The sequence below is a fragment of the Solanum lycopersicum genome, chromosome 11 (assembly GCF_036512215.1).
Source record: "Solanum lycopersicum chromosome 11, SLM_r2.1".
In the NCBI taxonomy this organism is placed as follows: domain Eukaryota; kingdom Viridiplantae; phylum Streptophyta; class Magnoliopsida; order Solanales; family Solanaceae; genus Solanum; species Solanum lycopersicum.
In genome coordinates, this window is record NC_090810.1 from 18,403,001 (window position 1) to 18,475,089 (window position 72,089).

General features: G+C 33.5%; 1 protein-coding gene and 1 long non-coding RNA gene across 2 annotated transcripts; both read right to left on the reverse strand.

Annotated features, from left to right (window-relative positions):
• Positions 1-18,673: 18,673 nt before the first annotated feature.
• On the reverse strand, positions 18,674-20,070 carry LOC138339293 (uncharacterized). The gene is made up of 3 exons (XM_069290884.1): positions 19,980-20,070; positions 19,720-19,865; positions 18,674-19,132 (listed from the first exon to the last, which is right to left on the reverse strand). Exons 1-3 carry the CDS (start codon positions 20,068-20,070, stop codon positions 18,674-18,676), a joined length of 696 nt encoding a protein of 231 aa, XP_069146985.1.
• Positions 20,071-41,633: 21,563 nt separating this feature from the next.
• On the reverse strand, positions 41,634-43,348 carry LOC138339557 (uncharacterized). The gene is made up of 2 exons (XR_011212389.1): positions 42,982-43,348; positions 41,634-41,997 (listed from the first exon to the last, which is right to left on the reverse strand). It is a non-coding gene; the product is annotated as an uncharacterized lncRNA (long non-coding RNA).
• Positions 43,349-72,089: the final 28,741 nt, after the last annotated feature.

Consider the following 72,089-nt stretch of genomic DNA (forward strand, 5'->3'; position numbering starts at 1 on the left):
ACTCTTTCTTTGTTTAATCATATATTAATATTATTTGTTTATGTTCATGAAGATAGAAATCTGAGTTTTTAAAAAAAAACATATAATTTATTCTCCTTAGACCTCTATATGATTCATAGATAATTTAACTATATATAATGATAACACTCTTCAAAATAATTATTTGTTTAGGTAAATTCATCTCTCACTTTTTTATTGATAATATTAGTTTATTGTGTTTGTGACTTATAATATTTTAAAACATAGAAGTAGAAATCGATATGCTACTTAAAAAAATATGTGAACATATACTTTCATAATCCGGTGAAACATTTTTTATCAACAAAAATGATAAATCATAAAAATGTAAAGTTAATTTATTATTTTTAAAATACACATGGTTTTATCAAAATAAATTATTTATTAATATGTAAAATTATAATTCTTAAAATTTTTATTTTTGTTGTTTTTCTTAGAATATTTCAAGTTATTTATTAATATGTCTTTATATTTTTATGTTTGTTATTTTTCGGGAGTTCTAAAGTTATTTCAAAATTATGTTTAATTTATAATTTTAAAAATTTAGTTCTTTCTACCTTTCTATTTACTTATATAAAATATTTATCTCAATAACTCTAATTTGTTTGTTTTTCATTTTCTATAATTAATGTTCTTTATTAGTGTAATAATGTACAAATATTACTCTTATTATGTTATAAAAGTTCAAAGTCATATTACCTCTTAATTACAGTGACTTTTTATTCTTAGGAATTTATTATGTTAAATGTAATATTTATTTAAATGTGAAAATTATTTTTTAATATTTTTTGTGTAAGCCAAATAAAATTAAAAGAAATAGGAATTGTGTATGTGTCATTTTTTTGAATCTTTTTTTCGTAATTAATTCTCTCTTTTGTTCTCTTTTATGTTATTTTTAAATTTTATATTTTTTCCAATATAAGTTGTCGCAAAAATAATTGGATATCTAAACCTAGTATAATGATAATAATAATAATAATAAGTATGAAATTTAACTAATTAAGATTTCTAAACTTTTCTTTATTTAAAATTTAATTATTAAAAAGTCATTAATACAAATATTAAATTAATCTAATATTGTACAATAAAAATAATTAAAACATGTGATGATTGGGTCATGACGAGCACAAGTAATAGTAATTGTGGAGAATGATTTATAATAGTGTTGGCTAGCTATATAGTCATGAATACTAACTATTAATAGTAATCCGAGTTATACATTGCCGATAAAATTATACTAAGAATATAATTTATAAAATTACAAATAAGCATAAAAGAACGATTAGATGAAAATTTTACATATATATATATATAAATTATACTAATAAAATCTCAAATAAAAAAGAAAAAAATGGTCACAAGCTGTAACGACCTGTTTAGTCGTTTTGAGCAGTGGAGTATTTTCTGGTAATAACTGTCTGAGTCGACAGATCCTACGACGGACCGTCATGGGCACGACGGACCGTCGAGAGGGTCTCGTTCCAAAACACTTAGAATTCTGAAAATTGGGTAATGAGATCGACTCTCTGAACTTCGCGACGAAATGGCAGGACAGACCGTCATAGGCATGACGGGCCGTCACAGACCCTTAGTGAAATTTAGTCTCTGAACTTTGTGAGGGAAGCAGTAGGACGGACCGTCGCAGGCACGACGGGCCGTCACAGGCTGCGTAAGCCTGCCTGGGTCGGATTTCTGTTAAATATTTTAAGGGGCGTTTTGGACTATTCCTGCTTATAATTAAAAAGTTAGTGGGTTAATATTAATAATTCAATTACTTGGGGGTTAAAGGAGATAACCTTGAATTAATTAGTGGGTTACTTTTGTCATCTTTTATACTTAATTATATGCTAATTAGGGTAAAAGAAAAAGGATTTGAATAAGGAAAAAGAAGGAAAGAGACAGAAAGAGAGGAAGAACGATCGAGAGAAGAGAGAAACGAAGAAGAAAGCAAAGACTTTGAGGATAGCTTGCTTGATCACAAATTCTTCGGTGAAGGTAGGTTATGGTTCATGCCATTTCATAGTAAACTCTTAATAGCGAATGATATGTATTGGGTAGTATTGTAAACCCTTCTATATGCTTAATTGTGTGTTGCCTGATGTGATGATATAATTGTGATAAAATAAGCATGATGAGGCTATTGAATCCTAAATCTTGAAAACCTCTTTGTTAATGATGATGTCTTGGTATAAAAGAAGGCTTGATGAACTAAAATAATGAGGTTAGTGAATCGGGTGTCACGTTCCGACACCAGGATAGTATATGGATCGAGTGTCACGTTCCGACACCAGGATAGTATGATGAGGATCAGAGTGTCACGTTCCGACACCAGGATAGTATATGGAGCGGGTGTCACGTTCCAACACTAGGATAGTATATGGATCAGAGTGTCACCTTCCGGCACTAGGATAGAATGAGGATCGGAGTGTCACGTTCCGACACCAGGATAGTATATGGATCGGAGTGTCATGTTCCGGCACCAGGATAGTATGATGAGGATCGGGGTGTCACGTTCCGGCACCAGGATAGTAAAGAGAATGAATCTTGAAATAAGTTAATATACTCAATTTAATGAACCTATTTCCCAAATGAGTATGGTATTGAGGCTTGAGTCCTCATGGGTGTACTTGGCGTACTTATTAATGATCATAGTACTTGTTGTTGCTACCTGTTGAGTATTGTAGTTGATTTTATCATATTATCTGATATATATTGCTTTCTATTTCGAGTTGGCCGATGATATCTACTCAGTACTTGTGTTTTGTACTAACCCCTACTTGTATGTTTTCTCTTTGTTATTTGTGGAGTGCAACAAACGTACCGTCGTCTTCAACTCAACCGCAACTCTAGCCAGTCTTCATTACACCAGATTTCAGGGTGAGCTAATGCTTCTAGCTTGGACTGGATCTTCTTCTTCATGTCTTGATGCCTTGAAGTTCCGGCATGGACTAGCTTTTTATTTATTTTAGCTTCTTAGATACTCGTAGATTTAGTAATTTGAGGATAGATGTTCTTGTGATGATGACTTCCAGATTTTGGGGATAGTAATTGATAAATGTTAGAAGTTGTTTATTGGTTATATTAATGAGTTTAAGTCTTCCGCATTACTTTTCATGTTTATTATTTGTAAATGTTGGGGTTTAGATTGGTTGGTTCGCTCACATAGTAGGATAAGTGTGGGTGCCACTCGCGGCTCGATTTGGGTCGTGACAAACTTGTTATCAGAGCATTAGGTTCGTTGGTCTCATCACACAAGAACGAGTCTAGTAGAGTCTTAAGGAACGGTAGGGGGACGCCTTTACTTTTCTTTAAGAGGCTATAAGACTTTAGGAAAATTCCATTCTTTCTTTCTTCCTTTCGTGGTATTACTTGGATCCAATTGATATCTAGGTGATACAAATTGGTATCTGACCATCTTCACTCTATTTCGCAGATGGTTAGAACTAGAGCAACAATTGCGCCAACAACAACACCGGCAAGACAAGATGCGTCTGAGCCAGCCACTGGGGCTGTAGCTCGAAGAGGAGTAGTGGCAAGAGGCCGTGGAAGAGGTCGCGGGAGAACGTCCTCTAGAGGAAGAGTACAAGAACCTATCCCATCTACTAACTAGGGCGGTGACTCCTCCACCGACTGATGAAGTGGTAAGAGAGGGTGAGAAAGGGGAGATTGAACAAGTGCAGAATGAGGAATTACCACCCCAACCTACCCCAGAGATGATTAATCAGGTTCTTGCTTATATTAGCGGGTTATATGATCAAGGCCAGACACCTCCAGTGTTTTCTGCACCAGCACCTCAGGTACCGGAGGTACAACATGCAGCTACTGTTGCTCCCCGTATGGATGCCTCATTTGAAATTGGCACGTTTCCTCGGTTGACTACAGGGCCTATAATGACAAGTGATCAGCATGAACTTTTCAGTAAGTTCTTGAAATTGAAACCTCCAGTCTTCAAGGGTGCTGAATCTGAGGATGCCTACGATTTTCTAGTCGATTGTCATGAGTTACTACATAAAATGGGCATAGTGGAACGATTTGGCGTGGAGTTTGTAACCTATCAGTTTCAGGGAAATGCCAAAATGTGGTGGCGGTCACATGTTTAGTGTCAACCCGCACAAGCACCACCTATGACTTGGGCGTCATTCTCTAGTTTATTTATGGAGAAGTATATCCCCCGGACCTTGAGGGATAGGAGGAGAGATGAGTTCTTAATCCTAGAGCAAGGCAGGATGTCGGTTACTGCGTACGAGGCTAAGTTTCGTGCATTATCCAGGTATGCCACCCAACTTTGTTTCAGTCCACAAGAGCGGATTCGCCGTTTTGTGAAGGGGTTGAGGTCAGAGTTGCGGATTTCAGCCTTACAGGTAGCGGCTACAGCAAAATCCTTTCAGGAAGTGGTAGACTTCGTGATAGAAGTGGAGGGAGTGAAGCCAGATGACTTCACCATGGCATCGACATCAAAAAGGATTCGTAAGGGAGGTGAGTTTAATGGTTCATACTCCAGAGGGCAGGGTTCAGGAGGTTACCCAGCCCGACCAATTCAGTCCTCACTGCAGATTGTAGTTGGGGGTCCACCGCAGACCGGTCAACATTTCTTTGAGTTTGGTGGTTACCCCCAGACTTCGTCATTCTCACAGAGGCCGATGCTTGAATCCAGAGAGTGTTATGGATTTGGGGAGACTGGACATATTAAGAGGTATTGTCCAAAACAAAGTTACAGACCTCTAATAGTCAGAGGTAGAGGTGGTCATGGAAGAGGCCGTCATTCTGGAGGACGTGGTGGCCGAGGTAATGGTGGTCACCAAAATGGCCGGGGTAACGGGCAAACTGGAGCCACTACAGCACAACATGGTAGGGGCAACGGGCAGACAAACGATAGGGCCCATTGTTAAGCTTTCCCTGGGAGATCTGAAGCGGAGACATCTGATGCTGTCATCACAGGTAATCTTTTGGTTTGTGATTGCATGGCTTCTGTATTGTTTGATCCTGGATCCACATTTTCTTATGTATCTTCCTCATTTGCTACTGGTCTTAATTTACATTGTGAATTGCTTGACATGCCTATTCGTGTTTCTACTCCGGTGGGTGAGTCTGTGATAGTTGAAAAGGTATATAGCTCTGGTCTGGTGACTTTTGTGGGGAGCAACCTTATGTAGACTTGGTTATCTTAGAAATGGTTGATTTTGATGTAATTCTGGGTATAACTTGGCTTTCTCTGAATTTTGCGATCTTAGATTGTAATGCTAAAACTGTGACGTTGGCAAAGCCTGGGACAGATCCGTTAGTGTGGGAGGGTGACTACACTTCCACTCCGGTTCGTATCATCTCCTTTCTTCGTGCTAAGAGAATGGTTAGTAAGGGTTGTTTAGCTTTCTTGGCACACCTCAGGGATGATACTACTCAAGTACCTTCAATTGAGTCGGTTTCGATAGTCCGTGAGTTTCTGGATGTGTTCCCTACAGATCTTCCTAGTATGCCACCAGATAGGGACATGGATTTTTGCATTGATTTGGAACCGGGTACTCGCCCCATTTCTATACCCCCTTATAGAATGGCTCCCGCGGAGTTAAGAGAGTTAAAGGCCCAACTTCAAGAGTTGTTAAGCAAAGGCTTCATTAGACCAAGCGCATCCCCTTGGGGTGCTCCGGTTTTGTTTGTGAAGAAGAAGGATGGAAGTTTTCGGATGTGCATAGACTACAGACAACTGAATAAGGTAAATCTTAAGAACAAGTATCCTCTTCCTCGCATCGATGATTTTTTCGATAAGTTACAAGGTGCTTGTACCTTCTCAAAAATCGATTTGAGATATAGTTACCATCAATTGAAAATACGGGCAACGGATGTGCCCAAGACTGCTTTTCGGACCAGATATGGGCATTATGAGTTCCTAGTAATGTTTTTTGGGCTTACGAATGCCCCTGCCGCTTTCATGAGCTTGATGAATGGGATTTTTAAGCCATATCTTGATCTCTTTGTCATTGTATTCATTGATGATATACTGGTATACTCAAAGAGCAAGAAAGAGCATGAGGAGCACTTGAGAATTGTATTGGAAATGTTGAGGGAGAAAAAGCTTTATGCCAAATTCTCCAAGTGTGAGTTTTGGCTAGATTCAGTGTCTTTCTTAGGGCACGTGGTGTATAAGGATGGAGTGATGGTGGATCCATCTAAGATTGAAGCAGTGAAGAATTGGGAGAGACCTACTTATGTTACGGAGGTAAAGAGCTTTGTGGGTTTAGCTAGCTACTACCGTCGATTTGTCAAGGGATTTTCCTCAGTTGCTTCCCGACTGACAAATTTGACTAAGCAAAGTGTTCCATTTGTATGGTCGGACGAGTGCGAAGAAAGCTTTCAGAAGCTCAAGACCTTGTTGACTACTGCACCAATTCTCACCTTTCCAGTGGAAGGTAAGAACTTCATTGTTTATTGTGATGCATCCTATTCTGGGTTGGGTGCAGTGCTAATGCAAGAGAAAAATGTAATTGCTTATGCATTGAGGCAATTAAAGGTGCATGAACGTAATTATCCGACCCATGATTTGGAATTGGCTGCGGTCGTGTTTGCATTAAAGCAATGGAGACACTATCTATATGGGGTTAAGTGTAAAGTCTATACGGATCATCGTAGCCTGCAGTATGTTTTTACTCAGAAAGATTTGAATTTGAGACAGAGGAGATGGATGGAACTACTTAAGGACTACGATATCACTATCTTGTATCATCCGGGAAAGACTAATGTTGTGGCAGACGCTTTAAGTAGAAAAGCAGGAAGCATGGGAAGTCTAGCTCACTTGCAAGTTTCTACACGTCCATTGGCTAGAGAGGTTCAGACTCTGGCTAACGACTTTATGAGGTTAGAACTAAATGAGAAGGGAGGATTTTTGGCCTGTGTGGAGGCAAGATCTTCCTTTCTTGACAAGATTAAGGGAAAGCAGTTTACTGATAAAAAACTGATCCGGATCCGAGATAAGGTGTTGCGAGGAGAGGCTAAGGAAGCACAAATCGATGAGGCAGGTGTTTTGAGAATTAAGGGAAGGGTATGTGTACCCCGCGTCGATGATTTGATCCACACTATTCTTACAGAGGCTCATAGTTCGAGGTATTCTATACATCCGGGTGCAACCAAGATGTATCGTGATCTAAAGCAACATTTTTGGTGGAGTAGAATGAAGCGTGACATTGTGGAGTTTGTCGCCAAATGTCCAAATTATCAGCAAGTAAAGTATGAATACAAGAGGCCTGGAGGAGCACTTCAAAGAATGCCCATTCCTGAATGGAAGTGGGAGAGAATTGCAATGGATTTCGTGGTTGGTCTTCCCAAGACAATGAGTAAGTATGACTCCATTTGGGTAATTTTTGATAGGTTAACTAAGTCTGCTCACTTCATTCTGGTCAAGGTGACTTACAGTGCAGAGAAGTTAGCCAAACTTTACATCTCAGAAATTGTTCACTTGCATGGAGTTCCACTTTCCATCATATCAGATAAAGGTACGCAGTTTACCTCTAAGTTTTGGAAAACATTGCATGCTGAATTAGGTACTAGGTTGGATCTTAGTACCGCATTTCATCATCAGACCGATGGTCAGTCTGAGCGAATGATTCAAGTGTTGGAGGATATGCTTCGTGCATGTGTGATAGAATTTGGTGGTCATTGGGATAACTTTCTACCCTTAGCAGAATTCTCATACAATAATAGCTATCACTCAAGTATTGATATGGCCCCATTTGAAGCACTGTATGGGAGAAGATGTAGGTCTCCCATTGGGTGGTTTGATGCATTTGAGGTTAGACCTTGGGGTACTGACCTTCTGAGGGAATCGTTAGATAAAGTGAAATGCATTCAAGAAAAGCTTTTAGCTGCTCAAAGTAGACAAAAAGAATATGCAGATCGAAAGGTTAGAGACTTGGAGTTTATGGAGGGTGAGCAAGTCTTGCTGAAGGTTTCGCCCATGAAAGGGGTGATGCGTTTTGGTAAAAGAGGTAAGATAAGCCCAAAGTATATTGGTCCATTTGAAGTTCTGAAGCGTGTGGGGGAGATGGCTTATGAATTGGCCTTACCTCCAGGACTGTCAGGAGTACATCCGGTATTTCATTCGTTGGGATTCGGTTCTGCTTGATGAAAATTTGTCTTATGAGGAGGAGACTGTTGCTATTTTAGATAGAGAAGTTCGCAAGTTGAGATCAAGGGAGATTGCATCCATCAAAGTTCAATGGAAGAATCGACCAGTTGAAGAAGCCACTTGGGAGAAGGAGGCTGATATGCAAGAAAGATACCCACACCTGTTTCCCGATTCAGGTACTCCTCTTCGCCCTTGTTTTCCTTCTTGTGATCGTTCGAGTACGAACGATGGGTAAATTGGTATCTATTGCAACGACCTGTTTAGTCATTTTGAGCAGTGGAGTATTTTCTGGTAATAACTGTCTGAGTCGACGGATCTCACGACAGACCGTCATGGGCACGACGGACCGTCGAGAGGGTCTCGTTCCAAAAAACTTAGAATTCTGAAAATTGGGTACTGAGATCGACTCTCTGAACTTCGCGACGAAATGGCAGAACGGACCGTCACAGGCATGACGGGCCGTCACAGACCCTTAGTGAAATTTAGTCTCTGAACTTTGTGACGGAAGCAGCAGGACGGACCGTCGCAGGCACGACGGGCTGTCACAGGCTGCGTAACCCTGCCTGGGTCGGATTTCTGTTAAATGTTTTAAGGGGAGTTTTGGACTATTCTTGCTTACAATTAAAAAGTTAGTGGGTTAATATTAATAATTCAATTACTTGGGGGTTAAAGGAGATAACCTTGAATTAATTAGTGGGTTACTTTTGTCATCTTTTATACTTAATTATATGCTAATTAGGGTAAAAGAAAAAGGGTTTGAATAAGGAAAAAGAAGGAAAGAGACAGAAAGAGAGGGAGAACGACCGAGACAAGAGAGAAACGAAGAAGAAAGCAAAGACTTTGAGGATAGCTTGCTTGATCACAAATTCTTCGGTGGAGGTAGGTTATGGTTTATGCTATTTCATAGTAAACTCTTAATAGCGAATGATATGTATTGGGTAGTATTGTAAACCCTTCTATATGCTTAATTGTGTGTTGCATGATGTGATGATATAATTGTGATAAAATAAGCATGATGAGGCTATTGAATCCTAAATCTTGAAAACCTCTTTGCTAATGATGATGCCTTGGTATAAAAGAAGGCTTGATGAACTAAAATAATGAGGTTAGTGGATCGGGTGTCATGTTCTGACACCAGGATAGTATATGGATCGGGTGTCACGTTCCGAAACCAGGATAGTATGATGAGGATCGGAGTGTCACGTTTCGACACCAGGATAGTATATGGATCGGGTGTCACGTTCCGACACCAGGATAGTATATGGATCGGAGTGTCACGTTCCAGCACAGGATAGAATGAGGATCGGAGTGTCACATTCCGACACCAGGATAGTATATGGATCGGAGTGTCACCTTCCGGCACCAGGATAGTATGAGGATCGGAGTGTCACGTTCCGACACAAGGATAGTATGATGAGGATCGGGGTGTCACGTTCCGACACCAGGATAGTAAAGAGAATGAATCTTTAAATAAGTTAATATACTCAATTTAATGAACCTATTTTCCAAATGAGTATGGTATTGAGGCTTGAGTCCTCATGGGTGTACTTGGCGTACTTATTAATGATCATAGTACTTGTTGTTGCTACCTGTTGAGTATTGTAGTTGATTTTATCATATTATCTGATATATATTGCTTTCTATTTCGAGTTGGCCGATGATATCTACTCAGTACTTGTGTTTTGTACTGACCCCTACTTGTATGTTTTCTCTTTGTTATTTGTGGAGTGCAGCAAACGTACCGTCGTCTTCAACTCAACCGCAACTCTAGCCAGTCTTCATTACACCAGATTTCAGGGTGAGCTAATGCTTCTAGCTTGGACAAGATATTCTTCTTCATGTCTTGATGCCTTGAAGTTCCGGCATGGACTAGCTTTTTATTTATTTTATCTTCTTAGATACTCGTAGATTTAGTAATTTGAGGATAGATGTTCTTGTGATGATGACTTCCAGATTTTGGGGATAGTAATTGATAAATTTTAGAAGTTGTTTATTGGTTATATTAATGAGTTTAAGTCTTCTGCATTACTTTTCATGTTTATTATTGGTAAATGTTGGGGTTTAGATTGGTTGGTTTGCTCACATAGTAGGATAAGTGTGGGTGCCACTCGCGGCTCGATTTGGGTCGTGACACAAGCTTACATTTAAGTAGTTCTAATATTACCCAATTCTTATTACCTTCCCTTTTTCTCTATAAAATTTATTTTTAATATTTAACTTTTCGAAGTTCACATATATTGATTTCTTAATAAATTTCATATTTAATCTAAATATTTTTCATAGTTTCTCTTTTATAAAATTATGTGATAAAAAAAATCTTTTTATTAAAGTAATTATTGATATTAATATGTAATTTTATTTTAATGTTTTCATAACCGCGCGAAGCGCGGCTAAGTACACTGGTAGAAAAAGAATGTGGAGAGTTGTTATGTTATTAATGTTCCATAAATATTTATAGTAAAATAAGTAATTTACTTTTACAATACATTAGTTAATATATATAATTTATTATTATTATACCCACATTTTTGTCTATCTTATTTCCTTTGACATGAGATTTCTGGGACAAGCCTGCTTCTCCACCAACCAGCTCCATATTTAGTATGTTGTCTCTTCTTCCCAATCTTCTTTTGTTTATCTATAACACTTCTTAAAGAACATTTTAAAAGAGGTATTTTTACTAAATAATCTTATTATGATACTTTGAAATTATGTCGAAATTCGATTACTATTACTTTATCTAATTGTTGAATAGTAAGGTTATTATGAGAAAAAATAGACCTTTTTGATTAATGGATAAGTAAAACTTAAAAACAAAGTTATATGATGGTCAAGTAAAATGAAGTGGCTGGGTATTTCTTAATATAAGGTGGCCAGAGAACTTAACGATTTTCCAAACATTTATCTTGTTTTATTCTTTTATCTTCTTTTAATTGGAAAAGGGTAAAAAAATTACCCTTAAACTATTCGAAAAGGTGAAAAAATACCTCTCATTCACCTATTGGGTTAAAAATACCTCTCAATCCACCTTTTTGGTCCATTATTACCCTTAAAACTAATAACCTTTTATTTTTTATTTTTTATTTTTTATTATTATTAATTAATATGTGACATCTTTCTATTGGATAAATTTAAACTGCAACCCACCAAAAAAAAATTTACCCCATTTGACACATATCCACGTTCTTTGACCCAAACTAAATTAAAAGTTCATCAAAATTAAAATAATGCATATGTTCACATCATTGGTCAACCAAGAACTAGCTAATTTAATGCCAATTAGAATTAGAAAGCTCTTCTTGATTGTATTTAAATTTGGTCAATGCCAGTTATGCCAGCAATAAAGTAAATTCAAATACAACTTTTTAGTTTAACTCCACTATGAAAAATTGAAACGTTTGAAAAGGGCATGAACCAAAAGGAAGAAACAAGAATACTCAAATCAAGTTACCTCAATGCCACAAGGAAAACACAATCAAGAACAATTTTTTTGGTGCAACTCTACCATGAAAAAAATGAATCTTTTGAAAAGGGTATGAACCAAAAGGAAGAAAGAAACAAGACCCAAGTCAGATTACCTCAATGCCACCACAAAAGCACAATTAAGAAGATCTATTTAGTGCAACTTGCCCTTAAATATTGAATCTTTATCTTTTCATATGAGTGTGAACCAAAAGGAAGAAACAAGAAAGATCAAATCCACAAACAATCAAGAAGAGCTTTTTAGTTCCAATTGATCTGACCAAATTCAAATACCAATATGTCCATTTCAAATTTTAATACTAATTGATTCAATCATTAATTTTATCTTGGAATTGTTGAATAAGGAAAGAGAATAAATAAAATAGGTTATTAGGCTTAAGGAAGAGAGAAGATATTATCTCATCTACTATTTTTTATAAAATTTTCAACTGGATTTGGATCAAAGAATTTGAATATGGGTCGAATGGATAAAAAAAAATTGAAAAAATTACTTAACTACACTTCTTTACTTACCTTAATATCCATTTATCTTTGCTTATTATAAAAATTTCCCAATCAATAAAATCTGTAAGATACATAAAGATTTTTCACCTTTTTTACAGCCAATACCCACGTTTTCATTTTAAATCTATCTCCTTTTTTTCAACCAACACACGTTTCCCATCACCAATTATACTCTTCCATTAGATTCATAAAATCTCTCCACTTCCTTAGAAGTTAAAAGTTTCAAATCCATTTGATTTTCAGTAGGAGTCTCCCTCAAGTTTATCGATTTTTAAGTTTTTAATAGGTAAGAATTTTATTTTCCATTGTTGTCTTCTTCATGCTTTTTACTGATATATATGGAATCGGGTCCATCTCATACTAATGATAATCGTACATATGATTCTGATGATGAAATGTGGGCCGAGAACAGATCTACGCAATTGTATGACCCATTAGCGATGAAGGGCAAGAGTGTTCTGAAGCCAAAATAAAAAGGTTGGAGAAACCTCCATAAAAGGGGGAAGAAAAGAGACATGTGTTGTTTCCCAACCCACACTTTCTAAGGTATATGTTTAAACAAAATTTTATAATTTTATGATTTTGTTATGCTGTTCGTTGTGTTTGCAGAAATAGTTTAAATGAATTAATAGTGAAGATACATTACTTATCAATTCAATGTTTTCATAGTATGTTAGAACAATATCGACTTATAATGGTTAATTTTGTATTTTGCTGATACATTAAAATCCTAAGTTCACATTGATGCATGTGTGTGTGAAATCGAATTAAGAATCATGTAATTCTGAAGACAGATTCACTAATTTTACCATTCATGTATCTTTAATCATGTTAATTTCAAAGTTTGTGAAAGCATAATGTGTTGTACATTTTTGAAGGTGTATCAAATGCATATATTGATGTATTAATGTATCTTTCATTGTTTTAATGTTTTAATGGTGTATCTAAGCATGATATTGTTTATCGATGCATATGGCATATCATATACATATAATGTATCTATCATATGCATTCATATAATTCAAATGTCTTATACATATATGTAATTAGTATATCTTATTGAAATTTATAAAACATATTGTTAGTGTCCTTTAGAGTTTTTTCCTCAAAATAATTTAAGTATTTGGTTGGTTGGACTGATGTTAATTACTCATGTATCGTAAGCATTTAACGACGGGTTTGATATGATGTCATTATAAAACCATGATGTATCTACTGAATTTACAAATTATCTTCAATATATCATTCACTTTCCATTAGATCATATGTTTGAGATTAGACAAGTATAATTTTATATTTTGTTTGATACAGTATATGTGTTTAAACAGGTCATGAATCATGTTATCAAAAAAATATCAGCACATCCATTGAGATTTGGAGCAACGTCCAATTTTGATTTTGTGAATGAAATGAAAAATCATAAAGGATCAAGGCGTTTAAATGTTCAAGAATACAATTTTTTGACCATACTTGAACATTCCAAAATGCAATTTCCAGGGTCAATTACTAAGTGTTTGTTGTTGTTGGAGGTGCAACAGGAGAACAAAAATGTATTGCATGTTCGTCATTCTAATGGGACTGTATTGCAGTTCAATATAAAGGAATTCGCTATTGTAACTGCCTTAAATGCAAAGAAAATATTAAGGATTTTTCATACTCGACATGAACTCCGAGTCGATTATTACAAAGATATTTTCTTGATTTAACTGCAGGTATAACCAAGAGTCGCTTGATGCAACATTTTGTATTGGGAGACCTCACAGGATGTTGTTCCGATGGCAATATTATACTTCATCGATACTTTCCTGTTATGCCATCTTGGTGAGACTTTCATACGAATTGAAGAATTTCTAATTGTCGAAGATGATAGGTACGAATTGTATCCTTGGGATCAGATTGAATTCGATAAGTTAATTACATCACTCAGACAAGACTTCAACCAAAGCAAACAGATGTATCGCTTATTTGGTGTGCCTTATGCACTCAACTATGTACTTATGAATGTGCTTCTAGTCTAAATCCAGAGTAAGCTATTAAAGTAGCGAATGGTATTCCCAGAATTTGTAATTGGACGGTCGTGGCTAAAAGCCAAAATATGAAAAATTTATGTCCAACATTTTTTCCAAGGTAACATTATTTTTAAATTTGTAAATAACAGTTTTTCAATAAGCTTTCTAATTTTTTGTAAATAACAATTTACATATGATACATAATATTGTTATGTATCATATAACCATTTAAAATGCAGAATGCATGTTCAAACATTGAACCTACACCAGAATAAGTGGAAGCCCTTGAGTTACCTAATATTCAAGATGCTTATAGTCGTGAACCATCCACAACAACAGTTCATGCAAACAAAGTGCAAACAAAATATCAGTCGGGTTTTGAGGATTTCTCAACAAGCCCTCCTGATCATTTATTGATAAAATCATTACGTGTGTCTAGTACATAATCTTCACCACCTCCAAAAGTAGAAAGAAAATTGATACACCTAAAACAAAAGTGTCGGAACCTAAATTGTTAGAGTAGTTAAGGCCGCCATTAAATCAATCATTCTCAATGTTAGATGAAAAACCTACACCACCTGCTAATGTATATTCTGTCTATGTCTCTCTACAAGTCCAAAAAGATAAATTTATATATCCTGATATTGAGGAATTGAAACAATATTTGATGAAATATGAAAGTAATTATATCAATTTTTTTGGGTGTTTATTCATAAATATAAATGTGAATGTTATTTTCTTTAATAGGTTGACAGTAAATTTGAGTATCTTGTGAATTTGATAAAGACAAATCACTCTGAGATGATGACTTCTAGGATTAAGGACGACGACCAACAACCAAAGATATTGCATATGTGTTTTATTTATGTTTTTAACTTTCATAAGTCATTATGTTACAAACTTAATTCATGAAGGAGATGGGTGGCTAGTCTACATCGTACATGGTTAAAGTTTCCGATAAAAAAGGCAATGATGGACATCAAACAAGTACATTTAAGCTTGATCAACAATCAACCTCATCGATATAAATGGATTTTAACAATGATAATCAAAACATTGGTGTTGTTGATATTCAAGTTTATTTTACTTTATTCATTGTATATATCCAATTATATAATTTATTAGTAACATATTTTGTTTGATAAAAAATATGTTTAAAAAATACACACTGAAGATACATTGAAGAATCATCAAGAAACGAAGGATGTTTCAGAACTTCAATCTTCATATGCAATTATTCATCATACTACAGAAACAACTGAGCATAAGAGGGTAATATTATCATCGTAAATTGACTATTAGTATACATCAAAATTGTAGTGATACATCAAACTGTGCCATTATGATCAATTGTAGTATACTTATATGATTCTGATACATTGCAGCTTACTTGTATGATTCTGATGCATTACTTATATGATTCTGATACATATTTTAATGTTTACATTAGTAGTTTTTCAATTTGGTGTGTGTCATACTTTACATTTTAATTATGTGTGTATATGATACATTTTGTTACAAGATACATACAAGTGTGACTAATTCAATTGATTGTCTACTATATGCAATTCTTAGTTTGATGCAATATGCCCTTGCCACATTACAGTTTACTTGTATGCTTCTGATACATATTTTTAATGTTTACACTAATAGTGTTTTTCAAATTGGTGTGTCTGATAACTTATATTTTAATTATATGTGTATATGATACATTCTGGTGCTAGATACATACCAGGGTGATTAATTAAAGTTGGTTGTATACTATATGTAATTCATAGTTTGATGTAACCTTTCCTTCATACATTTACAATCCTTTGTATGTTATTCTTTATTGTTTAATATATCTGAAATTGTATAATATGTTGCTATTCAGGATGATCCATCAGCAGAAATGCTTTAATCCAACACCAACTAGTTTGTGTCAGATACTGTTATATTTGATAAATCGATAATTTATATTTCATGTATCATTTAAATATTATATGATTTATCAAATCTTATTTAATTATCAATAAATATCATATAGGATTCTTCAACATATGGTACAATATCATCTGAAACTCGAGAAGTCATTAATACACTTATTGCTGATCTCGAAATATTTCCTATTCCTATTAAATCAAATAGTGTGACAAATTCAAGGATTTAACCAACAATCAAAGTTTGCTTTTGGACAATCAATTACCAATTGATACATCATTCGCGGAGATTGTTGTTCGAAGCGATATGAATACTCTTCATGGACGTATCAGGATGCCTTAAAAAACTGCAAATCTCCTTATTTAACTTCATTTGAGTCAAGTGAAAAAGGAAAAGACGTCATGGAGGATGTAATTCGTCCAAATTTTTCCATTTGAAGGTTGTGAGAACACAAATCGAGCCCCTTCATATCTGATTGATGAGTTTGTTGAGTGAGTTTCTACAGGTCTTCTCAAAACTCATGCTAAAAAGTAAGTTTTTTATTTTTTCATGAATTTTTTCGATTCTAAAATTACAACTCTTTTTCCACTTTTAAATAACATCTTTCCTCTACACTAAATAATACATCAGAAGATAAGTACAGAGCAAGAACCTCTTCATTGGGTTTTGAAATGATGGATTATGTTGTTGCTATATGTCCTGTAAAAATTAATTTTATGCCATGTCCCAGTCGAAAGACTGCTAGACTGATCAAGTGAACTTGACATGTATATGTGAATTTCATGTGACTGGAAATGTATCATTTATAGTTATATTAAGTATATGATACAATCAGCTATAAGGTACTATATATATGTCAATGTCATATATCATTTTCAGTATCTAATATTTTATTTTCATTATTTTTCTTTTCAAATCTATAATTATTTTTTTAATTTTTTTGTGTATCACATCGATGTGTTTTTTACTACCTTCGCAAAATATCAAAACTTCGAAGCATGAATCAATACAGATACAAAACAGTCAATTGTTTGTTCAATTCACATATCAACAGTATCCATGAAAGGTATTATAACAATGAGGCTGATGATGATATCAGCACACAAGAGCACATTGATCGTACGGGAGCTGTATCAGTACATGAGAGGTCAATAATCAACGTCATGAAAGGATTCTCAATACCAGCTAGAATACCATGGCATCTTGTGGACGATGTTAATATTCCGATTAATTATGATCAGAATTTTCATTGGGTGTTAGTTATTGTTGAATTGAATCAGAGGTTAATACGCGTGTATGACTCTTCTTTGGGCACAAGGAAACGAGTATATTCTGAGGAGATCAAAAATTTATCAAGGATGTTACCTTCTTACTTCCTTGACAAAGATTTTTTTGAAAAAACATAGCGGACAAACCGTCCAAAACTTGATGCATATAAGGATAAATAAACTGGTACTTTTAGAGTCACGTAATCCTTTCAACATTGAATACGCTGAAGGCATCATGCAACACGAAGACGATAGCCTGTAAGTATTTAAATTCTGGACTACAATAAAATGTAAAAGTTTTTTTACAAATTTATATTCGGCATTTTGTTGTAGGGACTGCGGGTTATACGTAGCTACACTTGCGGAGTTTTTGAGTGACCAACTTGTTATACCACCTATGTATGCAATAGATATGCAACATTCTTGTGGAGATACGACAGCGACAAAGTCAAGGGTGGATACATAAGTGAGAATGACAATACACCAATGTCTAAGGGTCAATTCACAATACCAAGTGAACAAGATTTCATTAACATAGATTAGTACTTAGTATGGATAGCATGAACATTTTTCATGTTTTTTGTTTTGAAGATAATTTCGTTTTTATGTGTTTCTCTAAAAAACTTAGTTGTGTTACAGTATTTTGTTACTTATTAACATTCTGTGTTTTCAACATATTGCTTTAGATACATTTGTTGCTTTATAACGTTATGCTTCACAATCATCATTGTTTGAGTATATTTTGGTAGTTTACTTACGAAGTTATGTATATGATACATAAGTTTTAAAGTATAGTGTACATGAATTTTATTCACATATACCAATTGCATTTATGTATAAGACACCTGAATTATATGTATGTATATGATACATCATATGCATAAACAAACAAATCATATAAATGCTATTAATTGAAAGGCAATACTGGTAAGGAAAAATATATCAAAATTATAATTGTATCTCATATAGTTTTAATAGTTTTAATGTATGATTCATTACTAGTATATATTGTAAATAGTACAACATAATGCAGTGTATATGATACATATAGTACAAACTTGAAAATACAAGTTTGGGACACGTAAATTTGTTTAAATCATGATTATGGTATTGGATCAATATTTCATTCATTTACACAATTATTATTTTCCACAGTTTATACATTTAGATTTATTTATATATGTAACAGTATAAGAATAATTTTATATTTATTATAAACTTGGCAAACAATTCTCAACAAATGCATTTAGTTGAACAGCAAAATAAATTGTGTAACAAATACACTTTATTTAATTCAAGTACTAAAGTGAAAAATACATATAAGTGGAAATTTATTAACCATGACCACCAATATCCTATTTTAAAACATTATTTTGATTCTCTTTCGGGAAGAAAGTAAAAGTTCTCCTGTTGTGTCCTTCTTGTCCATATTGCCCACAAGAATTTTTTTTCACTGTTATCTTCTCATCCGCATTTTTCTTTCTTTGCATCCTTGGGCGTCTAGCCAACCTTCTATGCCTAGGTGGTAGGACAATTTCCTGTAAAAGATAGTCTGTAATGATCCAATCCTCCTTATCTGGCAATGGAACCATTGTAACCTCATACGTTTTTTCTAATGTATCAGGCTCGTAGTAATCAGAGTAATATGGGTGCAAATCTGTAACATTTTCGTGCTTCAAAACTACAATTGTGTGTGCGCAAGGTATCTCATTATGTTTAAATCTTCCATACGTACATGTTTTCCACTCAAGGCATACAATGTATCTTCTTCCGGCTTCATAAACTGAGAAGTTATATTCAGATGATGGAACAACCTGAAAATAATAAGAAGTTAGTCATACATTATATAATATACAACTTATATATTATTCCCAAGAAATGATTATCAGTGAAAATCATCCGAGTTTTTAGTACATAAAATAGAAAGTTAGGGATAAATACATTCATCTTTGAACTTTTGGATGCATTTACAATCAATATCTCCTCAAATCTTCGTCCCAATGTGTTCTTTTTATATGACGCTATTTCTCTATTTTTACTGTTCCAACTACCAAATAGAAGTCTAGCTTCCTCCAAGAAGTCTATTATAGTCAATATACGTGCATCATCAGTCATTGCTACACTCTACGATGTTTGAAGTCATCATTCTATTTCTGTTTACGATTGAATGAACTCTTGACCACTTCTCATACCCAGCATCCTCAAGGTAATCCTTCCCCCTATGATAACCTTTCACCATCTTAACCATTAATTTATGAAAATATTCCTTTTTGTATGCCTTTGCCATTGAGCAAAATATATCACTTAGTGTGTTTTTACTCCTTTTGAAGCTTGAACATACATTCTTCCAAAGATTCCATATGCATGCACAAAGAGGCACATTTGGGAACACAATGCTTACACTCTTCATAATGCTTTCATTTGTATCTGATACAATATACATGTTTTCACGCTCGCCAAATGTATTTTTGAACTGTTCAAAGAACCATATCCACGAACAGTCATTTTCAGTGCCTACAACACCATATGTCAATGGCAATATGCAACCTAATTAAAAAGCAACACACATTTAACATCATGATACATAACGTTTACACTAAGATACATTAAGTATACATATAAAACAAGTTTTACATTATATCAGTATTACAACAGTCACACCTGCATCATCGAGTGTGCTCGCTGATACAAAAGTACCTTTGTAAGCCCCACCAAGATGTGCAACGTCCACTACAACTACAGGTCTGCACATCTTGGCGCGACTTACAAAGGTACATGAATTAATTATTTTTCATCTTTTGCATCCTTATGTATGAATTTGGATACACTTTATTTAACATCCATATGTATCTCACATTTGCTTATATCCTTCGGATGGCTTACCCTTGAGCATTTCTAGTGCACATTCCTTAGCACTCCATGCTTTCTGGTATGATATCTCAACCCCATATAATGCTCGAATATCTTCAATTACATCTTGAAGCGTATGAATTCGTTTATGATTTACCAATTCAGGGGCAGTCACACCACTAATAAATACAATTGTTGCTTGTACTTTTGTTGGTATCCTATCTCGCATCGCACATGTATGTTCACCATTAAAGTATCTCATTTTGAATACATCACATTTCTTAATGCAAGAAGACTTTAAGTTCATCCACATTGTTCACTGAAGCAAACTAACACATAGCTGTCCAAATTTTTTCATCGAATTAATTCGTATAACAAAAGCAATGTTACAGTTTTTCACAACTAATGTATCTTCCATAATAAAGAACACAACCATTTCTGTTCAAAATATTTATGTATCACATAATAAATTTTATCAATACAGACCTAAAGCTATTGTCAATATGAATAATCATAATACTTACCAATTTGTTAATATCATCAAACACTTACAAATTTATCTTAACGATACATATACTAATTAGACTTATGTATCAAACACAATAGCATTTATAATTGTATTAATTAAATGCAAAATCTGAAGGAAAATAAATCAAATTAGAGAAAAAACATTTCAATACCTTTTTTTTGTCCGATCTTTTCACTCCAAAAATGAAGTTGTTCTTTATTTTATATTTGGTCATTACAGCGATGAGTGTTCCTTTATCATTACACAAATGTCCCGTCTTCACATCAGTATTGTTGGAATTTGTTATGTAATTTGTAGCATTCAATTTTGGAATTAATCAAAGTCACAAATTCTCGATACGACTAGAGCAAGAGCTTTCATATCTCTTTATGTACCTTCCACGCATACGATTTCTCCGGGATGAACAATCAAAATTATGTATATCCCCAACCATTTTCTCTGTTGTATCAATACATAGAGGATACATCCCGATTCCAGGCTCATTCTTTTTTACTTCCAGATAAAGTTTCACATACATGTCGTTCTTGATTTTCAATGGACATGAGTTTCCCTCTATAGTATATCGAATTTTAATATCTTTTCTAACACCTTCAATCTCCAACTCTGCTAAAATCAACGCTTTCAGATTCATAAATGTAATTAATTGTGCAACGACAATTCCATCAACCTTGTAATCTTCGTAATTAAAATTGATTACCCAAATTTCAGAATGCTGTAACAAAATTGAGATATTCATCTTCTAAAGCTGTTTTTTTTTCGAATTCTTAGAATGTAGATCAATATTATCAAGAAAAATTTTGTTTGATGAAGGAGTTCTAATTTGAAATTTGAATTAATCAATAAGTTACACAATGGAATAGAAAGTTTACAAACTGGACGAGCATGAATTGTGGAATTTATAGTTATTAAAAGCTAATTTACGTTTTTATTTCCATATTAGATGCAACAGCTATCAACTGGAATGTATCAAAACTTATGTATCCCGTGAAACACAACATGTATCCCGCAAACAACATTTTTAAGGGATTTTTGGTAAATAGAAAACTAGAAGGGATAGGATGTTAGTTAGTATATATAATATGTGGTTCCTATAATTTATACAAAAAAATTTTGATATGTTGGAATTTAAATTTATCCAATAAAAAGATGTCACATATAATTAATAAAAAAAAATTAAAAAAAAAAAGTTGTTAGATTTAAGGGTAATAGTTGACCAAAAAGGTGGACTGAGTGGTATTTTATTCCAATAGATGGATGAGGGATATTTTTATACCTTTTCAAATAGTTCAATGGTATTTTTGATCTTTTTCCATCTTTTAATTTAATTGGGGATAGAAAAAGGAGAAGTAAGGTGATTTGCCAACCTAGCTAATTACAAATCAAATAAAAATAGTACATACATGCTTATTCTTTTCCCAATGACTCTAAAAAGGAATTTGAGAGTCGACCCAAAACTTCAAAATAGAAACTAGAGAGTCAACAAAACTTTTATGAAGCTGTCCGATATATAGTATAGGTTAGACAGAAGAATTTTGCCTTGTATTTATTTGAGTATATTTTACATACACAAATTCAATATTGAGTTACAATACTAAAGTTGGAAAAAAGATTAGATTATGAGGTGCAATGACATCAGCCGTCCCATTCCATAATAGTTGAGCAAATTGTTGGTTGGCTGCTTCTGTTGGATGACTAGCATCAGAGAACACATAATCTGTCACATTTTTGCGTAACTCATACTCTTTGACTTGCCTCTTTCCTCCACAACTATTAATTCCTTTAAATACACCTGTCCTACAACATGCTTCTATTGATACATTAAAACCTACACAAAATTACCCTTATGATTGATTATGTAAAACATAAATATTCATTCGCAAATACATAAATGTGTCATTTAATATGACTTTAACTTGAATCTATGCCTTTCAACTTTGAATACTATACAAATAGACACCTAAACATTCACAAAATTAAACAAGTGGACATATGCGTAGCATCCTACGTGGTATCCTATGTGTATAGTATGTCACGTAGAATGTGAATATTTAGTTGTTCAATTTCATAGAAGTTAAAGTGTCTATTTGTGTACATCCAAAATTGAAAAGTATAAATATCAATTAAGAATAAGTTAAAAGACATAATTATTATTATGCTAGTATTCGATGTCGTGAATATAGTTAAATAAAACTTACCATATTTGGAAGGGTTATCAATTCTTTGAGTAAAGATTTTGTAAAAGTCAAATAATGTAAAATTAAATCCTTTCAAGTTTTGTTGTAATTATTGTTATGCAACCTGTATTATAAGGTTAGCCTAAAAAAGACAGAAACATAATAACATGAAACAGAAAGTAAATAGAATTCAAGAAGTAATTAGAGTACACAGAAACTACTGTGTTTCCTTAAGAAATATAATCCCCTCACTGTATCCGATTTTATGGATTAATTTCTCCCAAGATAAAACGGATTAATCATGTTAAAGAAATAGCGGTACCTCAAATTTCTTTAACTTCAGCGAACTTCAGAACAGCAACAAGTCACACAGACTTAGTCGATCGATACTTTGATTTGTTTGAGAGAAAAAAAAATTATGCAGAGCACGAAAAAATTCAGCGTTTGAAAAAACGAAAATCGACTTTCTTTTATAGAAATTTTCAGCAAGAAACGTAACGTGTCTGTTCGGAGAAATCTTTTCAGACCCGTTTTATCCAGAAAGTTGTGTCTTTTGAAAAAAATAATAATTTTTCGGAAAAATGTGTCTGTTAGGAAAATAACGGCTTTTAGGAAAAAGTAACAACTTTTCAAAATGTTATCCTTACCCGCAAATTTATAATAATATTAACCGAAGTCGACCGACGACGACGGCGCGAGGGGGCATCTTCTTCTTCGCTCTTTAAGAAGTAATTGAAGTGTTTCCTTATATAAGGACAATAATTTCCCTTTCTTTTGTCGATATGAGAGAAATGACTTCTTATTTGCACTTTCCAAATGACTTTTCATTTTTTTTCTCCAAAATAGTTTCCTCAATTTTCATATTCTCTCTTTTCTTTTCCCATTCACACTTGTTAAACCCAACAATTATATAAGCCTTTTGGGAAGAGCGTTGTTGTGCATCTCTAGCAGTCCACTCAATTCTTGCATGCACTCACCACTTTTACCTCCTATTTGAGCATTAAATGCCCTTCCACCTGGGGAACAACCTTCAGGGGGCAATGTAAATATGGTAAATTTTCTTCCTCCTTTATTGTAATTTGTAAATTGCCTGTTACAGTATTAATTCATTTACACAATGTTAGTCAAATTAATTTGATTAATGTTGCTAATACTAGTTAACAAATTTATAATTACCTGTAAAATAGCAGTAAAATTACCCAATACCATCTATGAAAATTGTTCTTTAGGAAAGGAAACTTTTTAGGATTGGTAAGATAAGGAAAAGCGTAATCATTACTTCCCGTGCTAAACATGTATACAAAATCAGTCAGGAGTTGTTGAGACTGTTGTGACCCCAACTTATTCACCGACAATTCAACCACTTCACCGAAATGTGTTAATTGCGTTTGGAGATCTATAACCTGCAAATTAATTATATGACATTCATGGGAAAAATTGAACATTTTCATAGATAATATAGTTATACCTATTAATTTTATTACATCTAATATTCAAAAGAATGACTTTTGAAAAATAGAGAAAAAATTTATTTACAATACCGCGATTGATTTCTACTAAACAACCTGAGCCAGTACTAGAAGCAAAGTTGACCCATGAAGAAATTTATCGAACCCAATTTCAAAAAATGACGGAATTAATGACAAGTTAGCAAATTTCGCTTCAAAAAATAAAATAAATTAGTTATAAATACAATAGAGGAATAAAAATGTCAATTTTTTTAGTATCATTACCAGTAAAATCGGATATGAGGCGACCATCACTAGGTCTACCAGTAGGAGAGTTGAAGAACGTTTCACCGTAAGGCGACCAATTAGCTTGAAATTGAGTAGTAGTGTTGATATAATTATTATTTCCTGAATCTAAAGTGTTGATATAATTATTATTTCCTGAATCTAAAATCGAATCACCAAACAGAAATAGGGCACGTAAAGCTCACATTTAATTGGATTGGTAAAGAAAAATGCAAAGAAAATCAAACAGCATACATGAAACATTTAATTGGATTGGTAAAGAAAAATGCAAAGAAAATCAAACAGCATACATGAAACAAGTTTGTACTGAAAGCCATTATAATTGTTTGTGAAGTGGGGATAGATCGATAGTTTGTCCTACTTTTATACAAAAAAAAAAGTTATTGGGATCTTTTATGATTAAAATTTTACTATGGACATCTACGGATATCTTAACCTGATCCTATATAAATGTTAGGTTAAAAATAGCAAGATTTTTTAAAAATATTATTTTATATGTAGTTTTCCCTAGGTAAATGGTAGTTAATTATTTACTTAATTTATGTTTATTTTATTATATTATAAAATTAAGAATAACACTATTGAGTGACCAAAAAAAGTTTTTGAAATATGAATAGACTTATATACCTTTTTAATCTATTTTATACTTTACTTTTATCGGTTACTTTGGTAGATAAAGAAAACATCACAATTGATGATAATATAGTTTAAAACAAATACTATTTCTAATTTTCGATTTGAATCCGATATATTAAAGAGTTGCTATAACATTCAGATTAGAAATATCAAATGGAAAGGTACTTTTGTAATTGAAAATTGTTTGTGGGTGTAAAATGTTTTAAGTCTAATTTAGAAAAAAGATTAGATAATTATACCAAATTTTATAAGCTTAGATATTTTTAGAATTATCTTATATGTTTGATCTTAAAAGATAGAACAAGTCATTACACTAAAGTAACATATTGATTTTATGACAGTGAATAAAGTAAACATCAAATAAAATTATAATCTTAAAGATTTTATCCAATATCTAGAATTTTGAATACCTTATTAATCAATAAATAAAATACTGCTAAATTAGGCTAATTCACAACCAAATTTCACTTACGGTTACTCAATTTTGAGTTTGTCAAAGCCACATTTTAAATATTTTTTGTTACGTACGACCAACGAGTCATCCAACTAAAAGTTTATCGAACGAAAGTCATTTTTTAATTTTAATTTTTTATCATTTAAAATTCATCAAATTTGGATTATATTTACTAAAATAAATAGTGTCACTTGAATTTTCTATATTTGGTATTTAAGTTAATTATATTTGTTAATTTACTCCGCCCCTATTAATTTGTTTGTTTTATTTGACTTGTCACACATTTTTAAAAAATAAGACTTTTGAATTTTATGAGCTTAAATTATAAATATGTCAAATTACTAAAATGCTCTTTAATATTGTGATATTGAATAAAGGGAAATTTTCACATATAGCAACTTAAAAATAATTAGTTACTCACCGTAGTTATAGTTTGATAATTACCATTTGTAGCTACATTATATATTGAGGAGAGAGGCGGTGAGACTGGGAGAGAGAGAGAGAGACAGAGAGGGAAAAGAGTGGGAGAGAGGTGAATTGTATATATATATTTGTTAGATAATTAATTGTATATCATACATATGTATTTGTATAGATGGCAAGAGAGATTGGGAGAGGAGGGAGAGAGGCAAGCGTGAGAGGGAGGAGAGAGGCGAGCGGGGTGAATTGTATATGTATATGCATATGCATTTGTATATATGACAATCTAGATTGGAAAAGAAAGGAGAGAGGCGAGAGAGAGAGGGTACTCATTGAGAGGGTATCAAGATAAATGACTACATAAAAGTTTCTCCTACAAAGATAGTTATAAAATTGCTACCACTGCATAAATGACTACAAAAATTTAGCATCATAATTAAAAAAAGTTAAAGCTGATTTTGCCAAGTTTAGTTGATTCCAGATGGATTCCATCTTGGAGAGATTTTCATAGAGAGATTCCTCTTTTTCTTATATCAAAATCGCCATATCTCTTATCCGTTGAAAATCAATAAAAAGATGAGAAATAGCATACATAAAAGATATGATCTCAATTTATTGGGTCTCCTCCTTCGTCTTTCACTTCTTTTTTGGTTGGTATTAATTTACTGAATGAATATCATGGACAAGAATAATATTTCTCAATCCATTTTTGTTATTTTCAATGGATTTCAATATTGTCTTTGGTGTTAGATAATGCATAGTTTTTTTCAAAATGGAGAAAGTCGTGATGATATGTCACTGGTCATATAATTTGTCCGAAGCAAACTGAGACGGAAATGAACAAAATGGAAGTCAACAAGGGGTCGGGGTGAATAAAAAGTTCCTTAGTTGACTTCCTGTTATGACTAGTCGACTCAACTGCACGTTAGTAGAATATTGAAACGGTAATAATAACTTGAAATAAGTAAATAACACAAAGTTTTTTATACTAGTTCGGATCACCGATGTAGTGTCTAGTCCAGTCTCCTTGGGTTACAAGGGCTTCCCTTAAGAGTTTATTCAGAATTTGGGTGTTACAGAATGTTACAATTAAGAGCCTCAGACCAGAATTTGGGTGTTACAGAATGTTACGATTAAGATCCTCGTCTGATATTCAAATCAGATCAAAAATGTTACAATTAAGAGCCCCGTCTTACATTCAATTCAGATCTTCTTCTTCAACACAACCTCTACATGTATAACCTACACTTAGATCTTTGTTTCTCTTTTCTTTTCAATTCTTCGCCCAAGTGTTTACGAAGTTTTATGAAAGATAAAAGGAGAAGACAATATAAGTTCAAGCAAAGTGCGTGATTTCAATTGATGGTATGAGTCTTCTTTCATATATGAGTATAGTGTGATGTTTTTTTAGCTATAACATGAAAACCTAAGGGAGATTCCTTCAATCAAAGATTTGTAATGTTTCCTTGTTTGAGATTCTTGGTTCCTTAATTTAATCTGTCTTGAAAATATGCTGATGTAGAATCTTTTGTTGATCTTCTTGTGATCCTGCCTGCTGTCTTGAGCCTTCTGTTTTGCAGTTGTCATCTTTCCTGGTCATCATAATCAGTGTGAATTATTTGTTGTCCTGATTGATTATCTGATGTTGTTTTCCTTTTGGTATGATGGTTGATTAAATCAATCTTTTAGATTGATTGTGTGTTGATCCATTTCCATGGTAGCGGATTACTTGTGTCACTCAGTCTTCTTGGTGAAACTGGTGATCTTCTTGTTTCTTCTTTTCATTCCTTAATTTCATCATATCAATCAAGATATGTTTGATTGATTTTGGAAGCAATTATTATTTCTTTTCTTTCTTTGGTTGCTTTGGGGATCAAGACATATCTCTTTTTGATGTATTTTCTTGCGAAGAGTATGAATAACTATTTAAGTGTCATTTATCAAAATCAACTGCATCTATGGAGTTAATAATCTCCCACTTTTTATGATGATAATTAATTCACAATTCAATATAATACTTGACAGACAATGAAACTTCCCTGATGTTTATATGTGTAGATCATGTTGGGAACTGTAGCTCCCCCTGTCTTCGTAACTTCCCTTTTTTGTGGGGAGATTGTGGGAGCAAAAGTCTCCCCTTTTAGCATAATCAAAAAGAAAAAAAGTACATACTAGGGGTGTGTTTGGTACGAAGGAAAATGTTTTCCATGGAAAATGTTTTCCTAGAAAATGTTTTCTTGGAAAACAAGTAGATTTAGACTTATTTTCTCATGTTTGGTTGGTGAGTATAAAATATTTTCTGGAAATGATTTTTAGTGTTTGATTTATGAATGAAAAATATTTTTGAGGAATATCTTTTATTTTTACTAGAATACAAAATAATTTATGAAATTGAAAATATTTTTTAAAAACAATTTTCTTTTGGGTGGTGGTGATAGAGGGTGGGGGTAGTGGGGTGGGGTGGGGGAAGAGGGAGGGGATAGGAGTGAAAATTTAAAAATTTGAAGTTGATAGTATTTTTAAAAAACAAAATTAATTTTTTGGGGGGTTGGGGTTGGGGATGAGGGGGCTGGTAGGGGTGGGTAGGGGGGAGAGGTATGAGCTTAAAAATAAAAATTTGGAGTTGAAAATATTTTTAAAAAGCAAAATTAATTTTTGGGGAAGTGGTGGTGTTTGGGGAGGGGGGGTCAGAGATCGAGTGAAAAAATTGAATTTTAAAATTGAATTTTTTTTTAAATAGATGTTTTTTCCAAAAAAAAATGTAATTTGAAATTGGAGGAGAGCTTTGGAAAATGTTTTCCTTAATTTTTGAAGGGAAGTCATTTTCCTTAATTTTGAGGAAAATGAGTTGATTTGGAAAATATTTTCCAAAACTTTTATCTCAACCAAACATGAAAAAATTGGAAAACATTTTTCAAAAAATGTTTTTCTTCGTACCAAACACACTTTAGATAATAATAGAACAGGAAAAAATAGATAAAAATACAGTAGCACTTGTGAGGAAAGTTGTCAATGCGCAGTCCAACAAACAAATAGTGAAAGATAAGAGGGGGTGAATTTAAAATACTTGACCAATCGATTGTCTATGAGTATTAGTCGACTTCCCTACAGGTTAGTTGAATAGATAATGAAGAAGTAATTACTGAAAGTAAATGAACACAAAAAAGTTTTATATTGGTTCGGATCACCAATGTGGTGCCTAGTCAAGTCCCCTTGGGTTTCAAGGGTTTCCTAAAGAGCCCGATTAACTTGGTTGTACAGAATGAGTAGTATTTTGATCCTACCTGATGTGCAAATCAAATCTTCTAGATATGTGCATGATAGATCAATTTTTATCCTTGATTCATTTGTAATTGATCTGCTGAATCATGTCCATATTAGATATGTGCATGATAGATCAATTTTTTCCTTACATGAGGATGTTAAGTATTGGCTTGACAGTCATGTGTGAATTGATCCTTTCCTTAAGTTGACTTTTCTTGTGCTCCTTTGTAAATACTGGTCTGGTGATGTTTCCTTCAATTTGTCCCTTGATTTTATCTTTGATTAATTTGATTGATTTTTCTTGTATGCAACTTTGATTTCACAGTCTGTGAGATTTGATCCGATTGATAAAATATTTTCTTTCCATTCTTAACTGGTTGTGCCTATCCTTAGTGGATCACTAAGAGCATCACACTTTTAGCCTTGTACTTGTGTTGCATTTTGTTTACTTCCTGCATCAAAAACCTGGTCAGTATTGTTATTATTTAAATGTTTGAATCTGAGGTTAACAATCTCCCCCTTTTTGATAATGAAAGTTTTAATAAAATATTGAGAAATTTCGAGAGAAGTGAAAATAAAACTTCCCTGAGACAGTGAGGTCCATGTGAAGGCTCCCCCTAAGTTGAGTGCCTCATTTCTGAGTGTACCTGAACCTGGACTGGAAAACTGGAACTAAACCATTCTCCCCCTTTGGCACAATAAAAAAGAAAATATAATAAACTATGTAATAATAAATAATGAGAAAAGCAGTAGGAAGGCTACATCCTTCAATATGCAATCCAAAAAGCGTAGGGACATATCCTTGTCCAAATTGTTCAAAAGTTAGAGCAAATGAGATGGACACCAAGAGTCTAGCGCTTAGAACCCCAAAATTATTTCTGGGAGTTTATAATCCTTTCATTAAAGAAGGTGCATAAATGTTCAACATTCTTGGAGAGACTTGAGTTATAAATATGAACTGAGACTGCAAGATTATTTTTGGAGGATTCGACTCCTCTCTTGAGAAATTCGAATTGTTTGATAAGCTGGTTGACTGTGGCAATGCGTTCATGCTTATATTCTGTCACAAAAATTCAAAGTTTACCAATATCAGTGCTACTATCCTTTTGAAGGAGAAACACCTTTTCAACAGCAACCTAAAGAGTGAAGCCCACGCTTCACAACCACAATACGAGTTTAAAGATCCTCTAAATCCTTAAGCAAAAGGGTTGCCGAATCTGTAGAAAATTTTGACGGTTTTGTTGCCTCGGCCCGTTCTTGGATGGAATCTTTCTTTATCTAGTTGTTACCTTTTTACAAATATCCCATACTGGAATATGTACGAGATTCATAAGTGGAATTTATTACAGTAGGTCTGTATTTAAAGAAATCACTGAGACGGTCCACCAGAATTTGAGATATAAGCAACCCATATGGTAAAACTTGATGTAAGGTTTGATTCCTCAACACTTCCCCAGATATATGCCTTGAACCAATTCGCCCAATTGATTCGGTACCTCTTAAGCAAACAGTAGAGAACAAATACATACCTATTTGAGATGTTTCTGAGAGATGCTTTTCTGGATAATAGAGTAGTTATAATAGTGTGATCCAAAATATAGTTTGGAAAACTCAAAGACAGGGGTCCAAAGTGAATCAACTTTGCACCGAATTCAGCAAGGATGACTTTAACCTCATCTAGTGTAACTTCAAAGTCATCAGGAAAAGTACCATTCAAATAAGAAATAACACCAAAAGATTTCGTGCCAAACACATCCTCAAACAAAGGTTCACAAATAATAAAGCGATTTCCCAATAAAGAGTTTCTAATTCACCATTGTCGCTAGACACGCGGAAGTTAGCATGAAATAGACGAATAAAAACTTCAAAAAACTTCAAGTCCACATAAAGTAAACAGTAACGATAATTACTGAGCCTTAAGAAAGGGGCTTACCGGACAGTTGAAGTCATCAACTGATTGAGATTCACCAGTCTGTCAAGCATAATGGGATAAGAGAGAAATCTCTCATATATGTTCTTGTGGTCGACTCCCAAGAACAGGTGCATGTCTTTAGGGGAAAATGCACCAGAGGGACTGGGCTTCATCTTCTTCTCACTACCAGATAGTGGTGCGGTGATCTTCCGTTTTGATGAAACGGAAGGAGAGTCTCGTGATTCATCAGATGAATCATAAGAGAGGGAGAGAATATCAGAAGAAAGGGGGACAAGGTTTTAGAGAGACAAAATGGATCAAGTCTTAGTCATGGAGAATAGAGAAGATAAAAAGGGAAAAGAGAAGAGTAAGAGAGAAGAAAGAGCAAAAAGAGGGTTTTATGGAAGAGGGAAGTAAAAGGGGGCAGAGGAAGAAAAGGCAACAGTTCTCTTCGGGAAACGGAACCGACTAAGTGTTATAAACAAGGAAACACACACAATAGTAAGCATTTATTAAGTAAATTAAATCAGTTTAAGAAGAAAAATCAGTGATACCCAACCTTTTCCAAAGAAAGCAGAATCTTTCTTCAAGTAGTGGTTTGGTAAAAATATTTGCCAATTGATTCTCTGAATCAACGAATTTTAACAAAAAATCACCATTTTCAATATGATCACAAATAAAATGGTGTCTAATGTCAATGTGCTTAGCGCGGGAGCGATGCACAATATATTTAGATAAGCTGATAGCACTGGTGTTATCGCAGTAAATAGGAATGCCTTTAAACGATAAATTATAGTCGAATAATTGATGCATCATCCATATTAATTAAGTACCACATCTTTCCTCCGCAAGATATTCTTATTCAGTTGTGGAAGGGCTACAGATGTTTGCTTTTTGTTGTGCCAGGAGATAAGAGATTATCCTAAGATTTGGCAAGTGCCACTGGTGCTTTTTTGATCATTCTTGTCACCTGCGAGATCAGCATCTGAGTAGCCAATAAGTTAAAAGTGAGAAGAGTGAGGATACCATATGCCCATTTTGGTGGTTCCGATTAGATAACAGATGATTCATTTACTGCATTGAGATGAGATTCTTTGTAGCGACTTAAAATCATGTGCATTTTCATATGCTAAACATAATGTCTGGTCGATTTGCAGTAAGCTATATTAATGAGCCAATAATTTCTTGGTATATTTTTTCATCCATATCATTTCCTGATGCGTCTGTTTCAAGACACGTGGAGGGACTCATGGGAGTCCCAAAAGCTTTTCTTTTCTCAAGTACAAATTTTTTAATAAGTTCTTTAGTATATTTGGATTGACTGATAAAAGTCCCATTAGTTGACTGCTTGATTTGTAGTCCAAGAAAGAAAGGGAGTTCTCCCATTAAGCTCATTTCAAATTCACCTTTTATATGATTTGCAAAATTCTAACACAAAGAAGATTTAGAGCCTCCAAAAATGATATCATCAACATATATCTGAACGATAACAATATATAAGCCAGATATTTGAATGAAAAGAGTTGTATCAATGTTTACTCTTCAAAAATTATTTTGAAGCAAGAAAGTACTAAGTCTCTCATACCATGCTTTTGGAGATTGCTTTTGATGCCATAAAGCTCTTTTTAAAGCTTATACACAGAATTAGGACTAGAGGAGTTTTCAAAACCAGGGTTATTTTTGACAAAAACTTCTTTTATAAATCCATTTAAAATCACTTTTCACATCCATTTGAAAAATCTTAACCGTTTAAATAAACATAAGCAAGTAACATATAAATGTATTCTAACCTTGCTGTGGGAGAAAAGATTTCATCGTAGTCAATACCTTCTAGTTGAGAATAGCCTAGAGCGACTAGTCGAGTTTTGTTTCGAATAACCTTACCATTTTCATCTAGCTTGTTATGAAAAACCCATTTTGTTCCTCTTACAAAACAGTTCTTTGGTCTTTCCACGAGATTCCAAACTTGATTTCTTTTGAATTGATCAAGTTCTTCTTACATTGGCTGAATTCATGATTCATCTTCCATAACTTCATTTATTCTTTTTGGATCCATTTGAGATATAAGAGCAATAGATGCTTGTTTTATGATAGATGATCTTGTTTGTCATCAGGCTTCCCAAGAATATAGTTTTCAGGATAGTTTACATTATGTCTCCATTCTCTAGGAATATTTTTCTTATCAACTGGTGTAGTCGACTCCTCTTCCACAATATTTGACTTGCTAGTATTTAGTTCCATAGAGTCACTTAGGGTATCTTCTGATGGCTGAGCACCTTTTGAAGTGACTGCTTGATAGTCAAGGACTTTATCACCAATACCTTCATTTTCCTGAATTCTAAGGTTAGTATCATCAAATACAACATGAACATATTTTTCAACGCTTAAAATTCTTTTATTTAATACTCGAAAAGCTCTGGTAAGAGGTGCATATCCTAAGAAAATAGCTTAATCACTTCTCGGATCAAATTTTTCGAGATTATTCTTACCGTTATTGTGAATGAAACACTTATAGCCGAAGGGACGACAGTACCTTCTTGGGATTTTTTTCCTCTACAAAGTTCATATATAGTTTTATTTAGGTACGGTCTGATTAAACATCTATTAAGAATGTGACAAGCAGTGGTAACTGCTTCTGCCAAAAAATGATCAAGTAAACTTTTATCGAGAAGCAAAGTTGTTGTTGTGCCTTGTTGTGATCTATTATTTCTTTTGACTACTCCATTTTGTTGATGGGATATGGGTGTAGAGAAGTTCTGAGTGAAACCATTTTGAGTGCAGAAATCTTCAAAAGCTTTATTCTCGAACTCGCCACCATGATCGCTATGTATAGTAGTAATGAAATAACTTGTTTCTCTTTGAAATATTTTACAGAAGTCTTCAAAGTTAGTAAAATCTTCACTTTTATGAGTTAGGAATAATTACCCATATGAACCTTGAAAAATCGTCTACAATTACAAAAGCATATCTTTTACCTCCTATGCTGGCAGTACGAGTGGGACCAAATAAGTCCATATGAAGAAGATGTAGAGGTTTAAAAGTACTTACAATATCCTTTCCTTTGAAAGAAGATTGAGTTTGCTTACCCATTTGACATGCGTCACATTCAAGAGCGTCCATATTTGTGTCTAAGTTTTCGATGCCATAGCCATGGGTCACTTGTAGCTACAGTAAGACATGTCAGAGATTGAAAATCAATATTATCTAGAATGTATTTATTGTTTACATGGTTCCAATCAGAGTCAGCTTTTCCTCGGAATGTTTAATGATACAGCTAGTTGTGTTGAAGGTGACTTGAAATTCAGCATCACATAGTTGACTAATGTTGAGAAGATTATGTTTGAGTCCTACAACTAAGTATACTTTGACTAGATCACACGATGAACTTAGTGTAATAATTCCGACGCCGGTGACTTCTCATTTGACATTATTACCAAATCTAACACATCCTCTATCTATTTGTTTTATTCTTTTGAAATTTTATTTGCCACACACATTTCCAGAGCATCCACTATTAAGTATCCACATTCTTTTTTTTGTAGGTTTTCTTTGACTGCTTCTGCAAAACAATGAGATTAATTACTTTTAGGAACCTAATTATTTTTGGGTACTTGATGATTAGCAACTTTTGGTATCCAAATCCATTTCCCAGAAGAAAACTTCTACAATTAAAAATTTTATGACCAATATCACCACAAGTGTAACAAGTAATTTTAGTAGAGAGATCAGAGTTAGAGATGGATCTATTTGATCTGCTTGAACAATGATTCAAAGAGTTTCTTCTATATATTGTTGTTCATTCAGATTGAACATAACTATGACTTGGAGATTTTCTGATGCTATTCAATTGCATTTTTACTTCATGTAGATCTTCTATGAGTAAGTTAACTTCGATCTGACTTGCTTCAAGAAGAATCTGCTAGTCTTTCTTTTCTTAAGCGAGTTTATTGTTTTCGTCGATGACTTTCTATAATTTATTAGTGATCATATCTAACGTATTTTGTAAATCATTACAGTAAGGACAATTAGAAAGTCTGACCTTGGTTGTTTCTCCTAATGCCATGAAACACAAATTTGTCGTCTCATCATACTCATCGTCTGTGGTTTCTCCCTGTTCCCATGCTCTAAGATTTTTTGGATCTTCATTTCTCTAATTGCTTCTCCTCCTCCGTTTTGGACAATTCTGTTTAGTATGTCTTGATTCTCCATAATAGTAACACCGATCATTGTTTCTTTTGAAATCATTACTCTTATAATCTTGTCAAGGTCTTTGTCTTCTTTGTCTAAGAATTTGTCTTAGTCCACAGGTTATGAGTGTCATTCCTCCATCTTGATTTTCGTTGGCCTCCTCATTGATTTCAGTATCTCAGCAGTGAAAGCCACAACTTTATTTTTGACATCTTTATTGTACCGATTTATATGATTTTGTTCATATGCCATTAACTTTACTCGAAGATCATTGTATGTCATATTTTGCATATCTACATCTTCAAGGAGGGTTGCTTTAGTTTCCCAAGCTTTATGGAGACTTGTAACCAGTTTTCTAACTTGAAGTGCATTTGAATAAACCATTCCAAGCAACTTTAGTTCACAAACAATTTTACTGAACCTTGAGAACATAGATTCAATATTTTAATCATAGATCATTTTAAACAACTCATATTCATTTACGAGTGAGATGATTTGAGATTTTTTCCTTTAGTGGTTCCTTTATAAGTTAATTCTAGTATGTACCACGTCTCTTTAGCAGTTTAGCAAGTTGATATTTGTCATATTCTTCTCCCGCTTACTGCAAATACAACAAACTTATAACTCTAGCATTAGTTTGAATTACCTCTTATTGTTCCTTAGTAATATCAAATGATTCAGGATCAAAGGGTTTTTCAGTTCCATCATTTTCAGTTAATCCAGGGAGAGGATTTGGTCCCTTTTTGATAACTATCCATGCTTGATGATCATTTGAGGAAAAAAACATTCTGAATCTATCTTTCCAGTGAGAGTAATGTTGCCCATTCAAGTATGGTGGTCGATGTGAGGAGTGTCTATCTTGGAGTAGTGCACCAGGGATCTGATAATGTGTCATTTGATCTTTGCTCATGTATGGTTAAACACTGAATGTGTGAGACCTGCTCTGATACCAATTGGAAGATAAGAGGGGGGGAGGGGTAAATTTAAAATACTTGACCTGTTGACTGTAAATGAGTAGTAGTGTCCTTTCCTGCAGGTTAGTTCAATAGTGTATGAATAAGTAATTACTAAAAGTAAATGAACACAAAAAGTTTTATACTGGTTCAGATCACCAATATGGTACCTAGTCCAGCCCCCTTGGGTTTCAAGGGTTTCCTTAAGAGCTCGATTTACTTGGTTGTACAGAATGAGTAATCTTTTGATCATGTTTAATGTGCAAATTAGATCTTCTAGACTTGACGCTACCTCTACTTGTATAACCTACTCTCTTAATCTTTCCTTCTCCTTTTCTTTTACAAATGTTCACTCTTTGTGTACAAAGCTTTATCAAAGATGAAAGAATATTACAAATAAGTTCAAGTGAAGTTTTGTACTTCACACAACTGTTAGAAAAGGATTTATATAAAGTAAGCTTTTATGAGAAACCTAAGTGTGTTTGAATCAATGATATTTGATCTTATCATTGATTTATTTGAAATTGATCTTCTGAATCATGTCCATATTAGGTATGTGCATGATAGATCAATTATTTCCTTGCGTGAGGATATTGAGTCTTGTCTTGACAGTCGTGTGTGATTTGATCCTTTCTTTAAGTTGATTTGTCTTGTGTTCTTTTCTAAATATTATTCTGATGATGTTTCCTTAATTTTGTCCCTTGATTTTATTTTCGATGTCCTTGATTGATTTTTCATGTATGCAGCTTTATTTCACAAGCTATGAGATTTGATCTAATTGATAAAAAAATTCCTTTCCATTCTTAACTGGTTGGGCCTATCGTTAGTGTGATCATTGCAAGGATTCCAATTTTAGCCTTGTACTTGTGTTGTATTTTATTTGATTACTACATCAAAAACCTTGTAAGCATTATCATTATTAAAATGTTTCAATTTGAGGTTACATATAGGACAGAAGTGGGACTCTACTCTTGAGAGCATAAACTTGTTGAATCAACTTGTTGGTTGTGGAGTTTACTTTCTTTTAAACATCGTGAAGAGTCTTCAAACCATGTTCATCATTGTCCTAGGACAATAGGATAACTAACTCTGCATATACTCCATAGCGAAATGAACAACACATATGGCAAGCTTGTAGCAGGATATGTGTCCTTGACACTTTTCAACATGCATTCTTTGAATCATAACGCCCAATTTAAAAAATGATACTTCTGAAGTAGGCGTTATAGAACAAGCACATTCTGAGTAGAATTACTGCTAAGAGATCTTTTTCTTGGGAGTAATAGTCGTAGCAGCAATGCGCCCCAATATATTTTTTTCAATGAAGCTCTAGTTTGAAGTAAATTAGTTGGTTTCCTCATGATGACGTTGTTTGAATAGCTAACATCATGTCTCCATTCTCTAGGCATACATGTTTTTTCCAGCTGAACTAGTCAACTCTAGTTCTACAGTAGTCGACTGCTCTATTATAGTATGATTAGAAAAAGTGTTCACTGTTTGTAGTTTCACCATCAATAGACTTTACTTACTGCATCCTTGAAATAGTAAAAAAAACACAAAAATAAAATTTTCAACACTAAAAGTTCTTTTATTAAAAACTCAAAATACACGACTAAAGGTGTATAATAATATTTTTGCATTCCTTCTTGGATCAAACTTATCCAGATTTTTCTTACCATTGTTGTGAATCAGACATTTGCATTCGAAAGGGTGAAAATAGCTTATATGGTTTCTTAGCAATCCATAGCTCATATGGAGTTTAAAATAGATTTGATTAGGCATCTGTTCAACCCATAAATGATCAAGGAGATATCGATCAAGAAACATATTCCGTTCTACCACCTGCTTATGCTGAGGTAATCTAGCAGATGAGAAATTTTAAGGGAATTCATTTTTATCAAAGAATTTGTCAAATGCTTTATCCTTAAATTCTCCTTCATGATCATCGTGGAAATAAAATATCTTTCTTCTCTTTGTACTAATATTCCTTACCTTGAATGAAGTACGAGTTTACTTACCACGCTGATAAGTGTCAAGTATAAGGTTTTTTCGAATTTTAATTTTGGAACCCCAATGACTAGCTCAAGTCCGGATAATTTTTCCAAGGAATGCATACTGACATGACCAAGTTTTCTATGTCATAACAAAGATTTATTTGATGCTGCAATTAGAGATGTAAGTGTTGGGAAGTCAACATTGTGTAAGACATAGATATTATTAATACGATCTTCAACAATTTTGATACCCTTGGTCATATGTTAGATCATGCAAGTTGTAGTATTGAATGAGACTTCAAATCCAGCATCACATAGTTGAGTGACGCTATCAAAGTTGTGTTTAAGTCCCTTCACCATGCATACTTCTGATGATGAGACAAGAGTAATTAATCCAACTCCTACGCACATACCCTTCATCATTTTTGTTATGAGTTTTGAAATTTTCTTTCTTACTACACATATGTCTTGATCATCCACTCACATTCCCTTTTTGTAGGTTCTTTTGGTTTGCTCCTGCAAAACAAGTAGATTATTTTCTTTTTGGTACCCAAGTATTTTTGAGTCCTTGAGAGTTACTATTAACAACTTTTGGTCTCCAAATCCATTTTCCGGAGAGAATTTTCTGTAGTTAAAAGATTTATAACTAATAGTATTAACAACTTTTGGTCTCCAAATCCATTTCTCGAAGAGAATTTCCTGCAATTAAAAGATTTATGACCAATGTCACCACAAGTATAACAAAAGAAACGAACAAAAGGTTTAGTAGAAAGATAAGGAGAATTAGATATAGATATGTTAAAACTATGTTGTGAGATCTTCTCTTGTAATTGAGAGTAGATCTCTTGGATATGACAGAACTATGACTAGAAGATTTTCTGATATTGTTCAACTACATTTTTACTTCCTCCACATTTTCTTCTAGTAAGTCGACTTCAACCTGTCTTGTTTCGAGAATAATTTGTCAACCTTTTTTTTTTCTTGAGCAATCTTACTGTATTCATCAATAGCTTTCTGCAGTTCATCAGTAACCATATCCAAAGATTCTTGTAGGTCATTATAGTTTGGGAAACTGAAAGATCTAACCTCACTTATTTTACCTAGTACCATGAAACATATGTTGACGGTTTCGTCATGATAATCTTCAGATGTTTCTCCTTGACTCCACGTTTCTAACATTTTTTGAATCATCATTTCTTTAATTATTTCTCTTTTTTCGTTTCTGGCAGTTTTGTTTGATGTGTCCTAGTTTTCCACAATAGTAGCAGGGATCATCATTTCTTTTGAATTCATTGTTATTGAATTCCTGTTGAAGTATTTGTCTTCTTTGTCTAAGAATGTGTTTGACTCCTCTATTTTTGAGAGTTATTTCTTCTCTCTGATATTCATCAAATTCCTCTCCAATGTCTGATGTCTTAGCAGTAAATGCCACATTCTTCTTTTTATTATTCTTATTGTACATGTTAATATGATTCTGTTTATAGGCGATTAAGTTGCCTCAAAGTTCACCGTAAGTCATTTTCTGCAGATCTCCATCTTTAAGAATGACAACTTTATTTTCCCAAGCCTTGTGAAGACTTCTAACGAGTTTTCTGACTTGTAGTGCATTTCAATACACCATTCCAAGAGCTTTCAGTTCGTAGACAATTTTGCTAAATCTTGAAAATATAGATTCAATATTTTCATCTTCGGCCATCTTGAACAACTCATACTCATTGACAAGTGAACAAATCTGAGCTTCCTTTACTTTGGTGTTTCCTTCATACGTCACTTCTAGTTTATCCCACATTTCTTTTGAAATTTCACAGGTTGATAATTTTATCATATTCTGCTCCACTCACTGGACAATATAACAAACTTATAGCTCTAGTATTAGTTTGGATTACCTCTTGTTGTTCTTTAGTGATGTTGAATGATTCAGGATAAAATGACTTTTCAGTTAGTCTTGGAATAGGCCTTGGTCCCTTCTTGATGACTAGCCATGCTTGATGATCTGTTGAGGAAACAAAAATTTTGAATCTATTTTTAGGTGAGGAGTAATATTTTCCATTGATGTATAATGGTCCGTATGAGGAGCGTCCCTCTTGAAATAACGCGTTAGGAATTTGATAGTGTGTCATTGGATCTTTGTTCACATGTGATTAAACATTGAAGTAGTGAGTGTTATGCCATAATTTTACTATTTATATCAAAACTTTTTGAAATGGTTTGAAGTATAAAGTAAGAAAAAACACTTAGAAAAGAGACGCCACTTAACTTTTTTAAAGAAATTAAGAAAGCTTAATTCAAAAAAATTTTAACAGATTAAATCTTTATAAATTTAGAGAAAATGGGTAAGAGGTTCTTATTTTACGTATCAAGAAGGTTTTAAGGCACTTATATCGTCAGCTAACATGCGATTATCCTACGACTTAGGTTAAATATTTTTTTACTATTTTTTAGGAAAATGATTTGATGTAAACATAATAATATAAATTTAAAATATTTGATTAACTTGAGAAACAGTTAAAAGAACAATTTTTAATTTTTAAGAGAATTGGTACTTAGTGAAACATTTAAATTGAAATGCAAGTGATTATAATTTGAACAAAACTAGATTTATTAGAATTTACTCAACTCATTTTAAAATAATAGTTTAAACCAAATTGATTAATTTAAGCATGAAAATCATTTTAAATTAATTGAAGAATAAAATTTTTGATTAAATATATTTAATGAAAAGCATGAGAGTTGATTATAAAAGAATGAATTATATTAAAATAAACTATCATAAAGAATATAGTTCATCTTTTGGGGATTCGATTATGTTAATTAATACTTTCAAAGATAAAGTTTAAAATAAAATAAAAATAAATGCAATCAAATGATAAGGAGAGAGAGAGAGAAGAATTTAGGCCCTTTGGTCATATTGCATTGTTGCTCGAAAAATGAAAAAATTACATGAATTAATACATTTTAATAAATAATTACTGAGTTTAGTGATACTTTTTGTTTATTGTCATTTATATCAATATTGTGTTAAATATGTAATATATATTAAAAGTAAATTATGTATTCAACACATATGAATTATGATTGTTTTTTGAAATATATCATCTTTGTTTGGTAAAAAATTGTCACATTATATTATAAATGTATTAAAATGTATGATAAATGTATTATTCATTATTAAAATTTGTATTCTATGTGAATAATAAATTGTTGTTTATAATATGTATTCAACTTGTATTATAAATGAAGTAAAAGTGATCAAGTGAAAAAAAAAATATTGTTGCTATAAATGTTAAATATTTTCTTATTGTAGTATATTTATGTAAGTTTCCCCTCGAAAAATTGGGCTGTTGGCGCATTTCTTCACCCTTTGTAATCAGCATGTATACTAATGTATATCAACTGTGTATATCTGCCTTTTCCCCTGCGTTTTTTTGCTTCCAGGAGCCCTATTTCAGCTTCCAAACTTTGTAGAAAGGCTGACTCGAGAAAATGGAGATGTGGCTGACTAAAAACGTGATCCGACTCAACGATATGCAAGGATTAGAGTCAAAGAGACTCTGCCAATGTCATACGTAAACAAGGTACAGAAATATGAACTAATTGTAATAGTACTAACACAAGATATCTAACAAAATAATGAAGTAAAAATAAAGGAACATATTAATCCATGAACTAATGAACATATCAGTCATGAGAATGTCAAGGATAAGAGAGACTCATTTTTTACACAGTATACTACTCTGTTAGACAAATTCAAACCCAAAGTATTAAGACATTGTCTTGAAAACCATGGAATATCAGTAAAGAAAATAAGATTTAATAGTAGAGCAACAACATTATCCATTGATCAAGACAACTAACTTATATTTTAAAGATAAACAATACTTGAAACTCGGAAACCCCAACAATATATTAACATAGTGAGGCTATCGGAAAAGAGAAATAGGCACCAACTTTGAGCGAAAACAAAAACGGAAGCAAGCATAAATCTAATAAAAAGAAGAAAAGAATGACAGAAAACTCATATTTTTATAATTTCGACCACAAATGGTAAGCATTTTCTCGACCAAAACTCAAGCAAATTGAAGACATGAACAAGGCTTAAATAGTTCGCTAGAAGCGATAAGACATCAAAGGGATACGAGCAATCAGAGACAAACTATGCCAATGGAATAAATGCAATCATACCACATGATGGCTTTATCAATTAATCTCATAAAAAAATAAAAAACTGAGACTAATGTGGATAGCAACGCTAACAGTAACAAACCAAATGAAGAAATATTAAGAGCAAACGAAGGGGAAGATGAGACAAGCTAGAATAATGGAACACAGAATCGAATATACTAGCAATGTCTTGGATCAAGGAGTATCAAGGCTGAGCCAAATGGATCGTTTAAACATACATGTATAGCATATACAAACCACCATCACTAAAAATCGATTAATATCTATGTAACAACAAAATGGTGACTTCACTATATCGAAGCATCATGCCAAAATAGAAAGAGACGAAGAGAGCATTAGGGAGGGGAGATTACCTTCTTTGGAGAAGTGAGCTGGGACGCCGATCTTAGCGACGGAGAAACCTCCACAACTCGAGCTTAACAACAACAAAAAAATAATAGAAACTATATAAAACTAGCTCTTGAGTTTTTGTCTATTCGATAAAAGAAACTTCATTTTTTAGAAGGTAAAAATGTATCGGCTCCAACCTCTCCCCCTTTTAATTCCTAAATCTTTTCCCCTGCTTTTCTTCACTCGATTTTCTCATCCAACTCCATTTTCCCCCCTCTGTTTTTTTCATATATTCACTAAACGTTAATGGAGTGGGAGTATTTACAGGGGAAAAGAAAATCGTTTTTGTGGGGAAATCAAATGCAAAGGATGAATTTGTATTCGAAATTCAAGTTCCCTTCTGGATAAAGTTCCTGGATTTGCGCGATTAGATGGGATTTTCGCGTGAAGAAAACAAAGACGAGTATGGGCAGTGGGGTCGGAGACGTTGTTCTCACGTGGAGAAGAAAAAGAAGGGAAGTGGGATCGTTGTACGTTACTGCTGATCCATTTTTTCTTCGCGAGAAAGAAGACACAGTGGGTAGTTTGATGTATTTGTATGTGTGCTAGAGCGGGTCGAGTATGGTGTTGTATGCTGGAAAATAATGGGATTGGCTGTTGATTGTTTGAAAGGGAAAATGTCATATATGGCAAATTGAATTTATGAAAAAATTACATTATATGGGTATATTGTTATCTGTATTTTAATTTGTATAAAATGGTTTTTATAAAATTTGTGTTATATTTTACTTTTCCACTAAATAGTAACAGTAGCCCTAAATATGATAACAAAAAATTTACATAATCCCATTATTTATGTTAGACATGATATTTTCTCAAAAAAAATTCTATAGCAACAGAAAGAGTATACAAACTTGTTTCGGGGAAACTAAACTTTTGAATGTATATAAAATTTATATACAAATGTAAATAAATTGAATATAAGTTGTTTAATTTGTACCAAATTGTAAAGTAATTATGATATGCATATACGAGTAATTGTATATTTATAAATAAAAATATGAATATAGTACTTGTATATACACAAATTTCTCAAGCAATTTTGTATATTATAACGTAAAATACAAAAAAAATATATGATTTAAGACAAATTATTGCACAAATAATTGTACCAATTTTTTAAAGTAATTACTTATATACATATATAATTAGTTGAATATACAAAAAATTGTATATGTATAAAAAAAGTTTGTATACGAATGTAAATAAAATAAATATAAAAATATACAAAAAAAAAATTTGTATATGTATAACAAAGTTATATACGAATGTAAATAAAATGAATATCACATGTATATGCATACATAAAAATATGATAATTCGATATACAAACAACTATATTCACAATATGCAAGCAAGTAATTATTACGGATAGAGACGAATCTTCCATTCTGACTTTGAATAACTTGTAATTTAATAAGAAAAATAGATTTTTAAAAAAAATATATATGAAAAACTAAGAGGTATAATACTTATACAATTGTTGATGAAGGAATTTTTTTTGTTAAAAAAAATAGATTCATGGGTTGATTTTTGCGATTTCCTGCGAAAAATTGAGAACAAGACGGAATGAAGAACGTGAAATCTTCCTTGAAATTCAAAATAGAATGGATGAATGATTTTAGGAGAAAGACATGAAATGGGGATAGGAGAGATAAAATTAATTTTGTATAAAATTATATATAGAAAATCATAAATAAGTCTTTTATTGGTATACAAATAGGTGGTGGGTCCCATTAATAATGACAAAAAATAAAATTATAATCATTGAGAGTAAATAAATTAAATTATACCCTTATTAATTGATTACTTAGTATAGTTTGTCATCTCACATAATTTTCCCTTGTTGGAAAAGGATATGGACTAAAAATTGGGAATGTTGGGCCAGCTGATTGCACGAAAAAAGGCCCAAAGTTGGCCCGAAAGATTTGAAGTTATTGATAAGGAAGGAGTTGGATCAGTATTAATAAAAGGGAAAATTGTATATAATGACAAAATAATAAATCAAATTCAATGTTATAACCATATTTTGATTTATTTGTGTTGTGTAGCAAACATTGTCACCTGTGTCCCTCAAACTCTCGCTCGCCACTCTCCCTCTCTCGCTCACTCCATCTCACTTTTATATAAACACAAATGTATAAAATGTATTTGTATTAACCGAAAAAAATTTGTATCTATACATATATTTTCATTCTCCTCTCCCAGATCTGCTCGCTACTCTCCCAGATTTGCTCACCACCCTCGCCTCTATCGCTTATACAAACAGAAACGAAATGTATAAATTATTTTTTTGTTTGTATAAAACAAGAGAAAATTGTATATACACATGCAAATACATATATCTTCGTCCTATACACTTATAATTGTACAATATAAATATTTATCTGCTCAATTTTTTTCCTCTTTCTCTCTTTCTAATTTTATACGCACACAAATTATATAATTGATTTGTATACTTCTGTTTTCTTTTTTATATGTATAGCGAATTATACAATTGGTTTCTTTGTTTATGTATAGCGAATTGTACATATTTATGTTTGCTATGGAGCACAATTATGTAAACTTTGCTATAACACACAAATATGAATTTTGTGTATGGTATATGTGAAAGTTGCTCTTAATAAAAAGGCAAAAGTATTGAAAACTTAGCCCTCCTAAAATTTGAGAAGTTAACCGAATTGAGTTGATTTGCAAATTGGACTATATATTTAAATAAAATGAATTAATATAGTTAATTTACGAGCTCTTTAATTTTAACAAAATTAAATAATTATTATTATTGTAAACAAATTTACTCAAAAATATAAACATAACTTAAACTAATTAAATAAATGCTTAATTAAAGAAAAAATCTTTTTGAGATGATTTTAGACTATTTTTGAAATATACTAATTATATAAATAACTATGTAGAACACATATATTATTCAAGAATTATCAAAAGTGACGAAAATACTTAAAATAACTTGCAAATTATATTTATTTTATTTCATAAAACTAATTATTTTAAATTATTTGAAATTGAGGAAACTCGATGATTAATTCATATTGTGGAGGGTCAAAATTGGGTGTCAACCGCTGTTCCTCATTTGACTTGGATTGATGAAAGCAATTCGAGGCAAATAAAATTGACGAATCCAATTTTGACCGACCACATTTTCATCCTAAGGAAAGGGATTTTGGTATGAACATTAGGAATTTTAGTACGAACTTTAGGAATTTTGGCTGAACCCCAGTATCGGGTTTCCTACGTATCTCAAGTTATATGAAAATATAGGTCACTTGTAGTTTGCGCTTGATTTGACTCACGAATATGAAAAAATCCAGAAGTTATCCCGATATCGACTTATGAAGAGATTGAAATAATTGAGGATAAGATTTGAGAGATGATGTTGGAATATAGTAAAGGTTTCAACATCGAGCCCGCCTACATATCCTTAAACCTTAGGACTCATGCTATTTAAAGTTTGACTCGATTGGTTGAATTGGAAACCTATTATGCAAGATAATCTTTGGTTTTGAAGGAATGACAAATAAAGCGAGTATGAAAAAGAGGTATGCAACCTTGTAGCCATGAATGTGGGCCCTTTACACTCATAATTAAGAACTTACACGGATATAATTTTCAAAGCTCCTGGTGCATTATCACTCATATTAGAAAGTTTCCTCCAGTGAGAGTGAAAAGCTTCTCGGATGTGAAATTGAAACTGATAAACACAAAGAATAACCCACATGACTTCTAATAGGGGTGTGGTTTGATTGTGGTGGAAGTTGCTACGCAGCTCGCGTCCTAAGAGTTTGATACTCCTCTTGGACTATGTCCCAGTTTGCTGCTAAGTAAAAGTTTCACGTTGTGTTGCATCCCTTTTGATGTCATTCACACCTGTGGTTTGATTTGAAAATTCATCCTCTTGGATGCTTTCAGCAAAGATTGAAAAACAAACATGTTAGTAGAAACTCTAATTTAAATGGAAAGGTGTTATATTTTACCTTATTTGACACATACTTTTTTAAAAAAATAATGTTCTTACATTAGCCTTCATCGGTTTTAACGTTGTAGATGATGAATTGATTTGATGCGACACGATGATGATTTATCGATAGTTTCATATTTTTAATGAGGGTACTTCACTGATAAAATAATGTTGCTACATTGATGATGAAGATGTTTGATGCTCGATCGATAAGAGAATATTGCTACATTGACGATCCATTGGTAGGATGATGTTGTCGAAGCTTGATTAGTAAGATGTTATTGATCTTTTGTCACTGGAAGAAGCAATAAACCTTTCGATAGTTATGGATGATGCAATGGCCTTCTTACTTGTTGAAGATTCAATGACCCTCTTGGCATTTGAAGATAATGTCCCTCTTGACGTTTTAAGATGATGGCCCTCTTGGTGATTGGATATGCAATGTCCCTCTTAGCGACTTGAATGCAATGGCCCTCTCGGCATTTGAAGATGATACCACTCTCGGCGTTTGAATGCAATGTCCCTCTCGACGATTGAGGATGCAATATTCCTCTAAGCATTTAAAGATGGAAGTTTTTCAATGCAATGGACCCTTGGCATATGAAGATAATGAGCCTCTTGGCAGCTTGAATGCAAAGGCCCTCTTGGCATTTGAAGATAATTTCCCTCTTGGCCTTTGAAGATGATGGCCCTCTCGGTGTTTGAAAATGATGACCCTCTTGGCGTTTGAATATGCAATGGCCTTCTTGGCGGCTCGAGTGCAATGTCCCTCTTGACATTTGAAGATAATGATCCTCTGAGCGTATAAAAATGATGGACCTCTTGGCGTTTGAGGCCCTCTTGGCGTTTAAATATGTAATGGCCTTATTGGAGGCTTAAATGCAATGACCTCACGACAGTTGAAGATAATGACCCTCTCGGTGTTTGAAGACGACGGCCCTCTCAGCGTTTAAAGATGGTAGCCCTCTCGGCGGTTTGAAGATGCAATGACCCTCTTGACATTCGCATATATGATGGCCCTCTCGGTAATGAAGAAGAAAGGGATTTCTTGGCATTTGCATATATGATGGCCCTCTCGACAGTTTGAAGATGCAATGACCATCTTGGAATTTGCATATATCACAGCCCTCTCGGCATTTGAATATGATTTTTTTCTGGGTTTTTCACATTACCGTGTTTGATATTGACAGAATTTGTGGATATTCTTCAAACGTTCTTGAAGCTGAAAAACGTATTTTGATGTCTTTGTAAATGTTCGTACATGTTGATAATGATGCTTTCGCTTGCTCCTATTTTGAACACTTTGTGTTCGTTGTGACTCGTGCTTTGTTAGAGATTTGAGCGAGGTGTTGTTGCTCATATTCTAAGTTGATTCTTTTCTTCTAAAGAACTTCAATGACTTTTTTGCATCCACAGAAAATTTTTCAGTTTTAGAGAGCTACTCGCCCTTTAACTTCTATGTATTTGTTGAACAGAGGAATGTGATGATCTTTCGGCATTCTTATACTACATCCATAGAAAAATTATTAGTTTTTAAAACAAACTGATCTGTGTTGACTTCTTCAGGAGCTTGCTTCTTATCTTGTTATCTTCAGTTGATCACTCTGTCTCTTGCTTCTCAATAGGCATAATATCAAATTATACAAAATATACGCCACATTAAAAACCTTTAAGGAAGAAGATTTTTTGAGAATAGATTTGGCACAGATCATTGTCAACTATCATGTCATGTATAACTTAAGTGAACGTCCTTGGTTCAAAACTTTTGGCGTGTCAAATGACTTGTTTTTGGAGAATTCAAAAGATCCTTGAAGCTTGGGAAATTTCTCACATGGTTCACTCGAAGTCCTCCATAGTTGGAAAGTTTTGTAGTTGACTATAAAATCCAACAGTATTTGCGATTGTTGAAGTTGATTTGGAACATTAATGATGTCAATGATCATTTGAAGTTAACTTTGAACTCCTGATCGTGCTTGAAATGTTCAAAATTAACTACAAACTTCTAAGTGATGCTAGAAGAAACTTTTGAGGCCATTCTAAAAAATTTGTCCCAGTTAGATGTCTGGAATATCTTAAGCGTTCGATAGATGTCTCATGGAATTTCGAGATCTTCTCAAAATTTATATCTCAATTGCAATTCTCAAAGTGACATTAGTCTCCATTTGGCAAAGATCTTATTCTTGAGAATTTTTTAGTCCCTCTAAAAAAGTTGTCACGGTTAGATGTCTAAACGTATTTTGAACTTTTGATATATTACTAGTAGATTTTTTGAGACGCCCTCAAAAATTTTGTCCCAGTTGCAACTTACAGTATTTCTTAAGGTCTTGACTTGTTGCAGATCTTCTTGAAAAATTTTTAGTCCCTTTCAAAATTTTGTCTCGATTAGACGTCTCAACATATTTCGAATTTTTGATATATGACTTGTAGAATTTTTGAGACCCCTTAAAAAATTATGTCCCAATTGAAACTCACAGTATATCTTATGTCTTGACTCTTGGTGAGATCATCTTCTTGAGAATTTTTGAGTCGCTCTCAAAATGTCCTGGTTTTGTATTATAAAGAAAAATAAAAATCTTACGGGAGATATGACCGAATCCTTGGGCGCCTATGTATCCCGTTGAGGCAAAAATAAGATCATACGTAGTTCTCTCTCGTTGTTAACAACAATAAGAGTTTTACAAAGAAACCGATCAAGGCCGACATAGGTCGCCAACATATCACATTCTTGAGAATTGTGGTCAAACATAGTTCAAAAATACACAAGAAAAAATATTGAAAATATATAAAGGGGTGATCGAAGTAGACATAGACCACATACGTATCTCAATCTTGAGAACTCAGGTCATACATAGTTCATCAAAATACAATTTCCTATTTTTTTAAAACATAAGACGATTACAAGCAAGTGATGCGATTACACGAAAAAAAGATTATAAATCTTCAGCTATTGATAGCACTTGAGTCATTCGTCCACTTGAGATGAATGTTTGTATTCAACCCTAGCATGTCATCAAACTAATGTATTAATGTATTACCTAAGTAAGTTGTTGATTTTTCTTTCCCAAGCTTCTGGATATACACTAATTTTAGTCTCTTGGACACAATAATACTATTATGTGTCATCCAGATTTGACTTATCATGATTCTCGAGTTGTTTCATTTTTTCAGATATCATGATCTCCTCTTCATGTTCTTAGAACATATAATGATCTACCTAATTTGTTCATTCACCTTGTGACATGACATGATATTCATTATTTTTTTAAAAAATAGAACTATTGAATTAGAAAGATTAATCAAGAGAGATGAACTTTTCACAATAGAAGAGATTTAACTGAAAATAAGGAAATATGAATTTTGCCCATGACCATGGGCCATTTTGCCTTTTTCAAAATATCACAAGGAAAATTAAAATGTAATTAGATAAAGTGACATAAAAGGTGGGTTTCGGGCCTCATTCGAACTACCACTGATTTTAGGAATATTATAAAAATTCATCATTGTCTATTAAGATGAGCGAGGGATCAAGAGTGGTGTGGAAATCCAATTAAGCACTTGCACCATTGTCTCAGCGTCTCGATCAATTCCTCCAGGATGACGTCACCTTCTTCGAGATGATCCCTAGTTCCTTCTCTGATATTTTCATCATTGGCATATTCTTCTACGGGAAAAGACAGATAGAAAGGGAGGCAAAGGCTTTGATGATACCTAATTAACCTCCTTGATGCTCTGACCATATTTTGGCACTAAATCAAATGCTTGATGCGGTGCCATGACCACTTATTTGGATTTCTCAATTATACTCAGAGAAGCTACCACTTCTTAAAGATTGTCCGGGTTGTTGGGATTACAGTTTTATCCAACATCAATTTTCTTTGACCCCGACCATGTTAATTGTAAAATCTCCATGATTGGACAGTGAATCCGTATTGACATTGGGCATGATAGTTTGAAGAGTTACAACCTTTTGATCAATAAAGTCTTGAATTTTATGCTTCAAGTTGATGCAATCTTCAGTGGTATATCCAACACCTCCTAAATGATAAGCATAATGAAGGTTGGCCCTGTAATGTTGGAATTGACATTGACATTTTTTGGATCTTTTGTGTGTATCAGACTGGATACTTTCAATTTCTCAAAAACTTGAGCACAGCTTTCAACCAAAGGAGTAAAGACTCGAGGTGGTTTCTTCTCAATTTATGAACGAGAAAGATTGTAATTATTTCATGGAGGTGGAGTTACTTGATGATAAAGTGGGGGATTTTGGTGAGTAGGTGTCGGTGTTTGAAAAATTTGGATATTGTGGACTTATTTAGATATGAGGAGAATTTGGGTAGTATGGCGACATAGCTTTGTAACTCGATTGAACATATGGCAATTTGACAATGGTGCTTGGTAATTTGGATAATTTTGTAGAAAAGCTTGGTCATTTTGTTGGACAGGGTAAGGATTTTGCGGAGCTAAGAGGTAGGTTTTAAATTGTAAAAGATTTCAAACATTGTAACTGGCATGCCTCTTTGATTTTTGGCTCGATTCAAATGAGATAGAAGAAACATCTTCTCTCTTCCTCCTCAATGGTCTTGAGGATTCATCTTAAGAAATCATTCGTATGATTTTTCTGGTCTTGTGACCGTCTTCAATAACTTCACCAATTTTGACTATCTCACAGAACTTTCCTCCTAAAATAAGGAACATCCTATTGTAGTTCTCCGACTCTTTAATGCACACGAAGACTTCAATAAATTTCTCTCAGTCATGGGATGCTTAACCTTTGCAGCTTCTCTTCTCCAATGGTAGGACTATTCTCGATAATTTTCATATGACTTCTGTTTTATTCTCTCCAAAGAGTATCAATCAAGAATGAATTCCACATTGTAATCAAACCTTTAAAATGAAGACTTTAGCCAAAGCTTTCCAACTTGGCCATTGTTTCATTTCTTGAGAAATATACCATTCAAAATTTTCTCATTTCAGGCTTTGACTAAAGAGCCGTATTAACAAGTCCTTATTTTTGCGAACTCCCAAAAATTTGTCGCAATAACCCCTCAAATGAGCGAAAGGATTTTCAATTTCACTAAAAGTGTCAAATTTCAGCACTTTAATACCTTCCGTAATCTCCATATCAGGATGAATGCCAGAAATCTTCAGAATTCAATCCAACAATTTTTGTGGTGTATTGAAAGTCCTTTATTGCGTTCAATAACTTCATATCTAATGCTTTGCTCATCCTCTCCTTTTAAGACCTTCCACTCCTTCTCCTTCTTCTCACAATGATCGAGTTTAAAATGTGTAGTAGAAGAATGATATAATTCCAACTATACTGTAAGATGAAATGCGGTTTCTAGAAGTATGGGTTGAATGGTAGGTGAGTTTTGGACAATTGGAGTAAGACTATGATTACTAGGAGGAAAATTTTTGAGATTGTTGGTGTTTGGATTTTAAGGAGTAGGTAACTTTTGGCGCTAGCTTGATGCGGGTTAGAGGCGGTTAAGTCGATGATGACAGGTTTTGGATTTGTAGAGGTGGATGAATTGTTTGGAAGATGTTCATATGTTGTATTCGAAGTAGTAAAATGAAGTGAAAATCATTCATTGTTTATAGGAGTGTTGGCAACAATAGCCAGATTCATCAAATCTTGGGTTTTATCCATTTTAGCCCTCATTTCAGCAATTTATTGGAACAGTTGTGCAATCAGCTTGTTCTGTTGAACAATGATAGGGTCATTGAGAGATTTCTCGATCAAATCAACATTTTCAGCATCTTCAACCACTTTTTCTTTGCCTTTTGATAAACTTTGGTAAGAGAAGGAATCTTTGGGATCTTTAGACCTTGTGAAGTATAGATGTTCTGTCATTTTCTCAACACAAATCAGTTTTAAGTACATGACAAAGAAAAATAACTCAAAAGACAAATGTGTAAGTTTGTATAGATGATAAATAATACAAAAATATCACACATATGATCACAAACACATAAGAGTTGCTCCACTTGAAGATAAACGAGTCCACTGATATAATAAGATGACTAAATAGACAAGCATTTGTCTATCTAATTTTGTGAATAATGAATTAGAAAAGTTTACTTGCGTGAAGTCAATGACCTTTTGTATTTGTAATTGACATATTTCTTATTTTTGATTGAGAGGAAACTCTAATTTGCTTAGGATAAATTTTTTCAAAAATATGAAGGAGGAGAATTCAGGTCCTACGTAGTTTGAATCTCTTTTTGATTTAAGATGGAAAATTCACCCTTTTTCAAGATGAGAGAGACTAAGATTTAGTATTAAAAGGGATTTTTGAATTTTTTTTGGAAAACTAAAGACTCGAAGGATATTTGGGCACACTTTTGATAGTGACTAGATATTTTACTTAGGGGTTCTAAAAATAATTTGAAGAGGAGTAAGCTGGAATATCTCCAAATAATGCAACATATGCACATAAACAGTTATAACACAAACAAGTATCGCATATCTTAAATAAATTTGTGAACCTTTTATGCCAATGATAGGTCAAACAATTTGAAGGATGTATAACGTCATTTGACATTGCATTGCCCTAAAATCCAATTTATAAGACTTTATAAATAAAACGAATGGGGATACATAATAGGGAAAAAGGGATAGAAATATTCGGTCCCGCATAGGATTACGATCCTAAACTATGCTTTCATGAAAGGTTTTTTCGCTCTTGAACTTTTGTCGTCTCCGGGTCCCAACACCTTCGGATGAACTAGTAGCTTGTAAAGTTCCTTCTTTCAACTAAAATAAGTTATATCTACCTCTTACCCTAGGGGACAATGATTTTTCAAATAACATAAACATCCTTCAAATTTAAACATATAAGCATGAATGTCCGTTTTGGCGTGGGCCAATTTGGACTCATGGTGGTCTTTCTAATGGGCCCGACATGGCTTAGTTGTTGGGTCATCTATGTTCGATGCGCTAAAAGGGATTTGGTTTCGCACTACGCTAGTTCACTTAGAATGGGTTTACAAGACACAAGGTTCACAAGTGGACAACTCGAGTGAGGTGGCTAGGCGGTCACACAAAAAAAATCCAGACACCCCGCACATATGCTAACTCTCCTAACATGTGGGATTTTGAAAGAAATTTGGGGGGTGCAAAGCACACCTCGCATGTACATGTGATAGTGAAGTGAAGAAATATGAATGTAATGACAACTAACAAACCAGTAACAGATATACAATTTATAAAAAACAGTTACAAATAAGTAGTTATATCACATAAGCACGAAAAATGAAGCATTAAGCATGTAAAATAAAGCAAACAAGTAAGCATATGTTAAAAATCATAATGATTAACCAAAGCCTATTATAGTTAGAACCTATAAAGTCTCCAACAAAGTCGAAATTTCTGTTATACCGTAATTTTACTATCTCTAGCAAAATCACTTTTTGAAATTTGCTTTAAGTATAAAATAATTTGAAAAAAATACTTAGAAAAGAGTCCCCACTTAATTTTTTTTAAAAATTAACAAAACTTAATTTTAAAAAATTTTATTAGATTAAATCTTTATAAATTTAGAGAAAATGGGTAAGAGATTCTTATTTACGCTTTCAAGAAGATTTTTAAAGGCATTTGAAGCGTCCACCCACATGTGGTTATCCTACGACATAGGTTAAATATATATTTTTTAACTATTTTTAGGAAGATGATTTTATATATACATATTAATATTAATTTAAAATATTTGATTAACTTGAGAAAATAGTTAAAAGAACAATTTTTAAATTTTTAAGAAAATTGGTACTTAGTTGAAACATTTGAATTGAAATACAAGTGATTATAATATCAACAAAACAAGATTTATTAGAATTTACGCAACTCATTTTAAAATAATAGTTTAAACCAAATTGTTTAATTTAAGCATAAAAACTATTTTAAATTAATTGAAGAATAATTTTTTTGACTAAATATATTTAATGAAAAGCATGAGAGTTGATAAAAAAAAAAAATAATTATATTAAAATAAACTAGTTTAAAGAATATAATTCATTTTTTGGGGATTCGACTAAGTTAATTAATAAATACAAAGTTAAAGTTAAAATAAAACAAAAATAAGTGCAATCAAATATAAGGAGAGGGAGAAAAGAATTTAGGCCCTTTGGGTCTATTGCATTGTTGCCCGAAAATATTGGGCTGTTGGCCCATTTCTTCACCCTTTGTATGAAGCATGTATACTGATGTATATCAGATGTAAATTTGCCTTTTCCCCTGCGTTTTTGGCTTCCGAGAGCCCTATTTCAGCTTCCAAACTTTGCAGAAAGGTTTACTCGAGAAAATAGATATGTGGCTGACTAAAAACATGATACGATTCAACGATATGCAAGGATTAGAGTCAAAGAGACTTGGCCAATGTCACATGTAAACAAGGTAAAGAAATATAATTAATCAAGAGTTATTCAAAATTAATCATAAGCATATTTTCGAAAAAAAGGGGCAGTAGACAACCAAGCTCATCCATTCTTAACTGTAACAACACATAGAGGAAGATATGAAGTAAGTGAAATACTACTAACATAAGATATCTAACAAAATAATTAAGTAAAAATAAAGGAACGTATTAATCCATGAACTAATGAACATATCAGTCATGAGAATGTCGAGGATAAGAAAGACTCATTTTTACACAGTATACTACTCTGTTAGACAAATTCAAACCCAAAGTATCAAGACATTGCCTTGAAAACCATGGAGTATCAGTAAAGAAAATAAGATTTAATAGTAGAGCAACAACATTATCCTTTGATCAAGACAACTAACTTATATTTTAAAGATAAACAATACTTGAAACTCGGAAACCCCAACAAGATATTAACATAGTGAGGCTATCGGAAAAGAGAAATAGGCACCAACTTTGAGCGAAAAAAAAAACGGAAGCAAGCATAAATCTAATAAAAAGAAGAAAAGAATGACAGAAAACTCATATTTTTATAAGTTCGACCACAAATGGTAAGTATTTTCTCGACCAAAACTCAAGCAAATTGAAGACATAAACAAGGCTTAAATAGTTCGCTAGAAGCGATAAGACATCAAAGAGATACGAGAAAACAGAGACAAACTATGCCAATGGAATAAATGCAATCATACCACATGATGGCTTTATCAATTAATCTCATAAAAAAAAAAACTGAGACTAATGTGGATAGCAACGCTAACAGTAACAAACCAAATGAAGAAATATTAATAGCAAATGAAGGGGAAGATGAGACAAGCTAGAATAATGGAACACAGAATTCGAATATACTAAAGCCAAAAACAGCCAAACGATATCAATGCTGAGCTAAATGGATCATTTAAATATACATGTATCACATATACAAACCACCATCACTAAAAATCCATTAATAGCAACGTAACAACAAAATAGAGACTTCACTATCGAAACATCATGCTAAAATAGAAAGAGACGAAGAGAGCATTAGGGAGGGGAGATTAGCTTCTTTGGTGCAGCGAGCTGGAAGACGAGCTTAACGACGGAGAAACCTCCACCACTCGAGCCTAACTCCAGCGAAAAAGAGAATAGATACTAAATAAAATTAGCTTTTGATTTTTCGTCTATTCCATAAAATAAACAGGTAAAAATCTATTGGCTCCAACCTCTCCCCCGTTTAACTCCTATGTCTTTTTCCTTACTTTTCGCCACTTGATTTTTCTCATCCAACTCCATTTTTCCCCTCTGTTTTTTCGTCTATTCCTAACGTTAATGGAGTGGGAGTATTTATAGGGGAAAAGAAAATCATTTTTTTGGGGGAAATCAGATGCAAAGGAAGAATTTGAATTCGACATTCAAATTCTCATTTGGATAAAGTTCCTAGATTTGTGCGATTTTTGATGGGATTTTCCGGGTTCGCTGGGATTTTCGCGTGAAGAAGACGAAGACGAGTATGGGCAGTTGGGTCGGGGTACTTTTGACGCCACTTCTCCTTGGGAAGAAGACGTTGTTCTCACGTGGAGAAGAAGAAGAGGCGAAGTGGGGTCGTTGTAAGCTACTGCTGAACCATTTTTTTCTCACTTGCTTTGCTTTTCGAGGTTTTTTCGGCCAGGAAGAGAACGCAGTGCTTAGTTTGGTGTATTGTACGTGTGCTGGAGCGGATCCGGTATGGTGTTGTATGCTGGAAAATAATGGGATTGGGCTGTTTACTGTTTGAAAAAGATATGGCTGAAAATTGGGATTGTTGGACCGGCTGATTGTAGGAAAAAAGTCTAAAGTTGGCCTGAAAGATTTGAAGTTATTGGTAAGGAAGGAGTTGGATATGTAATTAATAAAAAGGCCTAATGATTGCAACTTTAGCCTACTTAAATTTGAGAAGTTAACCAATTGAGTTGATTTACAAATTCGATTATATTTTAAATAAACTGAATTAATGTAGTTAATTTACGAGCTTTTTAATATTAACAAAATAAAATAATTAATTTACTTGTAAATAAATTTATTCAAAAATATAAACATAACTTAAACTAATTAAAAATACTTAATTTAAAAAAATCTTTTTTGAGATGATTTTAGAATATTTTTGAAATATGCTAATTATATGCATAATTATCTAGAACACATATATTATTCAAGAACGATCAAAAGTGACGAAACTACTTAAAATAACTTGCAAATTATATATTTTTTTTGTTTTATAAAACTAATCATTTTAAATCGTTTGAAATTGAATGTGGAGGGTCAAAATTGGGGGTCAACAGTGAGACCTGCTCTGATATCAATTGAAAGTCAAGAAGGGGGGATAGATAAAATATTCCTTAGTCGACTTCCTGTTATGACTAGTCGACTCATCTGCACGTTAGTAGAATAAAGAAACAGTAAAAATAACTTGTAGTAATTAAATAACACAAAGTGTTTTTAAACTGGTTTAGATTACCGATGTAGTGCCTAGTCCAGTCCCCTTGGGTGACAAGGGTTTCATTAAGATCTTATCGAGAACTAGGGTGTTACAAATGTAACAATTAAGAGCCCCGTCAGATATTCAAATAAGATCTTCTTCTTCGACACAACCTCTACATGTATAGCCTACACTAAGATCTTTCTTTCTCTTTTCTTTTCAATTGTTCACTCAAGTGTGTACAAAGTTTTAGGAAAGATAAATGAAGACTACAATATAAGTTCAAATGAAGTGTGTGATTTCAACTGATGGTCTGAGTCTTCTTTTATATATGAGTAGTGTGCGATGGTTTTTTAGCTCTAACAAGAAAACCCAAGGGAGTTTTCTTCAACCAAGGATTTGTAATGTTTGTCTTATTGAGAATCTTGGATCATTAATTAATTTAATTTTCCTTGAAAATATGCTAATGTAGAATCCTTTGTTGATCTTCTTATGATCCTGCCTCCTTTCTTGAGCCTTTTGTTTTGTAGCTGTTATCTTTTCTAATCACCATAATTAGTGTGAATTGCTTGTTGTCCTGAATGATTGACTGATGTTGTTTTTCTTTTTTGAATGATGGCTGATTGTATTAATATTGTAGATTGATTATGTGTTGATCCATTTTCATGGTTGCTACAAATTGTAAATTAATCTATTCCTTGATTAGTGCGATCCTTATGATAGATGATTGAATCAATCTTTCAGATTTATTGTGTGTTGACCCATATCCATGGTTGCTGCAGATTGCTCATGTCACTCAGTCTTCTGGGTGAAGCTGGTGATATTCTTGTTTCTTCATTTCATTCCTTAATTTCATCATATCATTCAAGATATGATTGATTGGTCCTGGAAGCTCTTATATTTTTTCCTTTCTTTGGTTGCTTTAGGGATCAAGACATATCTCTTTTTGATGTCTTTGCTTGCGAAGAGCATGAATAATCGTTTAAGTATCATTCATCAAAATCAACTGCATGTATGGGAGTTAACAATGTCCCTCTTTTTTATAATGATAATTAATTCACAATTTAGTATAATACTATGGGAGACAATGAAACCTCCGTGATGTTTATGTGTGTAGATACCATTGGGAACTATTAGTTCCCCCTGTCTTCATGACTTCCCTGCTGTGTTGGGGAGATTGTGGGAGCGAAAATCTCCCCTTTTGGAATAATTAAACAGAAAAAAATACATACAAGATAATGATAGAACAGGAAAAGTAGATAAAAATAGAGCAACACTTGTAAGAAATAAAGTTGTCAATACGCAGTCTAACAGACAAATATAGGACTGGAGTAGGACTCTACTCTAGAGAGAATCAACTTGCTTAATCAGCTTGTTGACTGTGGAGTTTCCTCTCTTTTAAATATCATGAAGAGTCTTCAAACCACGTTCATCATTATCCTGCACTAACTCTGTACATACTCCAAAACGAGATGAACAACCCATATGGAAAGCTTGTAGTGTTATTTGTGTCTTTGGCACTTCTCAACATGTATTCGTTGAACCATAATGTCCAATTTAAAAAGTCGTACTCATAAGTAGGCGGTATAGAACAAGCACATTCCAAGTAGAATTACTGCTAAGAGATCTTTTTCCTGAGAGTAGTAGTGGTAGTAGCATATACGCCTAATATTTGTTTTCAATGAAGCTCTGGTTTGAACTGAATCAGTTGGTTTCCCCATGATGACGTTGTTTGAATAGCTATTAGCATCATGTCTCCATTCTCTAGTCATACAAGTTTTCCAGCTGTCACACCTCTTTTATTTTTTACAATTGTTGAGGATATGACGGGTTTAAAATATATAATTTTTTTTAGATTCGCCACTTGGATTTGAGTTTTTTAGGTGTTTTAAGTCACCAGATAGTTCTTAGTTTTAAATAAGGGTGGGCATTCGGTATTTCGGTTCGGTTTCGGTTTTTTTTTTTGGTTTTTTCGGTTTTCGGTTTTTGTAAATTGTGTACCGAATACCGAACCGAAATATTTCAGTTCGGTTTGGTTTTTATTATTTCGATTCGGTTTTGTTATTTCGATTTTTTAATGGGCCTGCTAAGTTGGGCTTTTAAAAATTTACAATTTTTTTTGTTTGATTTTCAGCTTAATGGGCTAAAAATAGTTATATCAAAAAGTCTTTTACTTTTTAATTTTTTATTTTAAATTATAATATTTATTATTTAATATTAATAATTAATATAATATAAATATATATTATAATATAATATATTTCGATAAACCGAAATACTGAATTACACAAAATCACATACCTTAAACCGAACCGAAATATCGAACAATACAAAAACATATACCGAATACCGAACCAAAAATCAAAAAACCGAAACCGAAATACCAAAAAAATTTGATTCGGTACGGTGTTTCGGTTTTCCGGTGTTTATGCCCAGCCCTAGTTTTAAAAAAAACTCTTTTTTTTTATTTTGGTCTACGAAAAACAGAAATTGGGTAAGGAATTCTATTGACCTGAGGGAAGGTATGAGGCACTCCCTGAGTCCCGTGGTTCTAGCACGGTCGATTTATTAACTTATATTTGGCTAAAATAATTTATTTATTTATTTTGGCAAAAGGGGGAAAATTGTATTAATTCTATTTTTAAAAAAATTGATTGGCCTAAGAGCGTTACTACAAACAAGACCCTTCTTTTTAGAAAAGAATACACATTAAGAATTGTAACCGAACACATGATGGTATTTGAAGTTTTATCTTATTTTTTAAAGAAAAACAAACACAATAATTAATTACTCAATTTTTTTTAAAAAAAAATAATGATAAAAATGCATGAAAGAAAATGGTGCAACATATAGACCAATAAATTATTAGTATTTATTTATTTATTTATTTATTATTATTAAAAAATTTCTAGCATTTATATTTATTATTTTACCAAAAGAAAAAAAATAAATTTTACTACTAGACAATGACAACAAAAGAAGAAGAAAAAAACTTTTACAAAATTACAATTAAACATTATTTTAAACTAAAGATATACTTGTTTTAATTTTTTTTATATTGATAAAAGTTTAAGAAATGACCAATTTGGTAATTTTTTTTTATATAAAATGACTACCTTGACTTATTTGATAGAAGATTGCAAAATAGTAATTTTTTCACTTGTTAGATTATTAAGTCAAATTAATCAAATTTGTATTTTTATTTTGATAGTCAGTTCAAATATTTATTTAAGAGATTTTTTTTAAAAAAAGATCATATTTTGTATATTTTTTTTTTGCAAAAATAACCAAATTTACATTTTTCTTTTGTTGCAAAAATTACTAGATTAAATCTTTTTGCAAAAATGACTAGTTTTACATTTTTTTATTTTTCTTAAGTTCGTTTTTCAAAAAGAAAGTTACCAAAAACCTAAAAAATTGCGAATGTTATATTTTATTTTATTTACTTTTTTTTTACTTACTAAAGTTAACATTTGAACTAAATATGATTAATAATATGTATGCACATCATAATAAACACAATCATATGAGAAACACTATAATATAAACTAATAAAAATTTACAAACTAAATAACATAAGGATTAACATAATCATACGAGAATCATAATAAACTTAGCAAAAAAAATCAACATTTTTTTAAAAAAATAAAAATAAAAATAACATAAACATTAATTAGAGATTACATTGAAATGTAAAAAGAAATACGTAGAGTTGATGACAAGCAAATAATAGAAGCAAATTCAATTGAATTTCCAAGAACCCAAAAGAAATATCTTCTCTTTTTTTTTTAAGAAGAAGAATTTTTTTTTTTAGTTTTTTTTCCTTGAAATTTTCTTTCTATCTTTTTCTCTTTTCTTCCTATTTTTTTTTTTGGAAAAAGAAGGGGTTTTAAATATGTGTTCAACATTAAACATCCCACTTTTCTTGAAAACTTAAGAGTCAATGTATGCATTGGACTCTTTGTTTTCCCAAGGTGTCACCCAAGATGGTTAATACATTTTTAAAAAAAAGAAAAATCAGATTAATTGAACGATTTATTTGCCCTTGTAGATGACCCATTTACTTTATTCATTAATTGAATATAGTTATATGGGTCATCAGAAAATAATAGGCCCAAATATCATTTAGATGACCCATTCCTTTTATTCATTGTTTCAATAAGGAAAAATTAGTAAACTAGTCAAAATAAATAACATATTTAGTAAAAATATTCATACTTTATAAATATTAGAAATAATGTCAAAAATGTCATTATTTTAAAAAATTTATGTGTCCCAATTTTCTTCCTATTTTATCTCTCTTTTTCAATTAATTCTATATATCTTTTTTTTTTTAAAAAAATCATTCTCTCTCATATTTATCTTTTCAAATTGTTAATTCTCTCTCCCATTTAATTTTTTTTCTCTCTCATGGTTATCTTTTCTGATTTTCCTCCAACATTCAAGTTGCAAATATTTTTTTGCCATATATTATTTTGGTTGTTTTTTAAATCCAAAATTGAATCAACAAGAATCCCTTTGATTAAGGTATCTCTAATCTTTATCCTATTTTCAGATTTCTTTTCTAATTTTACTTTTGTTTAAATCTTAAAAAAATGTTGTTTGTATGTTTCAATTTCCGTTATGATTTACTCTCCAATGGCTGAATCCAAGAGGCTTACTAGAGGTATTCATCTTAATCAACCAATTTCTGGTGATTTTTCATCCTTTAATTTATTTATTACTAAATAAATAGTGTATAATGTATGATCCGCTGCTAAAATGAGGGAAGAAAGAGGGTAAGAACATTTACAAGACTCATTGGTGTTCAAAACCTTCCTCAAATTCAGAACGCAAATGTAGAATCTTCGTCTACTCGTGAGGATCTTTGAAAAAGACGACGAAAATAGGATAGTTGTCAAACAATTTTCTATTAGTTTGTTTTGTATTTATAGTTCTTTTTTAGAATTTGGTATGCTTTCTTAATTTGTATTCAAATCACTATGTATACTATCAATATTTGTATTTATTAAAAATTTCATGTTGCATGGTTTATGAATCTTGTATTTGTACCTAATTTGTATTCATCCAAATGTATGTCAACTAGTTATGTATTTTATTTATAAGAAGAAAAACTTTCTATTAATTTATTTGTATTCGAATACAAATACAAATAATAGACATATTGGAATGAATACGACTTAGAAAAAGAAACAAGATTTTGAAAAGAAAAATAAATACACAGTGAAAAATATATACGAATACAAATGTATTTCTTAAATAGCTACATTTTATTTGACATACATATTGGAATGAATACAAACTAATAAAGGTATATCAACTGAATTTGACATTTTTTTCTAATTTGTATTTATTCTAAATGTATGTCAACTAGTTATGTATTTTATTTAAGAATGAGTACACCAAATATTCAATTATTTCTTTTCAATTTTATATTTCATTCACTTTTTCATCATACTAATTTTTTGTATTTATATATTATTATACAAAATTCTAAATAAAAACTAGAATAAATAGAAATACAAATAAAATACATATTGAAATGAATACATACAGAATTTTTGAAGAAAAAAATAACTATATAGGGAAAAAATATATGAAAATATAAATATATTTCTTAAATGACTATATAGATAAATTCGGAATACCTATTGGAATGAATACAAACTAATAAAAAACTAAAATAAATATAAATAAAATATATTGTGGAATGAATATAATTTTAAAAAGGTAAAAATTTTGGAGAAAAAAAAACAAAATTTAAATTTTATTTGAAAATGTAACTGATGAGAAAATTAAGGATTCTTGCCTTTTTTTGAAATATCCCCTCCTTAATTTTCTCCTTTTTGTTATTAAATAATTATATTGTTTAAATAAAAATAAATAATAAAAACATAAATAAGATACATAACAAACTAAAATGACATTTTTACTAAATATTGAAATTGTTGCTAATGAGTCCTCTTAAATGCTAAAATATTGACATTTTGAAAAATTTCCCTTTGAATAATAGTTAATGGGTCATCTAAAAATAAAAGGCCCAAATGTCATTTAGATGATCCATTTCTTTTATTCATTGTTTGAATAATAACTGATGGGCAATATGAAAAAATCTAAACATAAAACGAAAAAAGATAATAATAATAATAATACTTCAAGCAAATCATCAACATGATAAACTAAAAGAACATTAAAAACACAAATACGACATCACACGACTTATATGGTCAAATGAAAAAAGATAATGATGAATTTGGATAAAGATTGATAGGGGGAAAAAAGATTGACATAACTTCCGGGTAAATGAAGGTCGCGGGAAAACTTTGTCGAAAATTTTTTTGACGCATTTTGAACTTAAAATTTATATCAAATTGATAGCCCATGAAGAGCTCTACACATTTATATAAAGGGTTTGGGATGGGAATTACCAGAACTTTATAAATCTAAGGAAAAAAAGTAAAAATTCATATTTGGTTTTCCTTAGATCTACGGAGTTTGGCTATAGATATGGATGAAAGGTTTGTAGATTTAGGTAAAGGAGGGTGAAAGGAAAAGATGATAATTTTTTTTTAAAAAAAACGGCCAAAAAGGTGGTTGCCACCGGGCGATGGTGGCGGCAACGGTGGCCGGCCAACATCATGGTAGTAAGGGGAAGAAGAAAAATATAAAAAAAATCTAAAATAAAAAAATTCTAATTTTTTGATGTTTTGTATTTTTGTTTGGGTCCAATAATAGCCCTTGGATCAAAATATCATGAATGGTTGAGATTCAATCTTGACCATTTCTATTGACCAGGTCAAAATCAATTGGGCCATTAGAATTGATCTAAATAAGCCCAATTTAAACAAAATTGGGTCATTTGAGCCAATAAAATAATAAAAACAAACACCCAAAATACAAATAAAAATAAAATTCTATACTAAAATATTATAGGAGTAAAATAAATACGTCAAAAATTAGGTGTTCACAGCATGCCTCTCTTTGCTTGGAAACATAAAGAGTTTTCAAGCAAAGAAGTGAACGAAGTGGCTAATTTTTGACTGTTTCAAACTCCGATGAAGACATTGTCACGACCAAAATCGATCCGCGAGTGGCACCCACACTATCCTACTATGTGAGCGAACCAACCAATCTAAACCCCAACGTTTCAATACAAAATAAACGGAATATAATGCGGAAGACTTAAACTCATTAACAAAATCAATTAATAACTTCTAAAATTTATCAATTACTATCCCCAAAATCTGAAAGTCATCATCACAAGAACATCTATCCTCAAATTACTAAATCTAAGAGTATCTAGAAAGCTAGAATAAATAAAAAGCTAGTCCATGCCGGAACTTAAAGGCATCAAGACGTGAAGAAGAAGATCCAGTCCAAGCTAGAAGCATTAGCTCACCCTGAATCTGGTGTGATGAAGACTAGCTAGAGTCGCGGTTGAGTTGAAGATGATGACACGTTTGCTGCACTCCACAATTAACAAAGAAAACAATACAAGTAGGGGTCAGTACAAACACAAGTACTGAGTAGGTATCATCGGCTAACTCAAAATAGAAAATAGTATATATCAGATAATATCATAAAATCAACTACAATACTCAACCGGTAGCAACAACAAGTACAAGAATCATTGATAAATAACGCCAAGTACACCCATGAGGACTCAAGCCTCCATACCATACTCATTTGGGAAAACAGGTTCTTTAGATTGAGTATATTAGCATATTTCAAGATTCATTCTCTTTACTATTCTGGTGTCGGAACGTGACACTCCGAACCATCAATACTATCCTGGTGTCGGAATGTGACACCCGATCCTCTATTACTATCCTGGTGTCGGAATGTGACACTCCGATCCATCAATACTATCCTGGTGTCGGAACGTGACACTCCGATCCATCAATACTATCCTGGTGTCGGAACGTGACACTACGATCCATATACTATCCTGGTATCGGAACGTGACACCCGATCCTCTATTACTATCCTGGTGCCGGAACGTGACACCCGATCCTCTAATCTCTTTACTTTAGTTCATCAAGCCTTCTTTTATACAAAGGCATCATCATTAACAAAGTAAATTTAAGATTCAAGATTCATAGCCTCATCTTCTCAACCCATTACAATTACATAATCACATCATGGAAGTACACAATTAAGCATATAGAAGACTTTATAATACTACCCAACACATATCATTTGCTATTAAGAGTTTACTATGGGATAGTATAAACCATAACCTACCTCCACCGAAGAATTTGTGATCAAGCAAGCTATCCTCAAAGTCTTTGCTTTCTTCTTCATTTCTTATTCAAACTCTTTTTCTTTTACCCTAATTAGCATATAATTAAGTATAAAAGATGATAAATTAACCCACTATTTTTTCCAAGGTTATCTCCTTTAACCCCCAAATAATTAAATTATTAACATTAAACCACTACCTTTATAATTATAAGCAGGAATAGTCCAAAACGCCCCTTAAAACATTTAACAAAAATCCAACCCAGTCAGGGTTACGCAACCTGTGACGGCCCGTCGTGCCTGCGACGATCCGTCCTGCTGCTTCCGTCACAAAGTTTAGAGACTCAATTCATTAAAGAGTCTGTGACGGCCCGTCATGCCTGTGACGGTCCGTCCTGCTATTTCGTCGCGAAGTTCAGAGAGTCGATCTCAGTACCCAAATTTCAGAATTCTAAGTGTTTTGGAACGAGACCCCCTTGACGGTCCGTCGTGCCCATGACGGCCCGTCGTGGGATCCGTCGACTCAGACTGTTATTACCAGAAATACTCTACTGATCAAAACGACTAAACAGGTCGTTACAATAGATACCAATTTACCCATCGTTCGTCCTCGAATGATCACAAGAAGAAAAACAAGGGCGAGAAGGAGTACCTGAATCTGTAAACAGGTGTGGGTATCTTTCTTGCATATCAGCCTCCTTCTCCCAAGTGGATTCTTCAACTGGTCGATTCTTCCATTGAACTTTGATGGATGCAATCTCCCTTGACCTCAGCTTGCGGACTTCTCTATCTAAAATAGCAACAGGCTCCTCCTCATAAGACAAATTCTCATCATGCAGAACTGAATCTCAACGAATAATGTAGTTTCCATCCCCATGGTATCTTTTCAACATAGACACATGAAATACCGGATGCACTCCTGACAGTCCTGGGGGCAAGGCTAATTCATAAGCTACGTCCCCCACGCGCTTCAGAACTTCAAAGGGACCAATATACCTCGGAATAAGCTTACCTCGCTTACCAAACCGCATCACCCCTTTCATGGGCGAAACCTTCAGCAAGAGTTGCTCACCCTCCATAAACTCCAAATCTCTAACCTTTCGATTTGCATATTCTTTCTGCCTACTTTGAGCCGCTAAAAGCTTTTCTTGAATGCATTTCACTTTATCTAACGATTCCCTCAGAAGGTCAGTACCCCAAGGTCTAACCTCAAATGTATCAAACCAACCAATGGGAGACCTACATCTCCTCCCATACAGTGCCTCAAATGGGGCCATACCAATACTTGAGCGATAGCTATTATTGTATGAGAATTCTTCTAAGGGTAGAATGTCATCCCAATGGCCACCAAATTCTATCACACATGCACGAAGCATATCCTCCAACACTTGAATCGTTCGCTCAGACTGACCATCGGTCTGAGGGTGAAATGCGGTACTAAGATCCAACCTAGTACCCAACTCAGCATGCAATGTTTTCCAAAACTTAGAAGTAAACTGCGTACCTCTATCTGATATGATGGAGAGTGGAACCCCATGCAATCGAACAACTTCCGAGATGTACAGTTTGGCTAACTTCTCTGCATTGTAAGTCACCTTGATCGGAATGAAATGAGCAGACTTAGTTAATCTGTCAACAATTACCCAAATGGAGTCATACTTACCCATTGTCTTTGGAAGACCAACCACGAAGTCCATTGAAATTCTCTCCCACTTCCATTCCGGAATGGGCATTCTCTGAAGTGTTCCTCCAGGCCTCTGGTGTTCATACTTTACTTGATGACAATTTGGACATTTGGCGACAAACTCCACAATGTCACGCTTCATTTTACTCACCAAAAATGTTGCTTTAGGTCACGATACATCTTGGTTGCACCAGGATGTATAGAATACCTTGAACTATGAGCCTCTGTAAGAATAGTGTTGATCAAATCATCGACTCGGGGTACACATACCCTTCCCTTAATTCTCAAAACACCTTCCTCATCGATTTGTGCTTCCTTAGCCTCTCCTCGCAACACCTTATCTCGGATCCGGATCAGTTTCTCATCAGTAAACTGCTTTCCCTTAATCTTGTCAAGAAATGAAGATCTTGCCTCCACACAGGCCAAAACCCCTCCCTTCTCATTTACCTCTAACCTCATAAAGTCGTTAGCCAGAGTCTGAACCTCTCTAGCCAATGGACGTCTAGAAACTTGCAAGTGAGCTAGACATCCCATGCTTCCTGCCTTTCTACTTAAAGCATCTGCCACAACATTAGCTTTTCCCGGATGATACAAGATAGTGATATCGTAGTCCTTCAGTAGTTCCATCCATCTCCTCTGTCTCAAGTTCAAATCCTTCTGAGTAAAGACATACTGTAGGCTACGATGATCCGTATAGTCTTCACACTTCACCCCATATAGATAGTGCCTCCATTGCTTTAATGCAAACACTACCGCAGCCAACTCCAAATCATGGGTCGGATAGTTACGCTCATGCACTTTTAATTGCCTCGAAGCATAAGCAATTACATTATTCTCTTGCATTAGCACTGCACCCAAACCTGAATAGGATGCATCACAATAGACAATGAAATTCTTACTTTCCACTGGCAAGGTAAGAATTAGTGCAGTAGTCAACAAGGTCTTGAGCTTCTGAAAGCTTTCTTCGCACTCGTCCGACCATATGAATGGAACACTTTGCTTAGTCAAATTTGTCAGTCGGGAAGCAACAGAGGAAAATCCCTTGATAAATCGACGGTAGTAGCTAGCTAAACCAATAAAGCTCCTTACCTTTGTAACATTAGTAGTCTCTCCCAATTCTTCACTGCTTCAATCTTAGATGGATCCACCATCACTCCATCCTTAGAAACCACGTGCCCCAAGAAGGACACTGAATCTAGCCAAAACTCACACTTGGAGAATTTGGCATAAAGCTTTTTCTCCCTCAACATTTCCAATACAATTCTCAAGTGCTCCTCATGTTCTTTCTTGCTCTTTGAGTATTCCAATATATCATCAATGAATACAATGACAAAGAGATCCAGATATGGCTTAAAAATCCCATTCATCAAGCTCATGAAAGCGGCAGGGGCATTTGTAAGCCCAAAAGACATTACTAAGAACTCATAATGCCCATACCTAGTCCGAAAAGCAGTCTTGGGCACATCCGTTGCCCGTATTTTCAATTGATGGTAACCAGATCACAAATCTATTTTTGAGAAGGTGCAAGCACCTTGTAACTGATCGAACAAATCATCGATGCGAGGAAGAGGATACTTGTTCTTAACAGTTACCTTATTCAGTTGTCTGTAGTCTATGCATATCCGAAAACTCTCATCCTTCTTCTTCACAAACAAAACAGGAGCACCCCAAGGAGATGCACTTGGTCTAATGAAGCCTTTTTCTAACAGTTCTTGAAGTTGAGCCTTTAACTCCCTTAACTCCGCGGGAGCCATTCTATAAGGGGGTATAGAAATGGGGCGAGTACCCGGTTCCAGATCAATGCAAAAGTCAATATCCCTATCTCGTGGCATACCAGGAAGATCTGCAGGGAACACATTCAGAAACTCACAGACTATCCAAACTGACTCAATTGGAGGTACTTGGGTAGTATCATCCCTGAGGTGTCCCGAGAAAGATAAACACCCTTTACTAACCATTCTCTTAGCACGAAGAAAGGAGATGATACGAACCGGAGTGGAAGTGTAGTCACCCTCCCACACTAACGGATCTGTCCCCGGCTTGGCCAACGTTATAGTTTTAGCATTACAATCTAAGATTGCAAAATTTGGAGAAAGCCAAGTCATACCCAGAATTACATCAAAATCAACCATTTCTAGGATAACCAAGTCTACATGAGTATTGCTCCCCATAAAAGTCACTAGACAAGACCTATATACCCTTTCAACTATCACAGACTCACCCACCGGAGTAGACACACGAATAGGCATGTCAAGCAATTCACAAGGTAAATTAAGACCAGTAGCAAATGAGGAAGATACATATGAAAATGTGGAGCCAGGATCAAATAATGCTGAATCCATGCGATCACAAACCAGAAGATTACCTGTGATAACAACATCATATGTCTCTGCTTCAGACCGCCCGGGGAAAGCGTAACAATGGGCCCTATCACCTGTCTGCCCGTTGCCCCTACCATGTTGTGCTGTAGTGGCTCCAGTTTACCCGTCACCCCGGCCGTTTTGGTGACCACCATTACCTCGACTACCACGTCCTCCAGAATGACGGCCTCTTCCTTGACCACCTCTACCCCTGACTATTGGAGGTCTGTAACTCTATTTTGGACAATACCTCTTAATGTGTCCAGTCTCCCCATATCCATAACACTCTCTGGATTCAAGCATCGGCCTCTGTGAGAATGACGAAGTCTGGGGGTAACCACAAAACTCAGAGAAATGTTGACCGGTCTGCGGTGGACCCCCAACTACAGTCTGCAGTGAGGATTGAATTGGTCGGACTGGGTAACCTCCTGAACCCTGTCCTCTAGAGTAAGAACCATTAAAATCACCTCCCTTAAGAAACCTTTTTGATGTCGATGCCATGGTGAAGTCATCTGGGTTTACTCCTTCCACCTCTATCACGAAGTCTACCACTTCCTGAAAGGATTTTGCTGTAGCCGCTACCTGTAAGGCTAAAATCCGCAACTCTGACCTCAACCCCTTCACAAAACGGCGAATCCGCTCTTGTGGACTGAAACAAAGCAGGGTGGCATACCTGGATAATGCACGAAACTTAGCCTCATGGGCAGTAACCGACATCCTACCTTGCTCTAGGCTCAAGAACTCATCTCTCCTCTTATCCCTCAAGGTCCGGGGGATATATTTCTCCATAAATAAACTAGAGAATGACGCCCAAGTCATAGGTGGTGCCTGTGCGGGTTGACACTCAACATGTGACCGCCACCACATTTTGGCATTTCCCTGAAACTGATAGGTTACAAACTCAACGCCAAATCGTTCCACTATGCCCATTTTATGTAGTAACTCATGACAGTCAACCAGAAAATCGTAGGCATCCTCAGATTGAGCACCCTTGAAGACTGGAGGTTTCAATTTCAAGAACTTACTGAAAAGTTCATGCTGATCAGTTGTCATTATAGGCCCTGTAGTCAGACGAGGAAACGTGCCTATTTCAAATGAGGCATCCATGCGGGGAGCCACAACAGCTGTCTGTTGTACTTCTGGAACCTGAGGTGCTGGTGCAGAAAACACTGGAGGTGTCTGGCCTTGATTAGATAACCAGCTAAGATAAGCAAGAACCTGATTAATCATCTCTGGGGTAGGTTGGGGTGGTAATTCCTCATTCTGCACTTGTTCATTTTCCCCTTCCTCACCCTCTCTTACCACTTTCTCAGTCGGTGGAGGAGTCACCGCACTAGTATTGGATGGGCTAGGTGCTTGTCCTCTTCCACTAGAGGACGTCCTCCCGCGACCTCTACCACGGCCTCTTGCCACTACTCCTCTTCGAGCTACAGCCCCAGTGGTTGGCTCAGACGCATCTTGTCTTGCCAGTGTCGGTGTTGGCGCAGTTGTTGCTCTAGTTCTAACCATCTGCGAAATAGAGTGAAGATGGTCATATACCAATTTGTATCACCTAGATACCAATTGGACCCAAGTAATAGCATGAAATAAAGAAAGAATGGAATTTTCCTAAAGTCCTATAGCCCCTCAAAGAAAAGTAAAGGCGTCCCCCTACCATTCCTCAAGACTCTACTAGACTCCTTCTTGTGTGATGAGACCAACGAACCTAATTCTCTGATACCAAGTTTGTCACGATCCAAATCGAGCCGCGAGTGGCACCCACACTTATCCTACTATGTGAGCGAACCAACCAATCTAAACCCCAATGTTTCAATACAATATAAACGGAATATAATGCGGAAGACTTAACCTCATTAACAAAATCAATTAATAACTTCTAAAATTTATCAATTACTATCCCCAAAATCTGGAAGTCATCATCACAAGAACATCTATCCTCAAATTACTAAATCTAAGAGT

Bases quoted from the DNA above. Each gene is read 5' to 3' on its own strand.
- LOC138339293 (XM_069290884.1), bottom strand. From the start codon at position 20,070: ATGTGCAGACCTGTAGTTGTAGTGGACGTTGCACATCTTGGTGGGGCT. The intron at 19,866-19,979 runs GTGTGACTGTTG...CTTTTTAATTAG, and splicing joins GAGCACACTCGATGATGCAG to GTTGCATATTGCCATTGACA. The intron at 19,133-19,719 runs GTAAGCATTGTG...TATTATTTTCAG, and splicing joins ATGAAAGCATTATGAAGAGT to GTTGTTCCATCATCTGAATA.